At 37.8% G+C, this 53,044-nt stretch overlaps 9 protein-coding genes and 1 pseudogene across 14 annotated transcripts in view; 6 read left to right on the top strand and 4 right to left on the bottom strand.

Annotated features, from left to right (window-relative positions):
* The window catches only part of SAR3 (SUPPRESSOR OF AUXIN RESISTANCE 3), a 6,921-nt gene extending 1,847 nt beyond the window's left edge, over positions 1-5,074 (top strand). Inside the window, exons 2-7 of one of the 4 annotated variants that reach the window (XR_002602713.2) lie at positions 1-1,579; positions 2,128-2,251; positions 3,029-3,174; positions 3,345-3,442; positions 4,097-4,402; positions 4,888-5,074. The exon at positions 1-1,579 is cut by the window's left edge and continues 1,033 nt beyond it. Coding sequence is in view for 1 of the 4 variants with exons in the window: in XM_022297315.2 (XP_022153007.1) it covers positions 1-1,579; positions 2,128-2,251; positions 3,029-3,174; positions 3,345-3,442; positions 4,097-4,292 (2,143 nt within the window). In the remaining 3 variants the exon portion in view is untranslated. The other 3 variants (XR_015789378.1, XR_002602712.2, XM_022297315.2) reach the window with 3 other exon arrangements.
* Positions 5,075-6,710: 1,636 nt separating this feature from the next.
* Positions 6,711-11,278, top strand: CPNIFS (chloroplastic NIFS-like cysteine desulfurase). Its single transcript, XM_022297379.2, has 10 exons — positions 6,711-7,009; positions 7,234-7,367; positions 7,489-7,648; positions 8,325-8,511; positions 8,834-8,979; positions 9,056-9,128; positions 9,243-9,306; positions 9,901-10,000; positions 10,266-10,424; positions 10,818-11,278. The coding sequence occupies exons 1-10, from the start codon at positions 6,776-6,778 to the stop codon at positions 10,986-10,988; spliced, it is 1,428 nt and encodes a 475-aa protein (XP_022153071.1). The 5' UTR covers positions 6,711-6,775; the 3' UTR covers positions 10,989-11,278.
* A 264-nt stretch (positions 11,279-11,542) lies between these two features.
* On the top strand, positions 11,543-13,240 carry LOC148212636 (uncharacterized). The gene has a single exon (XM_088121183.1). The coding sequence runs from the start codon at positions 12,410-12,412 to the stop codon at positions 13,142-13,144; it is 735 nt and encodes a 244-aa protein (XP_087977309.1). The 5' UTR covers positions 11,543-12,409; the 3' UTR covers positions 13,145-13,240.
* Positions 13,241-18,413: 5,173 nt separating this feature from the next.
* On the top strand, positions 18,414-21,009 carry CYCB1;4 (Cyclin B1;4). Its single transcript, XM_022297296.2, has 8 exons — positions 18,414-18,710; positions 19,029-19,159; positions 19,286-19,486; positions 19,590-19,715; positions 19,814-20,062; positions 20,165-20,326; positions 20,427-20,608; positions 20,692-21,009. Exons 1-8 carry the CDS (start codon positions 18,665-18,667, stop codon positions 20,834-20,836), a joined length of 1,242 nt encoding a protein of 413 aa, XP_022152988.1. The 5' UTR covers positions 18,414-18,664; the 3' UTR covers positions 20,837-21,009.
* Positions 21,010-21,036: 27 nt separating this feature from the next.
* LOC111020596 (molybdopterin biosynthesis MoaE family protein) lies at positions 21,037-22,624 on the bottom strand. 3 transcript variants are annotated; one of them, XM_022297300.2, is made up of 3 exons: positions 22,294-22,624; positions 21,913-22,085; positions 21,037-21,811 (listed from the first exon to the last, which is right to left on the bottom strand). In XM_022297300.2, the coding sequence occupies exon 3, from the start codon at positions 21,796-21,798 to the stop codon at positions 21,208-21,210; it is 591 nt and encodes a 196-aa protein (XP_022152992.1). In that variant the 5' UTR covers positions 21,799-21,811; positions 21,913-22,085; positions 22,294-22,624; the 3' UTR covers positions 21,037-21,207. The 3 variants fall into 3 exon arrangements, with proteins under 3 accessions (XP_022152992.1, XP_022152991.1, XP_022152990.1); XM_022297299.2 differs by lacking the exon at positions 21,913-22,085; XM_022297298.2 differs by lacking the exon at positions 21,913-22,085 and having other exon boundaries at positions 21,037-21,835; positions 22,294-22,623.
* Positions 22,625-23,000: 376 nt separating this feature from the next.
* LOC111020595 (putative pectinesterase 63) lies at positions 23,001-24,771 on the bottom strand. The gene is made up of 4 exons (XM_022297297.2): positions 24,125-24,771; positions 23,812-24,018; positions 23,470-23,714; positions 23,001-23,383 (listed from the first exon to the last, which is right to left on the bottom strand). The coding sequence occupies exons 1-4, from the start codon at positions 24,611-24,613 to the stop codon at positions 23,218-23,220; spliced, it is 1,107 nt and encodes a 368-aa protein (XP_022152989.1). The 5' UTR covers positions 24,614-24,771; the 3' UTR covers positions 23,001-23,217.
* Positions 24,772-27,086: 2,315 nt separating this feature from the next.
* Positions 27,087-28,937, bottom strand: LOC111020589 (putative pectinesterase 63). Its single transcript, XM_022297290.2, has 4 exons — positions 28,376-28,937; positions 28,080-28,283; positions 27,727-27,971; positions 27,087-27,632 (listed from the first exon to the last, which is right to left on the bottom strand). The coding sequence occupies exons 1-4, from the start codon at positions 28,856-28,858 to the stop codon at positions 27,347-27,349; spliced, it is 1,218 nt and encodes a 405-aa protein (XP_022152982.1). The 5' UTR covers positions 28,859-28,937; the 3' UTR covers positions 27,087-27,346.
* Positions 28,938-30,643: 1,706 nt separating this feature from the next.
* LOC111020622 (transferring glycosyl group transferase) lies at positions 30,644-34,395 on the top strand. The gene is made up of 3 exons (XM_022297326.2): positions 30,644-31,577; positions 32,933-33,096; positions 33,187-34,395. The coding sequence occupies exons 1-3, from the start codon at positions 30,974-30,976 to the stop codon at positions 34,270-34,272; spliced, it is 1,854 nt and encodes a 617-aa protein (XP_022153018.1). The 5' UTR covers positions 30,644-30,973; the 3' UTR covers positions 34,273-34,395.
* Positions 34,396-34,551: 156 nt separating this feature from the next.
* Positions 34,552-37,022, bottom strand: LOC111020621 (pentatricopeptide repeat-containing protein DOT4, chloroplastic pseudogene; annotated as a pseudogene).
* A 3,273-nt stretch (positions 37,023-40,295) lies between these two features.
* Positions 40,296-43,906, top strand: ENODL18 (early nodulin-like protein 18). The gene is made up of 2 exons (XM_022297288.2): positions 40,296-40,620; positions 43,172-43,906. Exons 1-2 carry the CDS (start codon positions 40,413-40,415, stop codon positions 43,678-43,680), a joined length of 717 nt encoding a protein of 238 aa, XP_022152980.1. The 5' UTR covers positions 40,296-40,412; the 3' UTR covers positions 43,681-43,906.
* Positions 43,907-53,044: the final 9,138 nt, after the last annotated feature.

Here is a 53,044-nt window from a genome sequence, read left to right as displayed (position 1 = left end):
ACCAAAAAGGGTTACTCCTGTTAAGCCCTTGAAAGCAGAAGGTTTTAAGCTGGATCTCACGCATGAAACTCCAATTACTATACATCATTCTCACAACATAGTTGATGCAGGTTTGTTTATGGGTAGGTCATTTCGCGTGGGATGGGGCCCAAATGGCATCCTAGTTCATACTGGAAATTTGGTTGGGAGTGCGAATTCAGAGAGGGTCCTATTATCTGTTGTAAATGTAGAGAAAGTTGCCATTGACAACGTGGTCAGAGATGAAAATAACAAAGTGCATAAAGAACTAGTTGAATTTGCTTTTGATCTTCCTTTAAATTTACATAAGGAAATGAATCATGAATTTGAAGAAGTTGAAGTGGGATCCTTCAATTTGAAACTTCAAAAGGTTGTCTTCAATCGTCTAATGCTTTCAGATGTTTGTAGGGGCTACATAGATATTGTTGAAAGGCAGCATGAAGTTCCTGGATTATCTTCTTCTGCTCGTTTAGTATTGACACACCAAATAATGGTCTGGGAGTTGATAAAAGTTCTTTTTTCTGAAAGGGAAAATATTGGGAATTTGGGAGATTTGACTGATGATAATGAGGAAGACATGATGCAGGATATGAAAGAAGCTTCTCCAGAGTTTGACCTGGAAGCACTCCCTCTTATTCGGAGGGCTGAATTCAGCTGTTGGCTGCAAGAGAGTGTTCTCCCTCAGGTGCAATATGAATCAGGTTCATTAAATGATTCCAGTTATCTAGAACATATATTTCTTCTCATGACTGCGCGGCAGCTGGATGCAGCAGTGCAACTTGCTTCTTCTAGAGGTGATGTGAGACTTGCTTGTTTGCTGAGTCAGGCTGGTGGATCCACTTTGAATCGCGATGATGTTGGTCTACAGCTTGATATTTGGAGAAGGAATGGAATGGATTTCAGCTTTATTGAGAAGGAACGGACACGACTATATGAGTTGCTGGCGGGGAATATATTTGATGCTTTGTATGATATTGAAATTGACTGGAAGAGATTCCTAGGGCTGATGATGTGGTATCATCTGCCACCAGATACCACTTTGCCTGTGATTTTTCACTCTTATCAACATCTTCTTAAGAATGGAAGGGCTCCGCACCCTGTTCCAGTTTATGCTGATGGGCCACAAGAACTGGCTCTAAAGTCCAATCCAAGGGAATGTCTTGACCTCTCATATTTTCTCATGCTTCTTCATGCTAATGAAGATCCTGAATTTGGCTTTCTTAAGACTATGTTAAGTGCCTTCTCATCAACAGATGATCCACTTGATTATCATATGATCTGGCATCAACGTGTAGTGTTGGAAGCCATTGGTGCAATTAGTTCTAAAGACCTACATATTCTTGATATGGGATTCGTTTCTCAATTGTTATGTTTGGGACAATGCCATTGGGCGATCTATGTGGTCCTTCACATGCCCTTCCGTGATGATTTTCCACACCTCCAGGCCAAAGTTATTCGGGAAATCCTCTTCCAATACTGTGAAATATGGAGTTCACAAGAATCACAATTTGAGTTTATTGAGAACTTGGGCGTTCCAAGAATATGGCTACACGAGGCTATGGTATGTTATATTCTCACATAGTTGCTATCTTTACCTCTCAGAACTGCTCCTTACTTTCACTGGTTTAGAGTTATGTGTATAGCTTAGTCAATTATAGATTTATCACATGTACCATGAATTTACTTCTTTAATATTTGCTGCACTATGTATCATTGCCGCTGTTGTCAAAATTGTTTTCTGCTAGTTCCATAGTTAAATATTGTTACAACTGAAGAGCCCCTAGATTTTTTATAAGAAACCTAGATTTAAATAATTTAATGCCTTCTTATTGATGCTAGGGCAATTGATAGTTTGTTGTTATCCCCATTTTGGCCTCAGTTTTGAAGGGGCTTGCCATCTTTTAATGTTTTACTTTAATCCATGTGTTTGTGTCCTGCTGTCTGTTATGAAGATATAGTTATAGCTGAATAATAGGAAATTCCCCTGGCTGAAATTTTAGGTCACTGCTTTGTGTCATTTCCGTTGCTTGCCTTGAATATATTCTTGAAAATTATTGTTGTCTTTATGACCATCTATCCATCTAAGTTTTGTTTGATATTGCTTTCCAGGCAGTTTTTTTCAGCTACCATGGGAATCTCCCAGAGGCCCTTGAACATTTCATTGAATGTAGAAATTGGCATAAAGCTCATACTATTTTTACAACTTCAGTTGCTCATAGATTATTCTTGTCAGGTAAGAGTTCACATTGTTTTTTCAGTAACATGAAGTGCACGCACTCAGTTACAGATCTGTATTGATCAGATTTTTTTGATGATCGTGCTTTAATACTTCATACATTAAATACTGAGAACAGTATGATGGTTTCAAATGTTGAAATGGAAAATTTTGTTCAATTAAATTTAGAATAATTACCCTGGAGAAATAACATTAGCCTAGTGTTCAGAAATACAAGGAATATGCCCACATGTGTATGTGATTATAGGTCAAAATCTTGATGGTTATCTAGTGAGGAATAACTTATGAGTTTCGAGATGCCAAATATTGTCGTTGTAGTCAAGGTTCCTAATCCAAAAAGGGTTCTTGATTTGATTGCCCAAGGGGGTTTTTTTTTTCAATTAAATATGATAGGTAAAATTAATGGAGGTGCATGTAAAATAACTTTGGTTATTAAAGAAAGATATATTGAATATTCAGCCTGAACGAAAGTGTTTCAGATCTACCATTTTGTATCTATTTAATGTGACAGGGTCGTGAGTTTCAGATCTGTAGGTTCGGAACATATTTAGACTAGTTCCACGTCCTTACTTGAACATGATCTGTTCTATAGGTTGTACTACTGTGTCCTTGAGTTCTAAAGAACATATTTTAGTTTCTCTCTTTTTTTAGGTTATATTTAGGTTTCATCCGTAAGTTGTGTGATTCCAGGTCTTTCTTTTTGCTAATGAATTTTTTTGTGGGGGAAGAAGGTTGATGGTAAAGCCTGTTGATTTTCCCTTTCTGATGATGCAGCTGAGCACTCGGATGTATGGAAGCTTGCTACTTCGATGGAGACCCACAAGTCTGAAATAGAGAATTGGGAATCTGGGGCTGGAATTTATATATCATTCTATTCACTGAGGAGTTTGTTGCAGGAAAACAATGAAGCGAGTGAATTTGTATGTAAACCTAAGCTTTTCTTTTGCAATACTACTACTACCACTATCTCTGCAAATAAGTTTTTAGGCCAAAACTTTGAATCTGGATTTGAGTTAGCTTCAAGTTAACTACAATAATCGCACATCTTGCTTCTTATTTGAATTCCTGATTAAGGTATTATATATTGCAGGATTCACTTGAAAGCAGAAATGTTGCCTGTGGGGAGTTTCTTGGTCGATTAAATGAATCATTGGCAGTTTGGGGTAACAGACTACCAGTTGAGGCAAGGTATGTGGAGCTCCTAACTGTGACGTTTCAATCTTGAAATGTGCGATTTTATTTGATTCAACTTTGTTTCGTGACTTGTTAAGAATAAAATGTTCAATCAAAATGTAATAAAGTCAGATGGTTGCCGTGTGAGATTAATCGAGATATGCGCTAGCTGATCTGGGTACTTACGGATATTAAAAAAGAAGAAGAAGTAGAAGAATAAGATGTTCAATCTTTTGGAAACTTTCATCTACTTTTCAGTTATCCATATATTTGTTCAATGATTTTATTTATTTGCATACTTTCTGGAGCCGAGATAAAATAGAAAAACAAATTGAATTTAAAATGTGAATATATGTATGTCTTTTTTGTGGAGGAAGACAAACTTGACCAGGAAATTTCCAAGTGAAAATGTAATATATTGGTCCCAATGTGGCAGGCTTGTTTTTGTATGCCTCTGGTATATTATCCTTTCATTTTTCCTTGGTTTCTTATAAAAAAAATTCTAGGTATGTGCAGCTATATGCAGCAGTATAATGCAGACTAAAATGGAAACTACTTTTTTACTTTGTGTTTTTTTGTGATTGTTGCGACTTCTGTTGTACATTTTAGTTATAGCATTTGAACATCAAGGGATTAGTACTCTTAAATTGTCTGTTAATCTGTATACAGAGTTGTTTACTCAAAGATGGCCGAGGAGATAAGTAGATTACTTCTATCAGGTATTGGGGAGGGTTCTACACGTGATGCTCAGATGAGCTGCTTTGACACTATTTTTACTGCCCCAATGCGAGAGGACCTACGCTCAAGTCACTTGCAGGATGCAGTCTCCCTTTTTACTTGTTACTTGTCGGAAATCACATCGTAGTCTTCATCGCTCCAAACACCATTACGCAGCTTGAATGTTTAACTGGAGGATCATGTTTTTGCACGAAGTTGATGCCTACATTCATTCTGTATACATTCGATCAAGTAGAGGTACAGTTAAATTTTGCAGACCTCCCCCCCCCCCCCCTGGAGAAAAGGTCGGTGATTTCTGAAGCAAAATTCAAAGGAAAGAAATAATCGGTTCTTATAGGCTAAATTGGTATTTGTTAGAACTATACATTCCCTTGAAGTGGTCAGTACATCCTCAAATTTTAGAGTTGTGGCTGTGTTTCTCATGAACAATTTACTGAACTGAAAAGAAAATTATTAGTGATAACTGATTATCTTCACATAAATTCTTGCAGTACAGTGGCTTACACCTCTGATTATCAGCCGTCGTTAGGATTGTCATCATAAAAATGTTTCTGGTTCAAACCGTAGTAACTGTTGAATGCGTAAATTTCAATGGTTTGTTGTAGAATAATTCACTTGGTGTAGCTCCATCTTTATATTGGAAGAGTAGGGACTGTAGCCTCTGTTATAATTTGGTTGCTGCCTGTGGGGATGGCTGATATTTAGCTGCAATTTTGTTTCAGACTTGCAGTGTATCGGGTGAAGGTGAAAACTTAGAGCCAAACAAATGTATTGCCTTGCCTATATCTACAACTAGGAGGATTAGAAAGCCATGCAGTCGTTTGATTCCAGATTTTGTAAGGTTGTTATTTGAAATGAGAGACAAACATTTGATGCGGTAATGATAAAAATGTCGAAGTTTTAGTTTCATGAGAATGCTGATTTCGATAGATGCTTTTTAAAAGGTTATTAAAAAAAATGGCTAGCATTATTTAAGTGAACAAATAAATATTTTACCGTCTCTAAAATAGTTAAAAATGATTCATAATAATATTACGTCTATATCAACGATATTTTATTGGTATTTTTTATATTTTATCAGTTTTTTGCAATACTACAAAAATGTTGATTTACCTCTTACGTAAATGTGGGAATGAATTATACGGCAATTAAAATGATAGATTTTATGCGGCGTCTCGTTTGTAGGAATGAGTTCATGGGATTGAAATTTACCCAAGCATCCCACTTTCAGTGAAGACTCCATGCAAATTATAGAAATTAGTATTTAGTTGTCTCGAGGAATCTTGTCTTCCTCACCACTAAATATTTGACAACTTATTATTATTTAAAAAAAATTATGTTTTTGTATTTCTCTTGGTTGTCAAATATTTAATGATGAAGAATTCAAACATATCTTCAAGGTTGGTGAATAGCTTACTAATAAAATTTACAAAAACAAACACAAATTTTTAAAACAAAATGATTATCAAATGATGTCTTAACTTCTCATCTTGTTCTCGTTAATAAAAGTATATAAAAAATTGATCTAAACAATGAGATCGAGTGAGTAATAAAGATCGAGAGATTGATCGAGCTTAAAGAAGGAGATGGAGAGAGGTTTAAGCTCAATAAAAAGATATAGATGAGTAATATACAAGTATGTGTGAACACATCGATATTTTTATATGTTCATAAATTTGAAAATTGACATAAGGAGTAAATTGACAAAATATAAAAAAAAACATCAATAACATATCACTAATATTTGCCAAAGCGAGCATAGTTAGTAGTAATTGACATATATTTCCAATCAAGAGATTGTGAGTTCGATCCCCCACCCCCATAAATGAATAAAATAATAATAATTTTTTCTTTGAAATTTTCCAGAAATAATTCTTTTGACAACATATATTGTCAAAACTTTGATTTATTTCATACAAATTTGATTGACATAAAATGGATATAATAAGGATAAAAAAGTTGCAACAAAATAAAAATAGAATTGAAAGTGATTATAAATATTAAGTATATATTTAGCCTAATTGTTAATGGTAAGATTTTTAATAACTTTTTTCTTCCTATAGTATTGTTTAAATTTGTCAACATGAACATAATCGAACCATTAAGATATCATTTGTTGAGTTAAGGCACTTCCATATTTGATATATTAAAAAATTGTTTAAATTTAATTAACTAAAATAAATGAAAACAGACCTCAAAATAAATAAATAATTAATTAAAATTTTTTTGACATATATTTATTCAATTTTAAAATATATTAAAACAGACATTTAGCCCACTTTTATATCTAACAACTTAATTTCTACTTAACCGTACTTGAAAAAAATTAAGTGTTATCAATCCACTTATCTAAGAAACTTTATTAAATTCTAACAAAAAATTTTCATTCAAAAGTTTTAAACTAAAAAATTTAAATTATTATCAGTTTCAAAATATATCGACTAAATTATTACAAAGAGATTAAACGGTTACTTTAAGAAAATAAACAAATGTGTTTTTTCAATCACATCCGTATAACCTATTTATAGGTAGCGGTGTGATCAAATGATTAGTAGCATCGATCGACACCAGGCTTGCTCGTGCTCGATTCTCAAGTTGGGGAACGAGAGGATGATGGAAGTTGTGGTTCTGAAGCTCCCATCCTTCCAATTCATAAACCCTAGTCGCTGCAGTTCCTGTTTCTCCTCCACTCTCCGCAACTCTCCTTCCTCCGCACTCCGCAGATTTTCCTCTCCTTTCTCAGTTTCCGCTTCTGCTTCCACCGCCACGGAAACCGACAGCTTACATTTCGCCTCTCTTTCGCTTGGCCACACAACCCGCCCCGATTTCCCCATCCTCCATCAGGTTCCTGTTTTTTGAGTTCTTTATGTTAATCTCTGGTCATCGCAAGGCCAATTTTTCGGTCTATTTGTTATTGGATCCTTCAAGCTTGGTTGAATCGTCAGTTTTTCCCGAGTATATTGTGAATCACGTTGTATTGAGTATTGATGTCTCTAAATATTGTTATTGTTATTGTATTGTATTGGCTCTTCATGCGGTGGAGTTAATTGCCGTGTTGCGACCTGCAGGAAGTAAATGGCTCTAAGCTTGTATACTTGGACAACGCTGCTACCTCTCAGAAGCCCATTGCTGTGTTGAAAGCTTTGCAGAATTATTATGAGGCTTATAATTCAAATGTTCATCGTGGAATACACTACTTGAGGTAGATAATCTACACTTCGGGGTTAAATTAATTAATTATAGTATTACTTGCTGGGTTATAGGCACTAAATTAGTGTCTGTCTGCATTTATCACTTGTAATCACGACCGTTTCTGACTGTAGTGCGAAGGCAACTGATGAGTATGAGCTGGCAAGAAAAAAGGTTGCTTCTTTTGTCAATGCAGCAGAAGCAAGAGAGATTATTTTTACCAGGAATGCAACTGAAGCTATCAATCTAGTGGCTTATTCTTGGGGCCTAGCTAATTTAAAATCAGAGGATGAGGTGCGTATCATGTTAGGTTGGGTTACTGTATCAATGTTAGTTGTTTAAGGCAAGTGATATTTCTTGTAAATATGTGCTATCTAGTGCACGTATAGGTACTTGTAACATGTATTTGTTAATGTTATTCTCCACACGGGAGATTTAATCTGAAACGCAGTTTGTTTCTGATAATTATTTATGCAGAAAAAAAGTATGCTCTATCCACAAATACCTGGGATTTTTTTAGTAGTTTTGCAAACTTGACTATTGTAAATTGTTTCTTCAGTCTTTGTATCTTCAGTTGGTGCAGAATTTATATGCCGTGGATGGTCATATTGTTTGAGTTTCATGAAGTGGTATTTGTAGAAGTTTTGTCATTTCCATCTCAAATCTATCAATTTAAATTGGTTTACATTTTATACTTGTTCATATTCTTTTCAGTTGTCTTAAGTGGGGTTTTTGTAAAGAGAGGAAAAACTGAGTTTTAGGCTATGGTTCATTGGGATTATCTGCACTTGAATATAGTTTGATTTTTGTGACTGGTCTGTTTGTGAAGATGCTTGTGATGTCAAATTTAAGTTAATAAGAATGTTTTTAACTACTACATGAAGACCATAAAAGCTGCATTTATTATTTTTAAGTGTGTGCCTTGTACTGCGTTAACTTTAACTGTAACGATGTTTTTCCTTCAGTGCAGATCATACTTACGGTTGCTGAACATCATAGTGCAATTGTCCCCTGGCAACTTGTGGCTGAAAGGACGGGTGCTGTTCTGAAGTTTGTGAGTTTGGATGAACATGATGTTCCGAAATTGGCAGATTTAAAGGAGATGTTTACAACAAAAACGAAGCTTGTGGTTACCCATCATGTTTCAAATGTACTAGGTACACTCTTCTATCTGATATTTTAGGATTATTTTAGTCAATTTCCTTTTCTCCCCCATTTTATTAGTAAACATCACTCAAGTGAGATAAGTACCTGCTACTAGGTGAATTTTTCAAACTTAAGTGTGATCATATCACTTTTATTATTACGTGTCAAGTGGAAAGTTGTATGGTTGAATAATAGTAATAAAGTTCAATGAATGGGAAAAGAAAGAGAAGAACTGCATGACATACCCCCTTCTCTTGATTTCTGTCTCTTATTCTCGATGCCCTTCTAATAGTAACTCTAGTCGAATTCGATATGATTTGATTCTTTCTGCAGCATCTGTTCTTCCAATTGAAGATATAGTTGGCTGGGCACATCGTTTTGGGGCAAAAGTGCTAGTAGATGCATGCCAGAGTGTTCCACATATGGTTGTTGACGTCCAGGCACTTGACGCTGACTTTCTTGTTGCTTCTTCTCACAAGGTTAGGCCATTCTCTTATTAATAAAATCTTGGGCCTTACATTGTGCGTATGAAGTTAAGGAATAAACATGCTTCAGATGTGTGGGCCTACAGGCATCGGATTTTTATATGGAAAGAGTGATCTCTTGTCTGCAATGCCTCCATTCTTAGGTAGGTTCTTTGAAAAGATAAGTTATGAAAGTAACTGTATATAAAAACAATTTTACCAGTTAGTTAATGAGAAGTCAATATCCAGTGTTCTAATTTGGTCCTACATGGCTCTAGGTGGTGGAGAGATGATCTCAGATGTATTTCTTGATCATTCCACATATGCAGAACCTCCTTCAAGGTTGGTGAACTGCAAGCGTGCAATTTTGTATTTTTCTTTGTATTTTAACTTAACCATAATTTTCTCCATGTATCTAAATGGGGTGGAAAATTTTGTACATTCGAGATATAGGACTTTGAATGCTGAATATGTCATGAGTTTCCATGTTTTATTTATTGAGATTAGAACACCAAAAGTTCGTCTCTTTTTTCTTCTTTGACCTATGGTTATGTGGAAGCCGGAACTTTAGTGTTTTGCTCATTAAGTTTCTATGCTGGCTACTGTGTGTGTTTACGCTTGCTTCTTGTATGCACTTTTCGTTTGCTCATCTGTTGTGTTCGTAGCAATTGTGACACTTGGCTTAATTGTGTACTTGATAAATCATATATTTGAAGTCATCATGAGAATTGAGATCTAAACAACTGACTTCATGAACGAATGGAGTTAAAATTCTGTGGTGTCTATTTATTACAGTATTCATTAATTGATGTCATTTTACTTATCTTTTTATGTCTTTTATGTTGCCTTCTTTTGATATTTGCATCAGAAAGTTATTTTGGTTGGACAAACTTCCGACTCTAGTCCCTACTAATAACTCATTTTTCCCTTGATTAGATTTGAGGCTGGGACGCCAGCAATTGGAGAAGCAATTGGGTTGGGAGCTGCTGTTGACTATTTGTCTGGAATCGGCATGCAAAAGATACATAGTTATGAAGTGAGTTGATTGCATTTTGGCATATGCATTCCCCTTCCTTTAAGAAATTTATTGAGGTGAAAAGGTTGGTGTCAATACTAAATATAGCAGCACACAACACAGCAAAGGAACATTTTCCTCAATCAAAACATTTAAATATTATTTTTCATCAACTAGGTTACCTGGAAATGTGGAATTGAAAACTGAAAATTTGAATGAGATGATAAACATTTCTACGAGCTTTTATGTTCAAGTCTAACGGTAAGGAGTTGGTGTCTGCAAACAGGAAGAATTGGCAAGATATCTATATGAAAGCCTTCGTGCAGTCCCCAATATTCGCATTTACGGACCAGCTCCCACAGCAAATGTGCAACGTGCTGCTCTGTGTTCTTTCAATGTTGAGAATATTCATCCAACGGACATTGCAACTTTTCTTGACCAACAGGTGATACATCTCTGACTTGGCTCTACTTTGTAGGACATGCTTGAGTTTGTTCCCGACCAAAGTTTTTTAAGGTTTAAATTCCTATCCCTAAAAAAAAAAAAAAGTTTCGTGATTATTCTAATTTGGTCTCTAGAGAAGATATCTACGTTGACAAACAAGTATTATTGGTAGGTCAAGTGTCGAGTTCTAAAATAGACTTTAGAGATTCTAAAACCAAAGAGTTGTAAGTCAAAGGGACCAAAACATAGTATCTAAAATTTTAGGGACTAGAATGAAATACCAAGAACCAGAATAGGGTCTAAAATCTCTTCTCTAACCATGTTAAAGTCTCAAGCTCTTAAAACAGTATCATGATAAATTATGTTTATGGATCCTTAAAATATTGCAATGCAGCATGGTGTCGCTATCAGATCGGGACACCACTGTGCGCAGCCCCTCCACCGTGCTCTAGGGGTCAGCTCGAGCGCCCGAGCTAGCCTATACTTCTACAACACGAAAGAGGATGTCGACTACTTTATCCAGGCTCTAAATGACACTGTAAGTTTCTTCAACTCTTTTAAGTAGAGTTCTGGTAATACACTTCCTGGTTTGGTTGGTGGGTCCACCTAAACCTTCTAGAATGCAAGGCTTGTGTTGTATATACTCTGTTTTTTTTTTTAAAGAAAGTATTTGCTCTGATTGTCTTGAGAATTGTGACATTTACTACCAGATCTATGCCCATGTAATCTCATTGTAAAGACCTTAGATTTCTCCTAGTTTTTAGTTTATTTATAAGTTATTAAATTAAGTTAATGCTTCCATGAACTCCAATGTCATGTCTCCAGGATATTAAATTTATGTCTGCAATTTCAACATTTCGATTTCCATTGATATTTTTATGTCCACAGGTTTGATATAGATAGGGTAAGTGAATTGACATTTTCATGGTATCATAAATAACTCGACAAAATATAAAAAAAATAATATCAATAAAATATCATTAATATTAATATTAATAATTTTAACTTATTTAAAAAGGTTAAATGTTTATTTGTTATGAACTTTTTATCTTAATTAATCTTTTTTTTTAGAAATATCTATCAATATCATAACATTTTCATAAAATTTGAGATCTTAATATTTTGTTTACATTCAAAAGTGAGATATTAAATAAATAGTTCTGTTTCAACCCAAAAATCCCACAAGTAATAATATTTTATGGTTTCATAGGTAGGTGCCGAGTATATATAACAAATTAACAATATGGTTGTAAAAAAATTGATATCAATATTACAAGCCCTAACAATATTAATACTTATATTAATAACGTTAATGTAAATAACATTTTTTATGCACTAAAAAAACAACTTTTTTATTATTTATATCGGAACTTGCAAAAAAGAACCAATCATAGATTTACCACTAGTCATGAAGGATTGAGAAAATTGTCAAAAGGGGTATGTCAAACTAGTTCGGACAATGACAAGTATAAAAAAATAAAGTAATTATGAAAATAGGGGAATGAATAGAATTACACAAATCATGGGGGGAATGAAGGAAATCTCTGTTAGGTTAGCTACATCATTTTTCTCCTTTTATGTTAATCTTTCGGGTTGAACAAAATATTTATTTATCGCTCTTGAAATATTATTTATATCTCATTTATTTGAGATTAATTTTCTTATTATTCAAATTGAATAAGTCATTTTTTTTTTTTGAATTATACTTTAAAACGAAAAGGAAATCTAAAAAAAGAGAAGATAAACTAATTCAATCTATATTAAAAAAATGAAATCAATCTTTAATAATAAGATATTATATAACTTGAGATTTCTTTAAAAAAAAATTAAAATTATTATCATTGAAAAAAAAAATAAACTAAGGAGGCGGAATATAAATTTTTGCTTAAGGTCCCAAAATAGTTCGAGTTTAATCTTCAAAAGAGTTGGCCAAGTTTCCTTTTTTGAAAAGATTCAAAGGAAGAAAGCAACGACTACTCAAAATCCATGGATTTCAGTGGTACCAGAAGCGGAGGAGGGAGAAACTTAGCTCTTTTGGCGCTTCCTCAATCAAGAATCGCAAGAATAATATCTCGTTCTCTATTTCTAGCTGTGATTCTCCTCTTAATTCCTCACATTGGTCCCGAATTCAAGGAGCAAGGAAAACTCCTCTGGTTTAATTTCGCAAATCTTCACTCGCCAACCGCGAAGGAATTCAATAGCCTCATCAATGACTTGGAAATCGCCGACATTCTTCGGACGGGGCAAAAGAGCCTTATTCTGATCGCAGGATCGAATTCGAAGAACCTCGAAGCTCCTGCTCATTATGCAGATCATCTGAGAAGTATGGGAGGCGATGTGATTATTGAGAACAATTTCTGGCCACAAGGCTCTTTTGCGGATGAATCGTTTGATATTGTGTTCACGCTAGGGCAATTCGGAGCCGGATTCGTCGATCGTGTTCTTAGAATTGGGGGCGCTGTGGTTGTTCCGGCGAAAGATCTGTCTTCAAATGTGTTTCTTGATGAGTTGAAGTATACGTGCGTTTATATAAAGCCTTACGATGTTGAATCGGTCATCTCCGTGATGGTGAAACCAGATCCGGCAACCGATCATTCTAACGGCGGCAACTCTGCCGCCGTGCACCGGAGGCCAAATTGGCGGCACCTTAATTCTTATTGGCTGATTTTTAGTACGCAGTGGGTGGAATTTTTTTTTTTTTTTTTGACCGAAGGCAATTAGGTTAGAGAGGATTCGCTTTTTTTATTTATATTTTTTACAAGAGGATTCGTATTATTCTTTATGGACTATAATTGTTTTTTTCAATCATAAATTTTGTGTACCAAATAATTTTTATCAATTGAGTTATTTCCATAGAACTTTTAGCCTTCACCAAAAGTTTAAAACAGAATGTTTAACTTTTTTCAAAGGACTGTTTAAAAATTCAAGTACCTGGTTGGTTAGGATTGTTTGATAATTTATTGTATTTGTTTCCTTTTTTTAATATTGAAAAAATAGAATTGCACGATTCCATCTACATATTCTGATATAAAACAAATTTTTATTTACATTTTTGGATAAATTGAAAACGGGAACAAAAGAATCTATACAATTTTAAGAAAATTTCTAAAAGAATAAGAATCTAGAAACCTAAGAATTTTGACCTTTATTGTTATTCTTTTTTCGAAACATTCTAAAGGTATGTTTGGAGATGATTTTGGCATGTAAAATCTATTGCCAAAATCATTTACATTTCAATGATGATATTTGGCAAATTAAAAAATTGATTTTAAGAAAATATAAAATCACATAAAATTGATGTTTAAATATCATTTGGGTGATGATTTTGGAAAATCAATTATTCTTAAATTTATTTTTTTCAAAATCGCTCCTTCTACCATCACTTCCAAACACGTTCTAAAAATTGTATAGAAATTTTAGAAATAATTTCTTTTTATGGTTCTCGTTTCTAATTTGTTTCAAAATATAAATAAAAACATTGTTTTACCATTCTTATGAGTGTTTTTTTTACAGTAAATTAATGGGTGTTTTGAATTCGTGTCGAGGTTCTGCAATTCTATTTTTCTTATTTATTGTTTCCGTTTTTCATTGCTTCCAAAACATGAATAGAAATATATTTTATCATTGTTGAATACAACATCAATCATTTTGAATATTTATTTAAAACATTAATTTTGAAATAAATCTTTTTCTTTTTTAATTTAAAATATGTCACCTTTTTCCAATAAAAAAAATAAACAACAATAAATAATTACTAAATGCAATATATTTTTCTTTATTATCTTTATTAAAAAGTATCAAAACGAATGAGGAACTTTACTCGGATCCTAACAACTAAAATCAAACCAACATGAAAGTTTGGAGATTGAAATAAAATTAATTATTTTAAATATTTGAATTATAACTAAGAAAAAAATTACCCTTGGTGAGAGTTGATTAGATAGTGTTATGCAGAGGGAAAACGACAAAGCAACGAAAAGAGAATCAAAGAGACTACCAGATGAACCGGACAGACCGATCGAATCGGACCGAGCCGAGCACGACTCGATCTCGACCCATGCTTGGTGTCGAGTAGGGCTTGGCAAATGCCAAGCCCGGCACTCGTCCTCTTTTGATCTCCACGCACCTTAAGTCCTGTAACAATGAATTAGGGCACGTTTAGAAGGATCTGGAACCTACCGAGTGGCTATAAATAGGACATGTAGCCTAATCCTAAGGTAAGTCGAATTCTACCCTTCAATTCTACTCCCGTTGCTAATTTAGACATCGGAGCCCATGTGACAACAGTCACACCGGTCTAACCTTGTTCGGTTTTGCAGATTTTCGAGTCCCTAATAATAAAGTTTGGTGTAAACCTCGAAAGGAACTGGGAGAACATAATCCGCGCATCAATAGATAGAATCAATTAAAAGTGAAAATAATTTCAGTTTGATGGTTCGAGATTCATTCATAAGTTTGAATTGACATCTTTGATTACATTGTGGGAATTTGAAGAGCTATGCACATCTGGTCGTTTGTATTTTTACAGTTTTATCCAATAATGTTTACCTGACATAAAGTTACCTTTAAATCAAAAAAAAAATATATATATATATATATATATATATATATATATAAATCGTTTAACATGTTTTATCTTATCTAAATATCACATAAATCTTTTGGATTATTGTTGTGCAAAAATACACCAATAACGGTTTCTTTTATCAAACAATATTAATCATTAATCCAAATAAATTCACCAAACAATATTAACATAATGGGAGAGAAGACAACACCAAAATTTATAGTGGTTCGACCAAGGTGGTCTACATCCACTGTTCAAGGTGATGGCAAATTTATATTAGCTTCAATATCCAAGAACAATACAAACCCAAGCTCTAAGCAAGAAACAAACTCTTCTGTAGATTTTTTCATCCTCGGTTGCTGCGGTCAGAAAGAGTGTAACAAAATTCTGTCTCTTTTTCGAAATCTCACGGCAAGGAGAATCGTCCCAAACTAGGGTTGCACACCATGTAATAAAGTAGCCACATAATTGGGATTAAACAAGAACTAATGGTCCAACCCAACTTCTTTCATTTAATAACAACCCATGAGATATGCTTGAGTAAAGAAGGTCATTTAATAACAACCCATGAGATATGCTTGAGTGAAGAATGATAAATTCGAACAAAAAGGACACATCATCATAGAATTGTTAGTTCAAACTCCGCGCATAGAATCGATAATTGGACTCCTTGCATACTTGTTGGGGGAGATTCGAGATTGTTGAACTGTGGACGTACAAAGTATGTTGAACCAATATAACTTCAAACAATCTTTGCCGAATAATACTCCCACCAACAATAACAGCTCAACTCTATGCATAACTCTCGCCAGAAATTTCAAAGGTAACAGTTGAATGGACTCGTACGTGATTCCAACAGTCACGTCTTTCAAATAAATTAAAGAAAAAATTTTGATTTTTTTATAACACAGTAGAAAAGAGGTATACGACGGTTACTCTCTAATCATTATTAGAGGCAAAATCTTCATAGTGCTAACTCCAGGTTCATTTTCAAATATTCTTGGAGACATTAATACTTTATATAGTCATATTTCGGCTAAGATAAAAAGTTACAAAATAAGCATGGTAAGCTTTATATAGATGTTTAATTTTGATATTTATATTTCAAAATTTTCTTCCACTTTTTCTTTTTGTGTAAAAACATCAAGAGAATATAGCTAGACTATCTGCAAGAATAAAAACTTATACTAAGTATGGTCCATGAAATAATTTTATATTTGATTGATCATTCTATGGTTAAATTATAAATACAAAATGAACTATAACAATTATAAAGACAAACATGCAAAATATTTTTTTATATATACTGACAAATGATGTATATATTCCCAATAAGAGAATGGTCAGGTGGGATCCAATCGGTAAATAAATGTATATATACATAGAGAAATGTCAACAACGGAAAAAACTAATGAAAAGAAACGTGGGTGAGCAAAAAGCCAACACCAATGAAGGACCCTAAAACAAGCTAATGAATTTGTCATAAGCAAAGAAAGACGATCTTCTTAACTCGAAATGGCAAATGACTGGGAAGAGGAAAAGTTCGTTTTTTTGGTACCACCAAGAATAGATCTAGTGGAGACGGAGTGAGGCCTGTAGCTCAAAGGATTAGAGCACGTAGCTACGAACCACGATGTCAGGGGTTCGTCATGAGTAAAATTCAGCAGCTAAGACATTTTTCTCCTTGATCTCTACAATTGAGTTAAACCTCATGAATCATTCCTAACCTGTCTTCTCCTTATTCGAAATCTACACATCGTTTTCTTTTTTTTACTCTGCCTTAAACCCTATTAGGATCAACCAATACATTCAATCTAATAAAAAAAAAAATTAACTCATTGTCACTTTAATTATAAATATATTTTTTAAAAAGTATTTCATATTTGATATGGCAATGACAAGCACAATTCGTGAGATTTGATTAAATCAATTAAGCTCAAACCATGAAAATAAATTAAAACTCCCAAAATCATATAAATCAAATTGAAGCATTTTAAATAACAAGATTTGTAATTTAACCTAAATAATAGTAATACTAATATTATTAAACTTCTAAAAGAAATACTAATATTATTAAGGCCGTGGCTGTCGCATGCAATGGGGCTGGTCCATATGCCAAACTAAAAGTCGGCCGGGCCCATTATTGAAGGTGAACGGGCCCATACTAAACAAATCGGAGCGTCCAGCTCCAAGCTATCCCGAACTGCCCAGTCAGGTTCCCAACGGCTAGAAAATTCCAATTACAAATCAAACAGCACTCGGCCGTTGGATGAGATGCCCATCCAAAGTGCCCATTCAGGCTCCCCACGGGAACATTTCGAATCATTCTCAACGATTAAATGTATTTTCTTCTTTTAATTTTGTTTAGTACCACAGAAAGGTTCCAACTTATAACTTTGATCGTTGAGTTATACTCGTTTCACGTCTTTTTTTCTTTTAATTTGAATGCGAACATGGTTTTTTTATTATTATTTTTAAGCTTCCTAAATATATCCTTAAAAAATAGTTATGGACTAACAAAATCAATTTTTTTAAAAAATAAATCTAATATACCAAATCTAATCTAATAATCTATTTTTCAAATAGGGTGTGGATCCCAAAAAATAAATTTTTTTTAAATATAGTTTATCATGTATTTTCAGATAAGTGTACCTCACAAAATCAATTTCTCCAAAAACAGTTAATATTTTAAAAAAAATCAAAGTAAATATTATTATTATAAAAAAAATATTTAAAAGTTGAGAAGGCTGAAAACTTGCCAAATATTCCAACAAATATTAAAACCTTAAAATAATTTTTATAATAACAGGAAAATAGTTTGATAAATTAGTTCAGAGTAATTAAATTTGATAAATAATGTTCTCCTTGAAATTATATTATTTATGAATTTTATTTAGATAATATTAAAATCTTCTCAAGTGTTGAACATTTTTATTATAACGATGATATTTACTTTAAATTTTTAACTTTTTAAAAATATTTTATAAAATTTTAATTGTTGTAGAGAGATTAATTTTGCGGGTCCACTATTATTAAATTAGATTTGTTATATTATATTTAAAAAAATAATTTTGTTATTCTAAAATTATTTTTAAAATTCTAAAATTGTTTATATATATATATATATATATATAAACAAAATGAATGAATGCAAAGGTCAAGCAATTAAAAAAAAAAATCTGTAATTGGTTTATTTAGTCGAAGAGACGCATCCATGTTATTCCTAAATTCCCAAATACTGTCTGTGTTTTCTAATTTTTTTTAAAGACCGTACTGTTTCAGAAAATCCCTCCCAACGGCTAGAAAATTCCAATGCCCACGGCCGTTGGATGAGATGCCCATCTGACGGTCATTAATTCATAGGAAATTAGACCGTTGGCGGCATCCGCTCCCCAGGTTTAAAAGAAGAAACATCTTCCGCTACCATACAAATCCACAGTACATAGTAATTGATACAGAAACAAAGAAAAATTCTCAGATAACGATCGTGAAAGAGAAAAAGAAGAAGAAAGGGCATTTCGTTGTATGTGATCAACGAGGTGGCGACAGAAAACGCCGAAGAAAGAGGAGAGACGCGCAACAGTCGTCTCCAACTTTTTCTCCTCTCTCTGTTTCCAAGTCTTGAAGGAGTTTTCGGCAACAGTGCTCCGGAAATCGCAGAGAAGGAAGAATTAATGGCTGCTCGCGCTGTTGTTCCTCAGCGACACATGCGACTCAGAGGTGTGTTTCTTGTGCTAACCGATCAACATCTCATTGTTCTTGAGATGCAGAAGCTAATCTACATTTTTTTACCTATTTGAGTTCGATTCTTGTTGTGAAATTGTGACTTTTCTTATTTTCAACGGTTTCTTTTGGATTAATTTCTCTAGTGATTACTGGATTTTAGAGTGCTGTTTATGAGGATTTATCTTGATTCCGGCTCTTCTAATATTTTCTGATCATTAGGGCTTGATCTCGATTCCTGAGTTTTTCCTCATTTTTTCATACAATTCTGAATTAAATGTTTCACTTATTATTTTACTGTTTCGATTTTGAAAGGTGAAGTTAAGCCAAAGATGGTAGCTGCTGAAGGAAGAACCAGGCGAGTTCTTAAAGACATAGGCAATCTGGTGCCTGATGGAGCCGTGGAAGGGGGGAAACCCGGGCCTCAACCAGCAGAGAAGAACAAGGTAGAAAATTGGCTTTTCTCTTTAAAAACAAATTTCCTCTAGTTTTCTATATTTCACAAGGATTTATAAACTTTCTAGAAACAGAGAAAACAACATACTAAATCTTTGTGAAAACTTCATCTGCAGAAAGCAATCAGCAAAAAACTGGAGGGGGCGGTGAAGGGTGGCGATGTGGCGAAGGCTGCTGTGACTCAGAAGTGCAAAGCTGAGAAACAACTCACTGTTCTCCGCTCCGCCAATGAGAGAAATATAATCATTATCAGCGATACTAAATCGAGAGACAAGAACAAGAAGTCCCTGACTTCAACCCTCAGTGCCAGAAGCAAGGTAATGTCTCCTACATATATACCTTTTATTTTTTACCAAATCCATTGTGATATTGCTGGTTATCTTCTGCTAAGTTTGATTGCTACCAAATTTGATTCTAAAGGCTGCTTGTGGACTTACCAATAATCCACGGGATTCAGTAGCTAATATTGATGCAGCAGACGCTAACAACGAACTGGCAGTAGTTGAATACATCGATGACATGTACAAGTTTTACAAGCTTGCAGAAGTATGCAACATTTTGCTCTCTATTGCTATTTTTTTCTGTGTGTATGTGCTCCGCTCTATTCTTTCCTTTCTGTAACATTTGGAACTTTTTTGCCATAGGATGAGAGTAGGGTATCGGATTACATGGGTTCACAGCCAGATCTGAATGCTAAGATGAGATCTATCCTCGTAGATTGGTTGATAGAAGTTCATCGCAAGTTTGACCTGATGCCGGAAACCCTTTACCTCACTGTAAACATTGTCGACAGATTCCTCTCTTTGAAGACCGTGCCAAGGAGGGAACTTCAATTAGTAGGCATCAGCTCTATGCTAATAGCATGTAAATATGAAGAGATTTGGGCTCCGGAGGTAAATTATTTATTTCTTCTTTTCTTTTTCCTAAATGATTTAAATCACCCATCACTCCTCTTTGATTTCTTCTGACTTATAATTTGGATGTCGATTATACAGGTCAATGATTTTGTGAATATATCTGCTAATACTTACCAAAGAGAACAGATTCTAGCGATGGAGAAAACAATTTTGGGCAGGCTGGAATGGCTCCTTACAGTTCCTACACCTTATGTTTTTCTTGTTCGATATGTTAAGGCTTCTGACTCGTCTGATGAGGAGGTGGATGGGGTTCTCAACTTTTTGGTTGCATTAAATTGCATGACAATGTTCTTGTAAGAATCGAGAAATGTTGAATATTGAAGAAATTGTGGTTTTTCAGGTGGAGAACATGGTATTTTTTCTGGCTGAGCTCGGTGTGATGAACTATCCCGTAGCAACATCATACAGCCCTTCAATGATTGCTTCAGCTGCTGTTTATGCTGCACGGCGCACCCTTCATAAGAGCCCTGTCTGGACAGCAACTCTGCAGCACCATACAGGCTATGTTGAAGATGAGTTGAAGTATTAAAAACGTCCCCTTTTGCCTGGCTAATTATGCAGTAACTTCAAAATCTGAATTATATGCAAATAAATTTGTGTGACAGGGAATGCGCGGAACTCCTGGTGAACCTGCACCGTGGAGTTGCAGATGGCAAGCTCAAGGCCGTGTACAGAAAATATTCGAGTCCAGATCGTGGTGCAATTGCTCTTCTTCCTCCAGCTAAAAGTCCAAGTGAAGAAAATGTATGAGAAGGCGGATTTGTCAACTGTTCTTTAATTATTGTGGATGATCATTTTGCTGTAATGATCTTTAGCTTTAGCGCTCTCTGTATTATTCGAGCTGCTTAATTACTCCACTAATTCCTTAGGCATTGTGTGAAGAGGATCAGGATTTCAATATATTTCAGTCTTTTGGAATCTTCTCTCAGATCTTCATCATGCTCTTAAAATTCAAGGATAACAATAATGTTTGAATCAGAAAAGAAAATATTGGGTGGGGGAGAAAGTTTTGAATCTTCTCCCAGAAAAACATTGTTGGGTTCTCCCTTAATTGCTCTAAAAATTCGAGGATTACAATAACATCTGAATGAATCAGAAAGGAAACTAAAATATTGCCCTTCTTAGCCAATGTTGTGTTGTAGGTTACCTTCATCGTGTTCTTCATTCACCTTAATTTTGGAGCCACAGCAGCTCTTCCTGCTATGCCTTAGAGATTCAGCTTCGTTTTGGTTCTGATCTGCTCCCTTCTTCCCAAGCTCCAATCTTCTGTCCATAAACTCTGAATTCTCCTTCCATACCTCTCCATTATCATAAACTTCCTTTTTCCATATTGGCACAGACGCCTTGAGCTCATCAATCACGAAACGGCAAGAATCCATTGCATCAGCTCGATGAATAGCTGAAACCGCAATAAACACACTAATCTCCCCCACAGGAACAGGGCCAAGGCGGTGCGCAACTGCCATCGAATGGAGGTTCCACGATGACCTAGCAGACGAACAAATTGATTTGATGCTCCGAATTGCCATTGGTACATAAGCCTCGTACCGCAGTTCCACCACTGTCTTGCCTTCAAAATTGTCCCGAGTGGTGCCTGAAAATGTAGAGATGGCGCCGGCTTGTGGAACGCTGACGAACTTTATGTATTTGGCCATGTCGATTGGGATGTTCTCTTCTAAGATTTCAACCAGAGTTCTCTCCTCCGAATCCATTTCTTGTCCAAATCTGTAAGGTATCGTTCAACTCCAGCTGTAAATTCAGTAAACAAATTTCACTAGAGAAGAAATTGAAATCAAAGTTGTTCAGCGTTGCAGAATTAGAAGTACTATTTAGTATTTTCTTTGGTAGATTCAGTGATAACAATTATCGAAATCGACGGAGAAATTCTTGAAAGTGAGTGGACACGAAGCCGAATCGGACCGAGAGGAATCGATCGATACACAACACGGTTGCACTCAGAATTCTCTTAAATCGAGAGCCGAATCGAATGCATGATAACCTAAAAAAAGTATCGCGAGTTGACTCAGAGACATTGCTGTGCTCGATAATAATCCCTTTCAAATCAAACCGATAAGAAACGGACGAGAACACTCAGCAGTGGATACGCAGGAGAAAAAATCGAGATAAAAACGGATTTGAAGTGAAATTGATTCGAAAACCTTTACAAATCAGTCACGAACGCGAGACAATCAAAGGCAGAAACAAACCTGTTCAATTCGCGGAAGGAAACAGCGTCCACTCTACTTTCAGAGACGCTCCATGAAATCCACGAACCGCAGCTCTTTGAATCGAAAATGATTACCGAACAGCGTTCGCAGAAAGTGTAATCGAGCTTGCCGATTAAGCTCTTGAGCCAGAAACTTGGATAATCTGCATCAGGCGGTGAAGATGATTCGGCAAGAAGAAAGAATCCGATACCCACAATTCGACCCGCAGAGCATTTTCCGGTCTGTGGGCTCTGATTCTGAAGCAAAGATAAGGCAGTGGAACGGGCTGCCTTGGGCTTGCGTGGGTTGACTGGCTCCAATTCTTTGAATTTCTAACTCTGGAGATTGATAAATAAATATATAATTCAATCATCTCATAATAAATTAAGATTAAAATTACAACACTAGGAAAAAAAAAAGAAAAAAAGAAAAAAGAGTTTTATAGAATTATTGTTTTCTTATAAGAAGCCATCAAATTATCAATTGACTTTCTTAGTTTAAGTTTGATCTTCAATCCATGAACTAAAAGGTTCCCACACATGGAATTATTATTTTTAAAATTAAAATTCAAGGAACCAAATTTCACCGTCATTATTGGGCTGGAATGGGCCGGGCTGACCAAAAAAGTATAGGCCCAAGCCCAAATCCAACCAGCCTAATCAAATATATATTATACTTTAAATTAACTTTTTGTCCCGAAATTCGAATTATTTTATTTACTCCTGAAAAAACTAGTACATTTATTATTCTCCAAAAAATGGAATCAATTACAATAGAACGGCATATAATTTGAATGCCATTTATAAAAAGTCGGAACCAAAAAAGCCCATACGCGGAAGAAAAAGTAATTGATTGCCGAGTGCTATATGTTCTATAAATGAAACTCCCACTTCTTGCAATCGCCATTGTTAAAATTTAAAGCCTCTATGCCTCAGGATTGGGAGGAGGAAGCAACCATTTGTCACTTTGCAAGAACCCAAGGCTGACGAAGGGCTTCACTTCCACATCGCTCAATTGCTTGCTGTATTTCACACGTCCACTTGGTTCCGACCCCGGTCCCGAACACTTGTATTCTCCGAACAAAACAGTGCTGCACATACAACAACAACAATACCACGCCATTACTAGAAACACGAAAAAAATCGTTCTAAACTTTTATAAGGTCTCTTATCTTACCTGTCAAAGCCAGGATGTTTCATGTCGTTCCAGCCTTCGGGATTGATGATGTCAGCCATGGTCGTGTAGGCGAAGACAGTTCTGGACCTAGCCATCCAAGCTCTTCCTAGGTAAGTGTTTTTGCCGCCAGTTCCTGTAATGCTGCCATGCACGAATGAATATCCACTGGGGTCAGATTCTTCTTCTCTTGAATGTGCTGTGATCACTGCCAATCCCCCATCTCCCACCACATCCAGCTGACTATTCTGCAAAATTACTCACACAATTATATGTAAGCTCAAGAGATCAATTAAATTAATTACTATTATTATATCTAATTAATTAAATTGTGGTCATATGTACCAAATAAAGAGATGTTCCTTTCCCGAAAATGAAATCGACTGTCCCTTGAATGAAGCAATCCTTGTAGAGATGCAAACCGTCATCATCACAAAGAGTGTCTTGAAACCCAATGAATTTGCAATTGTAAACCGCCGCTTTGGTCCCCATTAGTCTGGCCGCTAATGCTTGTGCTCCTTTTCTTTTTCCATCTGGCCTCGGTGATGAATTCTGATAATTAATACATCCAACAAATTAAATTAATTATAAATCCATATAACACACAAATAAATAAATAAAATTATAAATGAGCAATAATAATTAATTAGTTAATTACCACGATGATGAGATTGGCAGCGGTGAAATAATCAGACTCAACAGTCAATGTTGCACTGTAGACAGTGCCAAATTTGTTTGCATCGCCATCAAATGTCAAATTGGGCATATTATTAGGAGACCCATAAAGGGTAACGAATGGCTTTGTTCTCTCAATCTTAAGCTTCTCTTTGTAAACTCCTCCTCCGATCCAAATCACAACTCGTTTGGTGTTACCTGTGGGCACGCTGTTGATGGCTTCTGTGACGGTCTTGAAATCTCCACTTCCGTCGGCCCTCACCTTAACCACGGTGGCGCCCTCTTCGGCAGCCACGAGCGCTGGATCCAGCTCCGCCTTGCGATCGGCTAACGGCTTCACATTGTCGGAAAACCATTTGTTTACTTGCGACTTGTCGGCCGGCACAGGCGGCGAAGCAGCCAAGATGAGTGCAAAGGTTGCCAACAGAGTCAGCAATCTAGTTAGAGAGAGGGCATCAATGCAATATTTCATAGCTGGAGAATTTGTGTTTGGGTAATTGTTTTTTTGGGTTTTTTTTTTTTTTTTGGTTTTGAGATGTGATTGAATGGTTTGAAGATGTTGGAATCAAAGTGGGGAAGGGTGGGATTATATAGGGGAAGATGGAGAAAACAGAACCATGAAGTGGCGTGAGATTTTGAGTGGATTTCGTGTTTTACTTGAATCTCCGTTTTACCAGCTCAAACTCAAAAGATTTGTTCAACTACAATTATATACGTATTTCTAATTCAAAAAATTAAAACAAGTGAGTCTCTAAATAATCGACAAGTGTCTACTTTTTATTTTTTTAATTATAAAAATTAAACCCTGAGTTATGTTTTCCTCGTAAATATGAATTAGAAGATTGCTCTCATCAACTTACTAAGGATTAAAATCTCTGTCATATCAGTGAAATTATATACCAACCAGATTTGAATTCTATTTTAGTTTTTAAATTTTTACATCTATGTCTCTAAACTTTCAAAATATCTATTAATTTTAGTTTCTATAACTTAAAAAAATGGATTGTTTTGGCCTTTGAAATTAAACTTATATTTATGTCTATTTTATTTGTTCATAAACTTTAATAAAAGTAGTCATTTCTGTCCTTACTTTTATTTTTTGATTTTAAGAAATTAATAACACTACTTTTAAATCTAAGTTGAAATAGTTTTACTGTTTTAGGCCAATAAATTTTAAGGTGTAAAATAATATAAAAAATAACCAAAATGATCCCATCTTGAAAGCTGAGAGACTTAAATATATATTTTTATATGTGTAGATATCAATACCTTTCATATATACAGGGTGAAATGTAAAATTGAGATATTTATATTTTAAACGATCACGGATAGCTTCAAAAGAGGCTAGGGGCTCGGGTTAATTAAGGGTGAATAGGTTCAAACCCTATTAGGAATTAATAATTATTATGTGACAAATTCCTATGTATTTTCTGATATCAAATATTGTAGGGTCGGACAGAAAAATATCAATTGTCAACTAAAGTATAACTTAGCATGTTAAGTCATATATACTTAACCAATTGATTGAGAGTTCGAATCTGTACCCCACATATTATATTATTTAAGATATTTAAATTAACAAATAAATATTATATCATCTTTAAGTAAGTTTAAAATATATTAATATTATATTAGTGATATTTTGTTGATACTTTACGGCATATCTGAATGATGAGATAACGAAAGATGTGGATGATAATACCTACATATGTACGAAAATTTGGTAAGGCGACAAAGGAAAAGTAAAGGCATTAGATTTTAGGTTGGGGTTTTAAGTTTTGGAAGCGAGCAATAAAAGTAAGAAGACAACGCCCACCGCCTTGTGGGATTCTCCGTCTCCCTGCAGCGTTGATTTGTGGTGTCACGGCGACTCTGGTAGTGCTACAACCGGCGCCAGCAAAAGCGACGTGTCGTGCGTCGTCTCACAACAGTCTTACACCGAATGGTCCAAATTGATTGACTTAATCAGAAAGAAGATGCCAACTTTTAGCGGAAGATGAACAAAACTTACGCCAATAATTTTTATCTTTTTTCACAATCAAATCCGAGTTAAAAGGATTATTTTTGCATTGTGTAACCATTTAATCTCTATCCTGAAAATTTTAATAAAAAAATTTAAGGGATAAAAATAAAAACCAGGTTTTTAATTCATAAATACATAATTTGGTATATAGAGACTAAACTGTTTTTAATCTTAATAAACTCTACTACATCTTTCCTTTGTTATTTTCTTTTCTTAATGTGTCCTAAATAATTTTTTTTTCCACAATGTTCCAAATAAAATATGTGCTTTTTTTTTTCATCTTCTAAATAACTCATGCACACCCTCACAAAAAGAAAAACACAGTGGTGTTTTTGTTATAATGATTGTAACACTATATATAATATATATTGAAAAAAAAGATAGACTATTGATGTTACTCAAGAATGCGAAACTCTTATTACTTGATAGTAAAGTTAGATATGAAATCCTTTCCGAACAAAAAAAAAAAGTTAGATATGAAATCATTTCCTTATAATTTTTTAATGGTGATCATTGGAATATACCTATTGTATCATGTAAAGACCTAAATATTATTCTTTATTTAATTTGACATACAGAGTTATTGTTATAATTATGGTAATGCTATTAATTTTAGAAAATAAATATCATTATTGTTGTTAGTGTCGAATTTGAATTTTTAAAAAACAAAAAATTGAGGTTAAAAAATTCAAATTTGGTGCCATATTAGATACAAATGAGATTGAGGAAGAGATTGAGAAGATTATCTAAAAAAGGCTTGAGAGATGCAATAATCAATTTGCATTTTCACCTATAATTATTATTTAGGACCAATTAATTAATTTGCCCATGCAAGCCTTTTCTAGAGTAGTTAAACTACAATATACTCCAAAGTCTAAACAGATGAAAATAGCCTGAAACTTTAGAAATAAGAAAAGCGTAATATATGTTATTCTCGGAAAAATGTAGTGAATTATAATAATAATATATGTGGTACAATAAGAATTGATTGGCTTGCAATAATTATGAAAATGCCATCAAAAGATAATAAGTAGCTAACAAGCTTAGGACGACGTAGCCCATATGTGGAAGAAAAAGTAGGCTAGGTGATTGCCGAGTGCTATATATATCTCTGATCTGGTATGTAAATGAATTAATTCCCCACTTCTTGCAATCACTGCGGCATTACTAAAGTGGATCTCTCTAAGCCTTAGGGTCAGTGGGAGCCTTAGGATCAGTGGGAGCCTTAGGATCCTTAGGATCAGTGGGAGCCTTAGGATCCTTAGGATCAGTGGCAGCCTTAGGATCCTTAGGATCAGTGGGAGCCTTAGGATCAGTGGGAGGAGGAAGCAACCATTTGTCACTTTGAATGAAATCAAGGGTGAGGTATGGCTTCACTTCCTTATCGGTCAATTCTTTGCCGTATTTCACACGTCCAGTTCGATCTGCCCCCGGGCCCGTACACTTGTGTTCTGCGAAAAAAACAGTGCTGCATGCAGTACAACAACAGTCACATTGTTAAAGACGGATGTTACCATTAAAAATTTGACACAGGACAAAGACACAGAATGCGAAATTCTTACGCGTCAAAGCCATGATGGCGCATGTCGTGCCAGCCTTCGGGATGAAGGATGTCAGCAATGGTGGTGTAAGAGAAGATAGTTTTGGACCTCGGCTTCCAGGCTCTTCCCAAGTAAGTGTTTCTGCCACCAGTTCCTACAATGCTGCAATGCACAAATGAATATCCACTGGTGTCTGATTCTTCTTCTCTTGAATGTGCCGTGATCACTTTCAATTTCCCATCTCCCAGCACATCTAGCTCACTGTTCTGCAACATTGCTCGCCCACACATACAATGTTAATTCATTCAAAACATTTATTATATATTTTTAATTAATTAATTAATTTGGGATCGATGATATATTATATAGTATACCAAATAAAGAGACGTTCCTCTCCCAAAAATGAAATCGATAGTCCCTTGAATGTAGCAATCCTTGAAGAGATGCAAACCAGCGTCGTCACAGAGAGTATCTTGAAACCCATAGAATTTGCAATTGTAAACGGCCGCTTTATCCCCCATCAGTCTGGCTGCCAATGCCTGTTGTCCTGGTTTTCCATCCGGCCTTGGCGACGTATTCTGATCACGTAATTAATTAATTAAACAAAGCCACGTCACCATATAATTAACACATAACTTAAATTATAAATAAGTAGTAAATTAATTCTTACAATGATGTTGAGATTGGCAGCAGTGAAATAGTCAGACTCCACAATCAACGTTGCGCTGTAGACGGTTCCGTACTTTTTGGCAACGCCGTCAAATGTCAAATTGGGGACATTGGCAGGAGATCCATAGAGAGTGACAAAAGGCTTTGCTCTGTCAACAAGAAGCTTCTCTTTGTAAACTCCTCCTCCGATCCAGATCACAACTCGGTTCGTGTTGCCTTTGGGAACGCTGTTGATGGCTTCGGTGATGGTCTTGAAATCTCCACTTCCGTCCGCCATTACCTTTACCACTTTGGCGTTCTTTTCTGCGGCCACCAGCTTTGGGTCCAGCTCCGCCTCACGACCGGCTAACGGCTTCACATTCTCCGAAAACCAGCTGTTTAGTTTCGTCTTATCGGTCGGTATAGGTGGCGACACGCCGTAGATGCATATCGGTAGTACTGCTGCCAACAAAACAACCAACTTAATGCCGCCCCAATATTTCATAACTCTTCTTCTTCTTCTTTCTAAATTCTATTTTCTATTTTCTAAATTGCGTCTTTATTTTATCTGTTTGAAGATGATGTCCGAATTGGAACTGCATGGGGAAGATTGATTATATACACGAACTCGGAGAATACACAGCCACGTGCGCCACGAGAGGCTACCACTGCTCTTCGCTCTTTTCTCAACAACCCATTTACTAAAATCGCACATTTCCTTTTTTTAGCCTAAATTTTGTCTTTTAAAAATTCAAACTCAACACTAACATCAATAATAATGATATTTTTTTTTTCTAAATTACATATATAGCAATAATATTTAAGTATTTATCTGATATGGTAGGTATATTCTAATGACTACCATTAAAAAATTGATAGTTAAACATGAATGTAGAAAAGAAAAGAGAGAAAATATATTTTTCTTTTTTAAAAAAAGAAAATAAAGTATTTTTTAATGGTAGTATACAGTCATCTAAATATTATTCTTAAAATGCAGCTAGTGAGAGAGAGATTTTGTTGTTTGTTAAACGTTAAAGTCATGGTAGTTCTTGTGGTGCCAGCCTTGAGGATGAATCATGTCAGCCATGGTAGTGCAAGAGAAGATATAGTTTTGGAATTTGGCTTCGCAAGCTCTTCCCAAGTAAGTATTTTTGCCACCAAGTTCCTATATAATATTGCAATGCACGAATGATAACATCTCACTTGCCATCTGATTCTTCTTCCCTTGAATGTGTGCTGGGATCCTCGCTATCCACGTACATCCACCACACATATAATGTAAGCTAAAGAAATTACCATATATATTTAACACATATATATGTAAGCTAAAAATGTTGGAATTAATTTGATAATTAATTTATGCGTGGGTAACAAAGCTATTTAATGGACATATGAATGATCCTAATTATAGATCTATGACTTCGTGGGATGATTTGTTAAAATCAGCCAATTAATTTGAGGGGATTATGGAAAACTTTAACATTAACATATAAATATTTGATCCCAAACATTATTGCCCATATTTGATTCAGATTGCATAGTTGAGGAAGACCATAAACCACAACTTCTTGTCGTTCATGGTCAATCTACCTAATGGTTCAGGTAATTATTTTGGTTTTCTTCCATGATCTTGGTCTTTATTGTTATGAAATTTTATGGTTTTTATTATAGAATAATCATGAATTAGGATTTCTTTGATTTTTCCAACAAAAGAGATTACCATATTTATAAAAATATTATATTCACTTTGAGATATATTAAATCATTAATATACATTTATAGAGTTCTATTCTAAATCAATTGACAATAAGAAAATAGCTCAAGCTTATTTATAAAAAAATTTTAGCCCTTAAAAGTGGGATCTTTAGTATACTCTCTCAATATCATGAGTTGACAAGATCCTAGTTTGAACATTTTGGACTTTGATTCTATATAAATATCCAATTCTTTAGTTGAAAACAAAATTGACGATCCCTTATGCAAACTTGCGTCATCACATATAGTATCTTGAAACGCAATGGTTGTATTTATCCTCCAATAATCTGGTGGCTAATGCTTGTGATCCTTTTCTCTTCCATCCGACCTTGTCATCAGGCAAAGAACCTCACATTCTCGTTTAAAAGAGTCTATTTCTTTACAATATTCCGATTTGTTTAGGTGTGGTGGGGGAGAAAAACAGTGGAGATGAGTGTAAAGCTATCAAGAGAGTCAATTTTTTTTAAAATGAAGATGGTCTTTGATTTTGTATTTCTCTTCTAATCGTCAAATATTTAATTGCGGCAAGCATAACCTCTTCTTTTACGATTGACGAGCGAGTATTTTCCAAGACAAAATACCTTAATTTCTTTATTTTATTTATTTCTTATTTTTTATTTTTTCTGTTTGAGGAACTAATTTCCATTTTCCAGTTACCTTCACGCCGCAAGGCGGCTATAAACTCCCGACTGAACTGTTTGCGTTCACTTCAATTCCAGAGTTGAGGGTAGCGCCGCCCTCACTTCCCGGCGAGCTGACACCTGATCCTCCGTCCTCTTCCTCTGCTCCGGCGATGTCAGATTGATCGCCGCCGCCGCTTCATTATCAATGATTCTGTAATTTCTCTCTCTCTCTCTCTCTAAAGATGGTCGGTCACAAGAGGCATATTCTTCCCCTCTTCCTCCTCATATCTGTTTCCATCCTCTTCTTCTTCACTCATTTCTACTCCTCCATTCCCCCTTCCTTCCCTTCAAACCCTAACCCCGATTTCGCTCTCAATCGGAAAACCTCCGACGCAAAAACCTCTGGTTTCACTCTAATCGTTAAGGTTCTTGCTTACAATCGCCTTGATTCCGTGTCCCGCTGCCTTCGGTCCATCGCCAATGCGGATTATCTCTCGGATCGCGTCCATCTCCATGTCTACATTGATCATTTCCCTCACGACGATGCACATATCAACCTCAATGAGTCGCATCGGATTTTGCAATTCGTTGATAAATTCTACTGGAGTTTCGGGGAAAAGATTGTGCACTATCGGACGGGGAACGCGGGTTTGCAAGCGCAGTGGTTGGAGGCGTGGTGGCCGAGCTCTGACAATGAGTTTGCGTTCGTTGTGGAAGATGATTTGGAAGTCTCGCCGCTTTATTATAAGTTCCTGAGGACTTTAATTCTGAATTATTATTATAACACTTCGAATTATGCTCCTTCAATCTACGGAGCTTCGCTGCAGCGACCAAGGTTTGTTCCAGGTACCACTTTTCTTTTCGATTGTGTGCAATAACCGAACTCTAGATCATAAATGTTCTGTTCATGGATCTGATGAATGTTTGTAGATAAAGTTGTAATGTACTTATTTGTCTTGTTTTAAGCGATACAGAGTGGCGGGGTGGAAAATTCTTAGTTGGTTGAAGTTTCCAAGCCTTTCTTGCTATTAATTGTCAGTTTGTCCCCGATCTATGTCCATAGCTGCAGATAATGCCCTTTGAGAGTAATACATTTCACTAGTTAATTTCTGTAAGAAGGGATGCTTCCTTTCATATTCTTTTCAGGAGACAACGATAGGACTCAACCTGACATAAGCTTGTCCATTTGTGCATATTGAAAACCTCTCGAATTATACTCCTTCATAAACCGTGTGTTGTTACTTTGTGTGGCAGACTGCAGTGGCTCATTTACTAAACGAACATCTGGTTCAGGTTTTTGCCTAATTGCAGAAGTTTGGACATTATGCTTTAATGTAACTCTCTTTCAAAAATGTATTATGATTTTTCCTTTCGGTGCCCTAGTTTATCCTCCTTAGTTTGTGTCCATATTGTTGGTACTAATATCTTGTGGGCTCAATGAGACGTTCTGCTTGAAATAACATGATGGTAAGGAGACGATGGGTCCTAATCACTTAGGGGGTAGAATCTGTGGTAAAACTTAACTGTCATGGATTGAAGCTTGTACAATTACCATCCTTTGTTCACACTATTTGATTATAGGATTCTTTTTCTTTTTCTTTTTCCTTGTTCATGTTTTGATTTAGTTACTTGTCTGTAATTATTCTATGTAGAGGAGAGGCTAAAGGGACTTCAGACTTTACAAGTGTAACTATTGCCTTCTGAATCCTTCGTGATTCCTGAATGGATTGCATAATTGTTATTCTTTTATATCCAACATCTACACAAGCAATATATCTAGTGCAATTTTTTTTTGGATAGGATATATCTACTGCACTCTGATTCATTGTTGGCCTTAGATCCTTAGAATTGGATCGATACAACTTTATACTGATAAAACTTCTTATAGAAATAAATCTACCTTGAATTCTAAGCAATCCTTTTCCCCCCTGCAGTTTCATACTTTTATGCAAATTGTATTTTGTTATTCTCACAAATCTGTATGATGTACGGAGTAATTTATTTCTCATGTCTTCAGCTTCTTATCTTTCTAAATATAATCGTTCAGAACAAGATTTTAAAAGTTCAGCAAAAAGTTGGGAAATGGTTTTTTTCTTTTTCTTTTTTTTTTCCCTGTTCCTGCACAATTGCCTAGATTCCAGAAACAGGTGCAACTTCTCTGCCTTCAACCTAAGCCATTGCCAATTGTTTACTGTGTACAGGTAAACATGGTAACAAAATAAGGTTGGATGACAGCACCAGAATCTTTTTGTACCAGTTGGTTGGCACTTGGGGTCAACTTCTCTTTCCAAAGCCTTGGAAGGAGTTTAGATTGTGGTATGATGAGCACAAGGCGATGGGCATCAAACCAATGCTTGATGGCATGGTATCCATAGTTATTTATTTTATCTGGTGATGTAGATGTTTCATTCTTAATTTATTCTTATATTTAAATCTGTTTGTGGATTATTTGCAGGTGACAACAGGATGGTATAAGAAGATGGGAGAAAGAATATGGACTCCTTGGTTTATTAAATTTATCCATTCTCGTGGATATTTCAATATATACACCAATTTTTTACTTGAGAGAGCACTGAGTACTTCTCACAGGGATGCTGGTGTTAATTATGGAAAAACGGCTGGTCCTGATTCACACTTACTGGATGGAAGCTCACTTAATTTCGATCTCCTGGAGATGAAGCCTTTAACTGATTTGCAGTGGTATGATTTCTGCTTTAGAGAAGTGATTCCTCAAAGAATTGTTAAAAGCAAGAGCGAGCTTGGTTCTGTTATTCACTCTGTTCAGAAACACCAAAACATAATCATTGTGAGCATATTTGGCGTATCGGAGTCCATGATAAGGAATTTTCTTTGCCACTTTGAGAGATTGAACATAAGGAACTATGTTTTGTTGGGCCATGAATCTGAGTTGCTCTATGATCTAACGAGAAGAGGACATCCAGTAATTTGTGCAGACCCATTTCTGAAGACTATCAAAACTTCCAAATCTATGGCTTTGGAAGGCACCAGGTCAGAACTGGCAAAGTTAGTTCTAGCAAAGTTCTACATTATTAAGTCATGCTTGGAACTTGGGTACAATCCAGGATTGGTCGATGAAAATATCCTTTTTGTCAATGGTGGTGACCCATTAGCAGACTTCAGTCTTGCTGACAATATCTTTATTGGGCAGAGCTTCGAACTTTTCTTCGTTAAAAGCTCATCCTCTGCCCAAAAGATGTGGGCTAATCATATCGTTCCCGAGGCTGAAGTCATGGTAGAGTCTTTGATGAGTAAAGGTTCAAAAGACGGTACTAGTTTTGTAGGCATAACAACAAAATTATTGGAACAACATGGTACTAAATTTAGAACAGCTGATGAGATGAGTTTTGGTGTGAATATTGGTAATAGTCCGACGAACACATCATTAGGGGATGGGAAAAGGTTCGTATTTTGGCCTGCAGATGTGAATATTAATCATGTAGAGAAACGGCTTGAGGAGTTGGGTTTTTGGATCATTGATGGTGATTTTTCTTGCAAAGGTGTTTACTGTAATGGATCGTAGCATTCTGACTTCAATAATGCCCAAACAACAATTTTTTTGTAGTTCTTATTCCTCATCTTTTATACTGAATTCTACACGAGATATTATTTCAAAAAAGTAATACTAGAAATTGGCTTTTGTCCAGTCAATGTGCAGGAACTTCTTTGTTTCCAATCTTTTTTATCTTTTTTCCCATACAAAGCTTGTGTCTGCCTGTAGGCATGAACTTGGAAATGCCACTAGGTAGCACTCTCAAGTTGCTTTTTATTTTAGAATATTACATTACAATGGAAGGACAAGGAATTTGAACCTACAATCTTCATAGAAAAGAAACATTAATGTTTGACCACTTGAACTCTTCTCAGGTGGTGTTGTTGGTAAATGATACGAACTTTGATTGGCATTATGACGAGACTAGATACTTGTGTGTAGCCATGTTTGAGCTGTTGAGTTCTAATCCTTTATTGTATACGTTCTGGTACGAAGTAATTGGATGTGGTGAAAGTTGCAAGCTGAGAAGAAATTGCCTCCCACCCATGATACTTCATTTGTCGTTGGAATAACTTATCAGATCAGAAGGATTCTGCTAACCAACCACCTGATTCAAATCCCTCTGCTCTCTCTTCAGCCATAAAAGTATGCACCTGATCGTGAATCTGAACCCAGCTACAGCCAGGGTTCTTCTTCGCTCCTCTAGACTTCATCAGGTCCCTAACCCTGTTTACCTCATCCCATCTTCCTGCTTCAGCATACATATTTGAAAGAAGAATATAGTATCCACAATGCTGAGGCTTTATCTCAAATAAATGTTCTGCTGCCCAACACCCTAGCTCAACATTTCGGTAAATTCGGCAAGCCCCGAGTAGAGCTCCCCAAATATTTGCATCTGGGGCTATAGGAAGGCACCGGATAAGCTCTGCTGCCTCTTCCACAAAACCAGCACGGCCGAGTAGATCGACTATACATGCATAGTGCATTTGGGTTGGTTCAAGATTTTGAGCTAGCATCTCACTGAAGTATTTCCAACCTTGTTCAACTAGTCCTCCATGACTGCAAGCTGAGAGAACTGCAATATATGAAACTAAGTCATATTGCACAGTATCACCTCTCATTTCTTCAAACATAGTAATTGCAGTCTCCAACTCTCCTATCATTCCGTATCCTAAAATCATAGTATTCCAAGAGGCTACATCTTTGAATAGAATTTGGTTAAAGACCTTACAGGCAAGATCAATTCTTGCACATTTTGTATAGAAGTCCAAAAGGGAGTTTGAGACAAAAAGATGAGAGTAAAAATGATTTCTTAATGCTACACCGTGGATCTCTTTTCCTTGCTTGACTGCAGCTAGATTTGCACAAGCTGATATGACACCCACAAAGGAAACAACATCCGGCTTCCTACCAAGCAACCTCATCTCCGAGAACAAATTCAGTGACTCCAAGCAATCGCTAGTTTCAGAATATCCAAGAATCAATATGTTATAAGAAACTTCATCTTTATGGGAGGTGTTGAAGACATTTCGAGCAGAATGAAGGCAACCGCATTTCGCATACATGTCTGTCAGAGCATTGGAAACAAACATATCGGCTGTTAGTCCTAAACGAATGCCAATGGCATGTATTTCTTTGCCAGGTCCAAGGAAACCCAAACGTGCACAAGCGGGAAGAACATTGGTGAAGGTCACTGCATTTGGATTTTCTCCAGTCTCTTGCATTAGTATTACTTGTCTTATTGCTTCTAACGCAAGCCCATTTAGAGCATAATTGGCGATCATAGCATTCCAAGAAACAACATTCCTTCTATCCATGTTGTGGAATATGCAAGATGCCTCAGTTGAATGGCCAGATTTTGCATACATATCAATCAATGAATTTGCAATGAAAATATCAGTTTCTGTTCCCATCCTCATACTGAACCCATGAATTTCTTTCCCTGCTTTGAAATACTCAAGTTCAACCAGCACAGGTAGAATACTAGAAATGGTGACAGAGTTTGGCTTAACTTCTGCATCAATCATCATCCTGAAAACATCCAAGGCATCACAGAAATGACCCTTACAAGCTAGACCATTGATTATTGCATTCCATGAAACTTCATTCCTCTCAACCATCTCATCAAAAACTTGCCACGAAGCTTTCACATTCCCACATTTCCCATATGCATCGACAAGTGCATTGCAAGTAGTTACCTGAGAATCCAAACCAGCTTTCATGGTGTAACAATGAATTCGCCTTGTCATCTCCTCATCTTCGAGGGCAGCAGAAATGGGTAACAAAATAACGACACTCACCACATTTGGTTGAATCCCAGACCTCAAAGTCATCCAAAAGTAATAATTACGAGCCTCCCTATAATCCCCATTAACCGAAAGGAGCCCAAGAATCGTATTCCATGAAACAACATCTCTTTCCGGCATTTCGTCGAACACCCTTCTCGCATCACTTACAACCCCACAATTCCCATACAGCATCAACAGCGTATTCCCAACATAGACATCTGAATCAAAGCCCAACTTGGAAACAACCCCATGAACCTCCATACCTTTGCAAATATCTAACGAATCGGAACACAACTTGAGAACGAAAGGAAATGTATGGTCATCGAGTTGAACACCGCTTCGAACCATCCTGTTATACGTCTGGAGCCCATCAATCATCCCGTTGCCGGCTATGGAGTGAGCCCGAATCAAGGTATTCCACAGGAACGCAGTGCGGCAATTCTGGACAGTTTGATGGAACAGAATACGAAACGATTCTGGGTCTCGGAACGTGGCGTAATCGAGAATAAGGGAAGCGCAGAGCGAGACGCTGTGGGGAAGTAAGCCATTGAGGAGGCAAAGAGCATGGAGTTGTTTGGTTTGACGAAGAGATTGAGCGTTGGAACACAGAGTGAGGAGGTCAACGTGAACGGAAGAAACTGGCTCTGTACTTGGAAGAGGAAGTGGGGACGATGAAGCTGAACCGAGAACGGGGTGAAGGAAGCTTCTGTATTGGAATCGAGTGGTCTGAAAACTGAATTGGAATGGTGAGGCGAAGTGAAGACCGGTGCTTCGAGCGCATGAATGTAACATTAAATGTGGGAATATGGCGGAATCATGAAGACGAAAGAGCTCGCGGCCGGTTGCTGAAAGCCTGAAACATGGCGAGCGTGGTTCCCGCTCTGGCGGCCTGCCAGGTATTTTCTATATTTTTTTTTTTCTTTTAACCCTAAGAAACAGTAATCGAATTTCAAATTTAGTTCCTTTCTAAAAGTTACAAATTTAGTCCAACTTTACGATATCAAATCTCTAGATTTAAAAAATGATAGATAATAATAATGACCAAAAACTTGGAATAATTAACCTAATTCAAGATTAAGATATTTTACTCATTTCTTCTTTTTTGTTTTTTCATCTGTTTCGTTCATTGATTTTATTTAGATCCTCACTTTCTTTCCTAGAAAAATGGGAGAAATGTCTTCTTTAAGTGGCTTCATCTTAATACCCTTTTTCTAGAGATGGTTTCTATTTATATGTCTGGTTCTTCCAAGCTTTGCCACCAAGAGTGTTTACGAGTTGGGTTGAGTCGAGTTAGGGAAGTTTTTTGATCATATCAGGGAATTGACAGAACCAAACAAAATAGCCAACTCAACCCAAAATTTTCGGGTTGAGTCGGATTGGGTCACGGTTCCTCTTAATTTCAAATTCTAGATTCAAATAAACAAATAAAGGGCATACAATTTACAAGTTCCAGATCCAAACAAATCAAGAGGGAAATTTCAAATCAAAACAAATTAAGCATTACAAGTTCTGATCTATAACAAATCAATTGTTCTTAATTTCAAATTACAGATCTAAATAAACAGAAGGAAGAAGGGAGAGAAAAACTACTCAGACATTTATAAAAAAAAAATACAACAGTTACAAAAGCTTATGAGACAAAGAGACGGCGGCAATCAACGACAGACGGCGGGATCTCCGACGTAGGATGACGGACAATGACCTACAGCAACGGAAGAGACAAATGACGACAACGGGTGGCTAGGCGCACAATGGAAAGAGAGGAAGTGAAGAGAGGCGCACAAATCTGAGAGGAAACCCTAAAACATATATATATATATATATATATATATATATATAATTAAAAAGGTATAATTTCGGTTCGGTTCGGTTCGCACCAAATTTTTGTTGATCGAACCCAAAATCGAACCGAATTATTCGATTCACCTAAAATTTAACCCAACCCAACCCAATTCTTTATCTAACCCAATCCAACCCTTACGGTTCGGGTTGGGTTGCTCGGGTTCTTCGGATTGTCAGTTCTTTTGAACACCCCTGTTTGCCGCATTTCTTCTTTTCATTCAATTTCTTAGTAACAAGGGGTGGTAGACTAACAATATTACACCCAAGTAATAAACTTTTGAGTTATGATTTCATGCTGTTTGATGTGACAATAGAAAAAATAATAAAAATATATAATTTATATTATTTTAAAAATTGGTTTTAGTCTCGTTTTAATTCTTGAAATTTCAAAATTATTTCATTCGAGTCCCTATACTGTACAAAAAACTTTCAAAATGTCAATTTTAGTTCTTAAACTTTTGAGTTTTACCGTTTTGCCCATTAAACTTTCATAAGGTTTATTTTAGTGTTTAGCCTTTGAAAAAAGATAACACCGAATATGTGTAGTAACAAATTAATACAAACTCAACCCATATAAATTAAATGTGAGTATTAAGTAAGTTGATATTTTCCGTTTCGAAAGAAAAAGAAAGGATATTTCAGTGACCACATATACACATATAGGAATTAAAGATATTTTAACCATATATAAATCATAATTATAAGTTATTTAAATACCATGAAATTTATTAGTTTAAGTGGTAAAATTATCTCAAATGAAAAGAATAATTATTTGAGAAAATGGTAAAAATCATATGTCAAATCGAACATAACTTAATGGAATAAGTATTTATTACCATTTTAAATGTTGATAGTTCAATCCACACACTGTAATTAACGAATTAAAAAAATAGTAGAGATCACATAATTAACCTGAAATATCAATCATGGATGATCAAATAAATGAGGTCATTTTTAACAACATACTAAATAATGTCAATTTGAACATGATCCAACTAATCAAGCTATATATTTTAGACCAAAACATCAAAAGTCCCTACATGCTCAACTTTTAAAATGCATATCGGTTAAATAATAAGATACCAATATTTTGATTTCTAAAATATAGTTTAGCGATTAAGATACTTTACCCCTGTCAGGACAAAGGTTTGGAGGTTGTAATATGTTAGTATAATATATATATTAATCATTTCTGATACCCAACTGCCCCAATTATCACAGTTGGTGGGAGATCTTATAATTAAATATGAAGGAGCCCATTAAGCGACATAATCAGACTTTAACATTCCACTTAATCTCTGGACTCTGATAACCGACAGCAACTATTTAATTGCTTTATTATTATATTTGTTCTTCCTTCTTATCTCTCTCTTGATTCCTTTCTGGAATTAGATTCCCGTTATTGTACTTTACTCGCAGAATAATTCATTACTTTTTATTTTTATTTTCCAGGTTTACATTGTTTGCTTCATTGACTGGTTAACTAAAATTCAAATCATCATTTCCTTAAAAAGTCATAAGTTGTTGTTTTCTTAATATTTTGAAGATTGTTAAGGTGTATTTTTAAACAAGTAGCATTCATCAAAATAATTATCACACTTTTAATACTTCAATACACGTATCAATTTGAACATAGTCTTGTGGATAATTAAGATACTTTTGTTTGAAATCGCCTTACACATGTTTCTAATCCAAAGTTAGGTTATGAATTCGAATCTTTCACCTTACCTCTACTTTATACAGAAGGAAAAACTGTTTTTTAGAATTTTGATGATAACCTGTTATGCACAACTTTGAAGTACGAGCAAATCTATAATTTAACCTAATATTTAGTATCTTTTGTAATTTACCAAAATTGGAGTTAGGGTAATTATAGAGAAAAAGAAGGGCCAGTTAGAAAATTGACGATAAGAGTATATAGCTGGCAGCACAAAAGAAGCAGGGTGTTCAGTTTCGGTAGACTATATACATCCGGCAGAGCCAAAATCTTTCGCTTCTTCTGCTTCACTTCCAATAATTCGCGAATCCCTAGAACAATCAATGGAACAGAGGAATTACAGAGCCGATCCTCTTCAACCCGCCTTCCTCCTGCTCCTCTTCCTCTCCCTTTCTGGCCGATCTGTCGTCCACGCCTACAAGAACTACACCGTCGGAGATTCCCTCGGCTGGTTCGACAAATTGGAGAAGCCTGCCGTCGATTACCAGAAATGGATCGCCGGCAAGAACTTCGGCCTCGGCGATTTCCTCAGTAAGTTCCTCTTAATCTCTCTCTAATTAACCTCATTCTTTGATGATCTCTATTAGTATCTGATTTTGATTCATCGTTTAATTTCCTAAACTCGAAATTTCGGATCTCTCTTCTCGCTTTGCTTAAAACCTATTTATTCTGTTTCCGACCTCAATTGATCCAATTTCCGTCCTCCATTTTGATTAACCACTGCTGAAATAACCACTGGTTCAAGTTTGGTATCTTTTGGTCACGAATTGCAGAGTCGGTTATTTTCATTTGCATTTTTTTTTAATCGTGTTTTACATGAAGTGTCATCTATCTACTTTTTGCTTCTATTTTTCAAACGGATCGATATTAATGATCTAATCAATGATACCTAAAAAAACGAACACGATGATGCCGATTTTAGCATAGTTCACTCGGTGACATCTAATATTTTATTTCATGAGTCGATTTGCATAATCTTTCTCATTATTTACCATGTAAAATATTGCATTTATATAAAAATAGAAATAGGACGGTGAGTCAACTTCACATGATTTGCAGTTTCTATATTGTGTCATATCAATTCTGAATCAACGAGAAAGTAAAATGTAGAAACTAAAAATAGTGTTAATTGACTTTTCATGTTCTTGCTTTTGGTTTGTATCTGAAAATGCTTTAGAAATTTATAGTTTTTTCAGAAAATGGGTTAAAGCAGGCCGTTACTGTGGGCGTCGTTTTTGGTTAGGTGATGATTGAAAGAGGAAAGTTCTCAATAATAGTGAACTCATTATCCAACCCATTAAAAAAGTAATAATAATTAAATAAATAAATACTTTGCAAAAAAGAAAAATTAATTAATAAAATAAAAGACACCAACCGTACGTACTCCATGGCCATGGCCAAGGTTTGGTGTTAAGTATAAGATTTTGACAGCTAAACTAACGCGACGGTATCTTGGGTGTCTCTTTTTTCTTCTCTCTTTTTCCACCATGCACGCAACTCTAGTCTTGTTACTGTAACCTATACAACACGCGTTGTGATGCCATTGGACTTCTTCAGAAGTGTCGGCAGTGCTCATGTGACATCCATGTGCCGCCTCGGTGTAAAGTTGTAAACTTTAAAAGACTCGGTAAAATTTTATAGGTTATTTATAAAAAATACAAAATTAAGCACTTATCCAAAGTTTTAAATATTGATTTGGATAGATATTTTGTAAAAGTTAGAAAAATTAAAAAAATCGTAAAAAATATTTAAATTAACAAATAAACATTTTTCTATTTCTAAATTGGTTAAAAATAATTATATTAATATTATGTATATATTAGTGGAATTTTGTTGATATTTTTCATATTTTGTCGGTTTTCATGTACTATGATGGAAATGTCGATTTACCCCTTATATCAATGTCTATGAAAACATGAATATGTCAATGGAAATGTCGACGTATCCATGGATATTTAGAACTATTAACTTATCGATAAGTACTTATAAGTATTTATGATCAGAAATTTATAAAATATAGAAAAGTATATTATTTTCTTTTGTTTTATAAATATTTGCAGGTATGTATTTAAGTGTTGTTATATATATATATTTAGTCCATAGAATGAAACTCACAATCTTTTGGTTTGATATATATGTCAATTACCGGAGATCCTTTAGTAATTATATATTATATTTTGTAATTGATTTATTTTATAAATTATTGGTTAAATTACAAATTTAGTTTGAATGGTTTGTAATTGTAAGAACCATTGGTTTTGACCTATTTTTTATTTGGTCTTTTATAGTTTGGATTTAGTTTGGATTTTGTCTTTTAACTTTAGTTTCAGTTCACTCTTAGGGTTTTAAAAGTTTCAATTTGATAATCTAATTTAGTTAAACTTGATAGACTATCCTTGGACTATTTTACCTCTATTGAAAAACCTACCTATTTCTTTTCATTTTTTACTTACCCCAACATATTATAACTCGCTCGTACAATTATAGAATTTTTAGAGCCCATGTGACGTTGTAATTTACGTGTCCCTTAAATGAAAACTATTAAAACATCATAGACTTAAATTGAACCAGCTGTTTCATATGGGTGTCTGTTTGGAAACAAGTAATTCCCCATTAAACTTGTTAAAAATTGTTATAAGATGGTAGCCATGTCATTTTACGATAATAAATAAAAGCTCTTTATAAAAAAGTAAAAAAATAAAACAGAAAGACGGAGAGTGGTAAAAATCAATTAATCGAAGTGATTATTGAATTTCATTATTTAAATATTAATACGTGATATTCGAAGTTGTATTTTATTTTCTATAATCCAACATTTATTGAAATATTCAATAATTTTTTTTAAATATGGCTTCATTATTGAGTATTATATATTTATAAAATAAGTTAAAACAATTATGCACGACGTAATTATAGGTTTATGGTTTTATTCATTTATTATTGTTTCTTTTAGCGTACTTCAATTTTTATAGCTTGTTTCTCGGAAATAACGTAATAATATACGTCCGATCAATTTTATTCAGTTTCGTATTGAAAATAATTTTCAATAACGTTGTTTTTTGTTTGTTTGTTATTTTTGCAGTTTTTAACACGGACAACAACCACTCGGTTGTGCAAACATACAATTTTACCATGTACAAGCTATGCGACAACGACGACGCATCGGCAAACGACACGACGGAATGGTCCGCCGCCGACCCGTCGGCAACCGCTCCCTACGCCGTCACGGTGCCCGTCCCACTAATCAAAGAAGGTATCAATTACTTCTTCTCCGGCAACTACGACGGAGAGCAGTGCCAAAACGGGCAACACTTCCAAATAAACGTCACACACGGTCAGGGCCTGCCCAAGAGCATGAGAGATTCTTCCGACGAAGCTCCGGGTCCGGCGGTAGCTCCCGACACCGGCGACGAAACCGAATCTGCACCGGACACAATCATCCCGTCCAGCTTCGACCATCCTCGAAACGACGTCGCTGATACCGACGACAAGGAAGCCTCGGGCTCTGTTTCGTTATTGCTTCACTTCAAGTTCAATGACTTGTTCTTCTTGTTAGTTGGTATTGCCTCCATATTTTTCATCATAGAGTGAATTTGGTTTCTGTCATTATTATTATTTTTTATTTAATTATTACGTTATTTAATACTCAAATAATGTGGGTCCTTTTACTTGGTGTTTATATTAACACATAATAGTTAGCTTATAGGTTTTATTTAGGATTTCCCCCCTCTTTTGTGCATGTTATACACAAAATATATAATGTAATAATGGATTGATATTTCATACTATTTGATAGTGAAACCATTTTATCTGATAATTTTTTATGTTCTATACTAGACTTTTGTTTTAAGATTATTCAACCATTTTCTCCATAATTTAGTTTTAAAATGCATAAATATATTTTATTTTCTATTAGAGTGTATTTCATGAATCATCAATGGTTTCCACTCTCCCCTCAGTAATGTTAATTGTTAGGTGAAACTGCCTTAAAAGATGGCAGGTTGCATCTCCCTTCTTACTTTTGCATAAAACGTTGGTGTGAAATGAGACATGAAGTGATCTTGGGAATAAAAAATGAAGTCTTAATAATTATTCAACAAGCTAGAGTTTGGTTAAATTGTGATAATTATATAATATTTTTATTTAGTTCAATAATCTAGGGCGAAGATTTAAACATCCGATTATCCGATTTAAGGACAAATGTATAATCTTTTTCACCCGCTATGCTGGATGAAATGGGAAAATAACCTTTATTAGAGGGTTATGAATACAAAAATGTTGTCGTAAGAGAACTTGAAAATGGGCCAATTAAATTAGGCCCATTGGGTCACCGGAAGTGGAAATGAGCCAATCAGATTAGGCCCATTATGTCACTTTCTACGCGGCTCCTGGCTGTGTGTCCGAGGGCCCTAAACGCTCCAGGAAATTCTAACTGTAAAATAATTAAATTTTATTTTACCCTAGAAGTTTCCAATAATGTTTTTACCATGTCATGGTCAATTTTGAACAAGTTTATTTTTAAAGGGTTAAATTTAAAACAACGTTATCACAAGTGTGAAAAAGCTAGACCTAACTTAAAATTTTTTAGTAAAATATGTGGGAAGAGAGATTAAAGTTACTGTTAAACTATGCTCGTTTTGACAATTTCTAAATTTTAATTGAAATAGTTATACGAAAACAAATAAAATTTACGTCAACACAATACAGTTGAATTGGAGAGGACACATGTCTTAATTTATTGACAACCAAACTAAATGCATTCAAAACATTAAAATCTTATTTAATAGGTAAGATTATGTTTCTGCGTTATCACACTCAATTTTTATTTTATTTGAGACATACTCATTTAATTAAGCGAAATAAGTAAATATTTGTTTAACATATTTATCTTTTAAAACTGTTTTTGAAATGTAATATTGAAAATTATAGAAACAACATTGATATGTGTTTGGGGGAAAGAATACTCTGGACACGTGGAGGACAGCCATTGGTGTCCCAAGGCGACCATGAGTCATCTCCCAGCTCGGACCGACCGAGATCACCACCACTAGCGTTGACAGATACTAAGTATGAGGGCCGATGTGAACCTGGCCGAGGTCCGACCTACCGGGAAGCTCGGTGGGGGCCGATGTGAGCTACTGTCAGCGGCGTGATTATCGAGTGTAACCGTCAGTCCCGAGATTACCGGGTGTAACCGACGGTCCCGAGATTACCGGGTGTAACCGTCGCGAGATTAGCAGGACTACCACCCATAAGTAGAGGACTTCACTCCACGATCAGGTACGATGATTTCTGACCTCGAACTAAACTGGGAATCCGACCTATACTGACTTGATCGTCGGAGTGCTCACCTTTTTGTGCAGGTCCGCCCAAGTATTCAGATCGGTCCGGAGGCCGAGTTCGAGCTGCAATCTGAAATACACTGTTGTGCATATCCTTGCATAAACATTTGGCGCCGCCTGTGGGGACGACAATCTAAGTCATCCCAATTCTTTTAAACAAACACGCGAGCGAAAATGGTTCAACCAGCAAACTCGACCAATACGGCAGATCGAAGGACTCTAGCTGCCAGCGATGCCCACCAGAGGGAGGTCAGAGCAGCAGTGGTAGAGGGGCAAGGTCACGACGGCTTAGCAACAGAACCCCTCCGCAGGTCGGCACGAATCACCGCGCCTGTCCTACCACCTGCGCACCCAAGGACATCCAAGGCCACCCGTGGCCGAGGTGGGACCTCTAAGAAGGGCGCCCGGGGTCCAGCCCCGGCTCCAACAAGTGAGAACTTTGACGCACTCCAGAGAGAAATGGAGGCAATGGGCACACAAATGCGGTCCATGGAGGAAATGTATAACGAGATGATACTAGCTGCAGGCGCAGGGTCCCGATCTGAAAATCGGATGACGCGCATTGAGATACTCGAGCAAAGGGGTTCCCACCTCGGCCCAGTCGAGGAGGAACATCTCGAAGACAACGAGAGCGAGGGACACACTCGCCGGAGGGGAGACCTCCGTGAGCATCTCAACAAAAAGAGAGGCTCATCTCTCCGAAAAGGACAGTCACCATCCCGCTCACACCGGAGCTCCAATCAGCAGGCTGAATCCTCTCACAACCCAGCAACTCCCGCAGGGGTGATCACAAGGGCGGAGTTCGACCAGCTGAGGGGCAAGCTCGACGCTCAGGTGGAGGCCTTAAAGGCCAAATGTGAGCAGAAAGAAGGTTCACTGAACGATGGCGACTTGGGAGAATTGCCCTTCACCTCGGACGTTTTGGAAGCACCGATCCCTCCGAAGTTCAAAGCTCCTACCGTGAAGCCTTATGATGGGTCGAAGGATCCCAAGGATTATGTTGAGGTCTTTGAAGGCCTCATGGATTTCCAAGCAGCATCAGACGCAATCAAATGCCGCGCCTTTCAGATCGCGCTTACTGGCAGCGCGCAATTGTGGTATCGGAGACTGCCAGCCAGGTCGATCTCGACCTACTCTCAGCTGAGAAGGGAGTTCCTCGCCCAGTTCTCTTCTCGGCATTATGACAAAAAGACAGCGACCCATCTCGCCACCATCAGACAGAAGGAGGGTGAGACGCTGCGAGAATATGTCACCAGATTCCAGGAGGAGCAATTGAAGGTTGCACACTGCTCCGATGACTCGGCCATGTGCTATTTTCTCACCGATCTAACCGACGAAGCCCTCACGGTGAAACTTGGAGAGGAGGCCCTGGCCACCTTCGCCGAGGTGCTTCAGAAGGCGAAGAAAGTCATCGATGGACAGGAGCTCCTCCGAACCAAAACCGGCCGACCCTAACGAAAGATCGGCCGGAGCAGAAGTGGAAAAGATATAGAAAAGGCAGATCCCAAGTCCAAGGACAAGGGATCCTTTTCCAGCGGCCAAGCTGAGTATCGAAGGGCGGAGAACGGACCTACCAGGAGCCGACCTTACAAACGCTTCACCCCGACCACGATTCCAATTTCCTAGATCCTAACGAACATCGAGGAGTCTGGAATGGAAAAACTACTCAAGCGTCTTGAGAAGCTTCGGGGAGCCCCGGAGAAGCGCAGCAAGGACAAGTATTGCCGCTTCCATCGGGAGCACGACCATAACACGTCGGACTGCTGGGAGTTGAAGCGCCAAATTGAGGATCTAATTCAAGATAGCTACTTCAAGAAATTTGTGGGAAAGCCCAGGACCAGCTCGGCAGAGAAAAAAGAAGAGCGGAAGCGTTCGAGGATGCCGCCCCGGCGCACTGACCGACCTGCGGTCATCAATACCATTTTCGGAGGGCCAAGCGGGGGTCAGTCCAGACATAAAAGAAAGGAGTTAGCTCGTGCAGCCAGGCGCGAGGTGTGCATCATCAGGGAGCAGAGGCCGACCTGCCCAATCACCTTCGACGGTGCAGACTTGGAGGAGGTCCACCTGCCCCACAATGATGCACTTGTGATCGCCCCCTTGATTGATCATGTGGTGGTCAGGAGGGTGCTGGTAGACGGAGGCGCATCTGCTAACATCCTGTCCTTACCGACCTACCTCGCCCTGGGATGGACGAGGTCGCAATTGACGAAAAGCCCGACACCGCTGGTTGGGTTCTCTGGAGAATCGATCATCCCAGCGGGTTGCATCGACTTGCCGGTCACACTTGGGCAGGACCAAACTCAGGTCACCCAAATGGCCGAATTCGTGGTAATTGACGGTAGATCGGCCTATAACGCCATCTTTGGGAGACTCATCATCCACTCATTTTGGGCCATTCCCTCGACACTTCATCAAGTTTTGAAGTATTCCACCCCCAATGGCGTGGGCACGGTCCGAGGAGAACAGACCGCTTCGAGGGAGTGTTATGCCTCCGCACTCAAAGGCTCATCGGTCTGCGCCCTCGAAACTCTCGCCGGTAGGGATGGGACGTTCGAGTTCGAGGCCGACTTGCCGAGGAAGGAGTTTGCCGCACCCACTGAGGAGCTCGAGCTTGTTCCTCTGCTTAGTCCCGAGAAGCAAGTAAGCATAGGAACCAAGCTGGGGGCCACCGACAGAGAGGAGCTAATCCACTTCCTCAGATCCAACTCGGATGTCTTTGCGTGGTCCCATGAGGACATGCCTGGCATTGACCCGAAAATTATGACGCATCGCCTCAGCATAGATCCGTCATTCTGACCTGTAAAGCAAAAAAGAAGACCTATAAACAAGGTGCGGAGTGATGTAATTGTTGAGGAAGTTAGCAAACTTTTGAAAGCTGAATACATAAGAGAAATTTCGTATCCCGAGTGGCTCTCCAATGTTGTATTGGTTAAAAAATCTAACGGAAAGTGGAGAATGTGCGTAGATTTTACGAACTTAAATAACGCATGCCCGAAAGATTGCTTCCCACTGCCGAGGATTGATCAGCTTGTGGACGCCACAGCCGGGCACAAACTGCTCACCTTCATGGACGCCTACTCTGGGTACAACCAAATCAAGATGCATGTCCAAGATCAAGATCATACCGCATTCATAACAGACCAAGGTCTGTACTGTTACAAGGTCATGCCCTTCGGTTTAAAGAACGCAAGAGCGACCTACCAGAGAATGGTGAACAAAATGTTCGCCAAGCAGATCGGCCGGAATATGGAAGTGTATGTGGACGACATGTTTGTCAAGAACGAGCAGTCTAAGTCGCATCTCTCCGATCTGACCGAAGCCTTCGAGGTTCTGAGGACATATCAAATGAAGCTCAACCCAGCTAAATGTGCCTTTGGAGTCTCTTCGGGAAAATTCCTTGGCTTCATGGTGAACAATTGGGGAATCGAGGCCAACCCCGAAAAGATTAAAGCCGTGCTCGAGATGGAGGCACCTAAAACGCTGAAACAGCTTCAGTGCCTCAATGGCAGGATTGCAGCCCTGAACCGCTTTGTTTCAAGATCGACAGATAAGTGCCTCCCTTTCTTCAAAGTCCTACGAAAGAAAGGGCCGTTTGAATGGACAGCGGAGTGCGAGCAAGCATTTCAGCAGTTGAAAAGTTACCTCTGCTCGGCACCTTTGCTCGCCAAACCCCAGCCAGGGGACAAGCTCCAGTTATACTTAGCAGTGCCGTCAGCTCGGCCCTAATCAGGCAAGAGGAAGCGCGGCAAAACCCGGTCTACTACACAAGCAAGGCTATGACCGAAGCCGAGACAAGATACCCTCAGATGGAAAAGTTAGCTCTCGCTTTAGTCACCTCGGCCCGACGGCTTAGACCATACTTCTAAGCCCATACTGTGGTGGTGCTCACTAACTTGCCCCTAAAAAACATCTTCCATAAGCCAAAAGCTTCTGGACGCCTGATGAAGTGGGCAATGGAGCTAAGTGAGTACGACATCCAGTTCGAACCCAGAACTGCGTTGAAAGGACAAGCAGCGACAGATTTCACAGCTGAGCTCACACCACCTTCCGAGCTGAGCGAGTCCGACCTACCGTGGACAATCTATGTCGACGGATCCTCCAATGAGAAGGGGTGCGGGGTCGGGGTCCTCTTGCTCGGACCAGGGGGCGAGCGATTTGAGTATGCCTTGCGGTTTGGCTTCCGAACTTCTAACAACGAGGCTGAGTATGAAGCATTTATTACCGGTCTGCGAATCGCTAGAGCATTGGGGGCCTCTTGTGTTAAGGTCTTCAGTGATTCCCAGCTGGTTGTGAGCCAGATCATGGAAGAGTACCAAGCCAAAGACTCCCGAATGGAGAAGTATTTGGGCAAGGTTAGATCGTACCTCGCCCAGTTTCGAACTTACGAAGTAAGCCGGGTTCCCCGAGCAGAAAATTCTAATACTGACGCCTTGGCCAAGTTAGCATCGGCGTACGAGACCGACCTGGCCAGGTCGGTCCCCGTTGAGATCTTAGATAATCCCTCGATCTCAGAGCCAGATCTGATGGAGATCGGCGCTCCAGAGTCCTCATGGATGGACCCGATTGCGGACTTTATTAGGGGCAATTCACCACAAGACCCCAAGGAGCGCAGAAAGTTGGCAAGGCGAGCAGCTCGGTTCGTGGTCCGAGGTGGAGCATTGTACCGACGCGGCTTTTCCCTGCCTCTATTGAGATGCCTAACCCCTGAAGAGGGCCTGTACGTCCTCAGAGAAATCCACGAAGGAGTGTGCGGCAATCACTCAGGCGCCCGGTCGCTGTCAGCCAAAGTGATCCGACAAGGATACTATTGGCCGACCCTCAGCCAGGACGCCAAGAAGTTCGTTAGAACTTGCGACAATTGCCAACGCTACGGAACCATAATCCACCAACCTTCCGAGCTGCTCACCCCCGTCTCGGCCCCGTGGCCATTCGCGCAGTGGGGTGTAGATATCATTGGTCCTTTCCCTTTGGGCAAGGGCCAGACCAAGTTCGATGTGGTTGCTGTGGATTACTTCACAAAGTGGGCCGAGGCCGAGGCGCTCTCCCACATAACGGAATCCAGAGTCACGTCCTTCGTATGGACAAATATCATATGTCGCTTTGGTATATCGCAGGCCATTGTGACAGACAATGGGAAGCAGTTTGACAATGCCAAGTTCAAAGACTTTTGTTGCAAGCTTGGCATAAGTCACCTTAGCTCGTCCCCCGCACATCCGCAAGCAAATGGGCAGGTGGAGGCAGTGAACAGGATCATCAAGCGAGGCATCAAACTTAGACTGACCTCCAAGAAAGGCAGGTGGGCCGAGAAGCTACCCGAGGTTCTATGGTCGTACCGGACCACCCAAAGAGAATCGACGGTTGAGACCCCGTTCTCCCTGGCCTTCGGCTCCGAAGCTGTAGTCCCGGTTGAGATCGGCATGCCATCTGACAGAGTAGAGCATTACGAGCCTACAGCAAATGAGGAAGAGCTGCTCCTCAACCTCGACTTGTTGGAAGAAAGAAGAGCAATGGCCCAGCTACGCCTGACGGAATATCAGGGCAGAATGGTCAGACATTACAACGCCCGCATTCGACCTCGGACCTTCCAGGTCGGACATCTGGTCTTAATGAGGGTCCAAACCCATGTGGGTGCCCTTGACCCGACCTGGGAGGGGCCGTTTGAGGTCAATGGCATAGTCCGACCTGGGACGTACATATTGGCCGATCTGAAAGGAGACGTCCTCGCGCACCCGTGGAACGCGGAGCACCTGAAGCGTTATTATCCTTGAAATGCCAAAAGGGTTTTCAATGGATCTGTAAAAACTGTTTCAAAAGAATTATGATCGGAATAAATGTGATGATTTAATTTCATGATTCCGAGTTCGACCAGAAATTAAATAGGGGTCACGGACTCCCACACGATCACATTCCAGCAGTCGGTTAAAATTCAATCCTCCAAAACCTAAGGGTACGAGGTGCGATGCCAAAACCACTAATGAACTTAAAATTCAAACCTTCAAGGTAAAGGGACGATGTGAAAAGTTCAAAATGATCAAGTCTCTGAACCTGAGGGTACGATGTACGATGTGAAGAACAGCTACGGACTTAGGATTTTAGCCTTTTAACATTTTTAAGTTAAGGGTGCGATGTTAAAAAATCCAGAGTTGGTGCAATGCATTGAACACTAGACAGAGATTCAAATTCAAAACTTTCAATTATTTTAATTGAAGGCGCGACCTCAAAAGTAAGAGGTGCGGGTGACATTGGCTGCAGTTCAAAGAAAAAGCAAAGAAAGGAAAGATGTTGCCAACACCAAAGTAAAAACGAACAAAGCTTCTTCATTAAATGGAGAGCAGAGCCAAGGCTTATAGACTTTGCAGCTCTGCCCTGACACTTACAAACAAAAAAAAAGGGAGAAGAGAAGAAAGACAGAGAAAGGCCTCATGAAGGATGATCGCCTAAGAGCCTGCCTGAGAAGCGCCCTCCTGAGTGGTGCCGACCTGGTCCTCTTCGAGATCGGAGTAGTCAGAGTCCAGATCTCTGACATACTTATCCACCAACGCTTGGGGGCCAGGGGTGCCGCCTGCCCTGACTCCCACTGCTCGACATACCTCTTTTTCAGACCACTGAGATCGATCTGAAGGTCAGGCATGTCGGAAGCAATGCCCTTCATGAGGAACTTGAAGCCCGCGTCAGAGAAGTCTTTGGCAAATCCATCAAAGTCAGGATGTTGCCTAAATGATTCCTCCAATAGGACTCCATTGCTGAGACGCTCCTTCGCCGTCTCCAGCTCGGCAGTCGCATGCTTCAGCTCCTCATCCTTCGCTTCAAGCGCCTGGAGCATTTCGTCTTTCTCCTTCTTCAAGCCCCTGGTGATAGCATGGGCAGCTCGGAGCTGGGCCTTGCGTCTGTCCTCTTCCTTCTTCAGCAGCTCGGCCTTGGTCTCTACCTCGGCCTTCAAAATTTCCACCTCAGAGTGAGCCTTCAGCAGCTCATCCTTCATGGTGGAGGAAGCAGCCTCCAAGGCAGCAGAGAACTCCTCTTTCTCCCTCGCTGCCAGAACTTCCCTCCCATCCAGCTCGGCCTTTACAGCCAGAGCCGATTGAATGGAAACAACAAACGCCTGTGGAAAAACACCAAGAAGAAAATTAGACCGAGCTACCTGTTAGGTAAATTGAGCAAAAATGGAGACACCAGTCTTACCTCAGCGGCGTAGTCGATAGTCCTCTGCAGAACGGACCCTGGGTCACTTACAAATTTGGACGCCCTCCTTAGGCAGCGGTCCAAACTTGCAGCCGAGATGCGAGACACCTGGTCCCTCACCCCAGAACTTGACGGCTCAACTCTGAACCGTGCCGTCACGTCGGACGTCCCGCCCATCCTGGCTTCAGGATCGTCCACTCGATCTGCGAAGCTCGCAGGGAGGACCCCACGAGCTCTGACCTCCAAGGGGGAGGTGGTCTTCTTCTTCTTCCTCCTTCGCTTCAGAGGGATTTCCTCCCTCATCTCCTCGCCCAAGAGCGAGACGTCCACCGCCTCGGTCTGATCCCTGGGGCGCTTCTCCCTCGAAGGACCCCCAGAAGACTCCAGCTCGATCACTGGGGTTGGATCTTCCGAGGCTGGCTCTACCACAG

This window comes from Momordica charantia (genome assembly GCF_013281855.1).
Source record: "Momordica charantia cultivar OHB3-1 chromosome 2 unlocalized genomic scaffold, Mcharantia_2.0 BLBB01000002.1, whole genome shotgun sequence".
Lineage (NCBI taxonomy): Eukaryota > Viridiplantae > Streptophyta > Magnoliopsida > Cucurbitales > Cucurbitaceae > Momordica > Momordica charantia.
The sequence above is the reverse complement of the archived record's forward strand: the minus strand, read 5'-3'. Positions and strand labels throughout refer to the sequence as shown.

What these genes read in the sequence shown, in the direction of transcription:
- ENODL18 (XM_022297288.2), top strand. Translation starts at nt 40,413, where the DNA reads ATGGAACAGAGGAATTACAGAGCCGATCCTCTTCAACCCGCCTTCCTC. An exon ending in CGGCCTCGGCGATTTCCTCA is followed by an intron (nt 40,621 to 43,171) that starts GTAAGTTCCTCT and finishes TTATTTTTGCAG; the next exon opens with TTTTTAACACGGACAACAAC.
- LOC111020596 (XM_022297300.2), bottom strand. Translation starts at nt 21,798, where the DNA reads ATGGATTCGGAGGAGAGAACTCTGGTTGAAATCTTAGAAGAGAACATC.
- LOC111020589 (XM_022297290.2), bottom strand. Translation starts at nt 28,858, where the DNA reads ATGAAATATTGGGGCGGCATTAAGTTGGTTGTTTTGTTGGCAGCAGTA. An exon ending in CTGCCAATCTCAACATCATT is followed by an intron (nt 28,284 to 28,375) that starts GTAAGAATTAAT and finishes TTACGTGATCAG; the next exon opens with AATACGTCGCCAAGGCCGGA. An exon ending in CGCCATCATGGCTTTGACGC is followed by an intron (nt 27,633 to 27,726) that starts GTAAGAATTTCG and finishes TACTGCATGCAG; the next exon opens with CACTGTTTTTTTCGCAGAAC.
- LOC111020622 (XM_022297326.2), top strand. Translation starts at nt 30,974, where the DNA reads ATGGTCGGTCACAAGAGGCATATTCTTCCCCTCTTCCTCCTCATATCT. An exon ending in GCGACCAAGGTTTGTTCCAG is followed by an intron (nt 31,578 to 32,932) that starts GTACCACTTTTC and finishes TACTGTGTACAG; the next exon opens with GTAAACATGGTAACAAAATA. An exon ending in AACCAATGCTTGATGGCATG is followed by an intron (nt 33,097 to 33,186) that starts GTATCCATAGTT and finishes GATTATTTGCAG; the next exon opens with GTGACAACAGGATGGTATAA.
- LOC148212636 (XM_088121183.1), top strand. Translation starts at nt 12,410, where the DNA reads ATGGATTTCAGTGGTACCAGAAGCGGAGGAGGGAGAAACTTAGCTCTT.
- CPNIFS (XM_022297379.2), top strand. Translation starts at nt 6,776, where the DNA reads ATGATGGAAGTTGTGGTTCTGAAGCTCCCATCCTTCCAATTCATAAAC. An exon ending in TATGCAGAACCTCCTTCAAG is followed by an intron (nt 9,307 to 9,900) that starts GTTGGTGAACTG and finishes TCCCTTGATTAG; the next exon opens with ATTTGAGGCTGGGACGCCAG. An exon ending in CAACTTTTCTTGACCAACAG is followed by an intron (nt 10,425 to 10,817) that starts GTGATACATCTC and finishes ATTGCAATGCAG; the next exon opens with CATGGTGTCGCTATCAGATC.
- LOC111020595 (XM_022297297.2), bottom strand. Translation starts at nt 24,613, where the DNA reads ATGAAATATTGCATTGATGCCCTCTCTCTAACTAGATTGCTGACTCTG. An exon ending in CTGCCAATCTCATCATCGTG is followed by an intron (nt 24,019 to 24,124) that starts GTAATTAACTAA and finishes ATTAATTATCAG; the next exon opens with AATTCATCACCGAGGCCAGA. An exon ending in AAACATCCTGGCTTTGACAG is followed by an intron (nt 23,384 to 23,469) that starts GTAAGATAAGAG and finishes TTGTATGTGCAG; the next exon opens with CACTGTTTTGTTCGGAGAAT.